The 71850-nt window shown below is 47.5% G+C and overlaps 1 pseudogene; it reads left to right on the forward strand.

Moving 5' to 3' along the window:
- Positions 1-7406: 7406 nt before the first annotated feature.
- On the forward strand, positions 7407-37137 carry LOC128596625 (regulator of nonsense transcripts 3A-like; annotated as a pseudogene).
- The last annotated feature ends 34713 nt before the right edge of the window (positions 37138-71850 follow it).

Raw genomic sequence — 71850 nt, forward strand, 5'->3', positions numbered from 1 at the left:
TTCGAACCCCCTCCCCTCGGTATATGGAACCAGCACCTTACCCACTGAGCCACTGGCGCCGCCCCATTTTGTTTTTATTTTTATTTATTTATTTATTTTTATTTTCATTTATTTATTTTTTAAGACAGTCTCACTATGTTGCCCTCAGTAGAGTGCCATTGCGTCACAGCTCACAGCAACCTCAAACTCTTGGGCTTAAGTGATTCTCTTGCCTCAGCCTCCCAAGTAGCTGGGACTACAGGCGCCTGCCACAACACCCAGCTATTTTTTTGTTGTAGTCGTTTAGCTGGCCCGGGCCGGGTTCAAACCCTCCACCCTCAGTGTATGTGGCTGCCACCATAACCACTGTGCTATGGGTGCGGAGCCTTAAGGACTCATTTTTTTGTTTGGGGTTTTTTTTGGCAGTTTTTTCCAGGGCTGGGTTTGAACCCGCCACCTCTGGCATATGGGGCCGGTGCCCTACTCCTTTGAGCCACAGGCACCACCTTAAGGACTCATTTTGAAACAATGTTAACCCACATTTCTATTTCCAAATTTGGTGATTTTGTGGCCATGTCCTGAAAATCAAATGGTTGCTGTTTTCTGAAGCATAAGAACCATATTCATAATTCTACAAATACGGGCTCAGCACTCCCTCTGTGCTGGGCTCCCTCACAGACACGGGGCATCCATTCTTGTCCTGCAGGACTCCCAGTCCTGTGGGAGACATAGACCCATGGGTGGACTCATCCCTGCAGGGAGATGTGAGATGGGAGCCAGGACAGGAGTCAGGCTTCAGGATGGTGGCATCGGAGCAGTGAAGACAGGACATCGGTAGGTAAAGGAGCATGGGGGAGCAGGGGGTGTCTTAGGACGTGCTTCCAGCAAAGGGGTGAGAACAGGCAAAGGCCTGAGGACAGAAACAGCCACATGCTCCAGCTTCCAGGCAGCGGTCACAAAGGGGCAGCTCGAAGACTGCTGGGTGTGGCCTGCTCTGTGCTACATTCTCTTTTTTAATTAGCTGTCAGCATTTAAGTACTGAGAGGTTTCACACTAAATGTAAAATCAAACCAAGCCTAGATTCTAGGTCTCTAAAAAAAAATCTGGCATCTGCATTCCTCCTGACAGCAGTCAGCTGGAGCCGTGCCCCACTGCATGTGTGTGGGGCTGACAGCCTTCCTGGCCCCCCAAGACATCAGAGCCTGGAGCCCTGTGAGGGGCCAGTGTGGAGAGAGAGCAGAGCCTGGCTAGGCAGTGGGTTTCTTGTCCTGCAGGCAGCAGAAAGCCCCAGGGCCTGAGCAGGTTTGCTTCTAGAAAGGTGCCTCTGATTATGGCTAGGAGGATGGATTTGATGGGGCCAGACAGGAATCTGTTTGCAGTAGTTCAGGGGAGGGGTCAGGATGGGAGGGTCAATGATGGCCCCCCAAGATATCAGGTCCTTATCCCTAGAACTTGTGAATATTACCTTATGTAACGAAAAAATGGCTTTGCAGGTGTGATTAAATTAAGAATCCTGAGATGGGGAATCTCCTGGATCATCCATCTGGGCCCTAAACGCAACCACAACAAATGGGAGATTTGACATGGACAGCGCAGGAGACGGTGATGTGATCACAGACGCAAAGACAGGAGTGACATTATCACAAGCCAAGGAGCATTGGCAGTCACCGGAACTGGAAAAGTGTTGGGATAGACTCTCCCCAGGGCCAGTGGAAGGAAAGTGGCCCTGCTGATGTGTTGACTTTGGCCTGCTAGTACTAAATTTGTTCTCCAGCACTGTGAGAGAGTAAACGTCTGCCGTCTGAAGCCATGGAGTTTGTGGCCGCTGTGGGAGCAGCGTCAGAGAGAACCGGAAGTGTGACCCCCCAGACTAGGGGCTGAATAGACGGTGAAGGACCAGCAGCCTCCAAAGGGAACCCCAGACTGATGCTGCGGAAAGAAGCCTGAGCCTCAGCCCTGAGCAGGAGAGGAGCCGGGAAGCAGAGAAAGGACACAGACGGAACGAGCAGGGAAAGGCAGGTCGTGGAGCTGGAAATCGCAGTCCTGCTCGGGATCCCCCAGGATTGTGCCAACCTCCAAGTCTTCCCTTGAAAGGGCAGGGAGCTGGGGTCACGGGAAGCATCTGCTTCGGGCTTCCAGGTTGCTGGCTTGGGCGAGCGCTGGGTGAGGAGCCCAATAAGAGGAACAGGGTGGAGGGACGGTGCTGGATGTAGTTAGCCGTGAGTGGGTTTTGCGTCCCATGTGGAGTCTAGGCAGGCTGACCCCAGGCACAGTGGGATCTTTGGAAGCCACCAGACAGGATAAGACAATAAACGAGGCCAACTCCTTCCAGGAGAAGTATAAGGCAGAGCCTGAAGGGAGGCATGGATAAAAGAAAGACTTTTTAAAACCCTTATTCCATCAGTCATCAAACATTATCTGAGCACTTACTCTTCGAGAGTCTCTGAGGATACAGCAGCTAATAAAACATAGAAGACTCTGTCCTTCACAATCAACAAAGCAAACAGACCACCTTCACGATGGGAGAAGATATTTGCATGTAACAAAACTGGCAAAGGGCTGATAACCAGAATCCACAAAGACCTCAAGCAAATCAACAAGAAAAGAGCAAACAATCCCATTCATCATTGGTCAAGAGACACGAACAGAATCGTTTCCCAAGAGGACAGATGAATGGTCAACAAACACATGAAAAATGCTCATCATCCCTTATCATCAGAGAAATGCAAATCAAAGCCACTTTGAGATATGACCTAACCCCACTGAGAATAACCCACATCATAAGGTCCCAACGCTGCAGATGCTGGCGTGGGTATGAAGAGAGGGGAGCACTTGTACACTGTCGGTGGATTGTAAACTAATACAGCCTTAATGGAAAGAAGTAGGGAGAGTCTTAAAAAAACTAAAACTTTCCGTTTGATCCTAAAATCCCATTACTAGGTATCTACCCAGAAAAGAAAGATTATTTTATCAAGAAAGCATTTGCACTCAAACATCTATTGCAGTTCAATTCACAATCACAAAGATGTGGAAACAACCCCAGTGCCCACCAACCCATGAGTGGATTAATAAACTGTGGTATATGCAAACCATGGAGTACTATTCAACTATAAAAAAGTGGAGACTTTGTATCTTTTATTAAAAAGTGGAGACTTTGTATCTTTTATAAAAGATACTTTAAAAAGTGGAGACTTTGTATCTTTTATAAAAGATACTTTGTATTTTTTGTATCTTTTATAAAAAAGTGGAGGCCGGGCGTGGTGGCTCACGCCTGTAGTCCCAGCGCTGTGGGAGGCCGAGGCGGGTGGATTGCCTGAGCTCAGAGGTTCAAAACCCATATGAGCAGCAGTGAGCCAGAGTAAGACCCCGTCTCTACCAACAACATCAAAAACAGCCAGCACCGCAGGAGAAAGAAGAAAATCAACAAAAAAGGAGTACTTCAAACAAAGATGAACAAGCACACTGAAATTAAAAAAAAAAAAAAAAAATTAAAAAAAAAAGTGGAGACTTTGTATCTTTTATATTTACCTGGAAGGATTCTCCGAAGTAAAGTATCTCAAGAATGGAAAAGCAAGCATTCTGTGTACTCAATACTAAAGTAGTAGATTAAGAGCTAAAGGCTGTGGCTCAGTCGGTAAGGTGCCGGCCCCATATACCGAGGGTGGCGGGTTCAAACCCGGCCCCGGCTGAACTGCAACCAAAAAATAGCTGGGCATGGTGGCAGGCGCCTGTAGTCCCAGCTACTCGGGAGGCTGAGGCAAGAGAATCACTTAAGCCCAGGAGTTGGAGGTTGCTGTGAGCTGTGTGAGGCCATGGCACTCTACACAGGGCCATAAAGTGAGACTCTGTCTCTACAAAAAAAAAGAAAGAAAAATACAATTAAAAGGGGGGGGTTCCTTAAGTTCTCACCTAACACAATATAGGGGTATATGGCACACCTCCTGGATGAAAGACTCAAGTACAACTTGGACTTTGCTTTATAAATGCAAACAAAGTAACCTAATTGTTTGTACTCTCATATTAATGGGGGTGGGGTGGGTAGAACTCTGTCCTTGAAGAGCAAACATTTAACAACAACAAAATACATAATTTTGGCCAGCCATAAGAAACATGAAGAAATAAATTAGGGTGATATGACAGAATGCCACAGGGTTACTTCAGCCAGTCTGGTTAGGGAAGGCCTCTCTGAGGAGGTGACAATGGTGCTGGCTCACGGGTGATGAGAAGGAGCTGGCTGGGCAGAGAACTGGGGGAAGGTGTGCTCGTGCAAAGGCCCTGGGGCAGGTGTTCAAGGGGAGGGGAGGAAGCTGTGTGGCTGCAGCAGTGAGATAGCAGCAAGTGGGGTGACATGGCCAGGAGGCCACTGGGTCATGTCTCATGGCACCACTGTGTGAAGCCGTTGGAGCTTCTGAAGCAGGGATGACATGGTCCGATTTATATATTTAAAACATCACCTTCGCTTTTGTGAGGAGAATGGACTCAAAAGGGAAAAGAGGAAAGGCAGGGAGGCGGGCAAAGAGGCTGTCATTTTTGTGTAAGCTGGGGACGCTGAGAAGCTTCTGAGCAAAGGTGAGCAACACCTGGGCAGGCCTGTCTGGATTCTCGGTTGTAATCACTATGGGATTAAAATGACACAAAGGGCGAAATTTCCACCTCTGAGGTTCTTGTGCTCTGACTGCAGTGTAACATGTTGTAGTAAATAGAGTGGAAACTTGGTAATTGCCTGGCAACGCTTCCCAGGTGATGTTTTCTATCAGGTGTGTGCTGTTAACAGGTATATACTTGTTTAGGATGACTCAGTCAATACTTAGCTGTTTTGATTGGGCCTTGGAAAAGGTATCTTGACTAGGGGTGGACGTTCCACAGCTCAGCCCATTGCTACGGATCTTTCAGAGTCAAGTGCTTCTGGGGAAGATGGAGAAGGCTGGGCTGGGAGAGGACCTGCTCCTGGGGACAGTTGGTTCCTGCAGTCCAACCCTCGCCAAGTCCCCATGGAGGACTGATTTGAAGGGAGACTGGAAGGTGGCTCTTCTGCTGTCATGGTGACTTGGTGGGCATGCACAGCATCCCGGGGACCTTGGGTGAGGGTGATTGCCTTGTGGCTTCAGAGCTGCAGCCCAGCCATCCCTGCCCTGACATCTCTGAGTGGCCCTCAAGATGCTGCTGGCAGAGGGCAGGCCGTGGGGAGGGCGGTGGGCCCATGTGTAGGCCAGGATATCTGTTCGCCTTCTGCCCATGGGTGGAGAAAAAGCTTGGAAGGCCACGCTCCCAGAGCTGTGCTCTGGGAAGGTGTGGGCTGAGTCTTACCTGAGACCCTAGTGACCTCAAGGAAGGTTTTGGAGAATGGACTGTTTATTCTCTGGGCTGGGGCTGCAAGGAGAGATGTGCATTCTCCAAGTTCAGCATAGACAATGTGGGGTAAAGCGGCCGGATTGCCGCTTCTTCCTCCTCTGACTCTGGACCACTCTCAGAAGGTCTCCTGGGACTGGGGCAGCTGATAGACTCATGCTGAGAAAAAGTCCAGGCTCTACCTTTGTGAGCCTCAGTTTCTTCCACTATTAAATGGGAACAGCCCTGCCTGTCCTGAGTTGGTGAAGTGGAGGTAAGGACAGGGAGGGTCTGCCAGCAGGGATAAGCTTGGGGACATGATGCTAAGTGGAGGAAGCCAGACGCAGAAGGACAAAAACTGGAGCATCCCATTCATGGGAGGTGCTAGATGAGGCAGGTCCAGAGACAAGACAGACATTGCCAGAGGGCGGGGGAAGGGGAATAGGAATTGGTGTTGGATGGGGACAGAGTTTGTTGGGGAGGATGAAGTTTGGAGATGGACAGTGGTGACAGTTGCATGACATTGTAAATATACTCGATGCCACAAAACGGTTGAAATGGTAAATGTTATGTATATTTTATCACAATTAAGAAAAAAACCCAGGCAGCGCCCGTAGCTGAGTGGGTAGGGCTCCAGCCATATACACTGAGGCTGGTGGGTTCGAACTCAGCCCAGGCCAGCTAAATCAACAATGACAACAACAACAACAACAACCGCCCCCCCCCCAAAAAAAAATAGTCAGGCATTGTGGAGGGTGGCTATAGTCCCAGCTGCTTGGGAGGCTGAGGCAAGAGAATCTCTTAAGCCCAAGAGTTAGAGGTTGCTGTGAGCTGTGACGCCACGGCACACTCTACTGAGGGCAACATAGTGAGACTCTGTCTCAAAAAAAAAAGAAAAGAGAAGAAAGCACCTTCTGATAAACCTAAATTGGAGTTTCGGAGTCTGCCATCGGCATGGCTGAGCCATGGCCCAGGCCAGGACCCAGCCACCACTCCAAGGCCACAAGAAGTCATAAGCAGAGGGTGGTGGCTAATTGTAGAGAGTCTGGAAAAGAGCTCAAGGATAACAAAAGTAGAACTCCATCACCACCAGTAATTCTCATGGTTATTTATGTGTTTATTCTTTATAAGATTTTATATCATTTTATACCTATTTAACCTACGGGCGCTGAGCCCTATTTATTTACTTATTTTTTGAGACAAAGTCTCACTCTGTTGCCCTGGATTGAGTGCTGTGGTGTCATGCCTTACAGCAACCTCAAACTCCTCGGTTCAAGCCATCCTCCTGCCTCAGCTTCCTGAGAAGCTTAGACTACAGGCACCTGCCACTATGCCTGACTAGTTTTTCTATTTTTAGTAGAGATGGGATCTCACTCTTCCTCAGGCTGGTCTCGAACTCCTGAGCTCAGGTGATCCACCCACCTCAGCCTCCAACCGTGCACCTTTAGATGTTTAATCTTTGGTGGCAGAGTGGTTCCCGGACAGGCTGTGCCCTTTGACACCCTTGTCTGGCTAGTGGGGTGCCCTTCTTTCAGCACTCAGCCCACCCGCTGTGGCCTGGCACTGCTGGGGGTGGTGGCTGATCCCGTTCCTCTGAGTGCACTACTGATTCCACTGGGGTGCTTCTGGGACGCCCTGCAGCCATAAATAACAGCTCAGAAGGTGTGACCCACTGGAACAAATGTTAGGGACCAGGGCGAGCCGTGCACTGTGGCAGTCTCATGAGGTAGCTCAGAAGGCTCTGCAGCACCCCCGTGGGGCCCAGGTGCCATCCAGCAGGTGTCATTTTTGCCTAAAGACTTCAGGATTCTTGAGGATGCAAAAAGAGAGAGAGCTGCCTTAGGGGGATAGGAAGGGAGGAGAAACAGAGCCGGAGGGCAGGCACCCCTGATCTCAGCACTCCTAGAGGCGGTGCCCAGAGCAGGGTGGGCCCCAGCATCCCCTGGTTTCTACCTCCTGCTGGCTCTGGCCCCAGGTCTGCTACATACCTCCAGGTGACCTTGGGCATGAGTTTCTGGCTCTCACAGTGCTTCAGTTTCCCCATCAGGAATAGGGTACTGATAATACTTATTTCTGGAGTCATGGTGAGGGTTAAGGTAATGGATGTCAAATACCAGGACCAGCCCTATGTGACAAAGCAGCACAGGTGTGCCAACCACTGCCGTTCTGCCACTCACAAGACAAGCAGACCCTCCTCCCAGCAGGTGAGCATCAGGACGGTGTACTCAGTGTCCCAGGAGGGGCTGGTGCTCCTGAGGGTCCAGGGAACCCATGCCTCACCAAGAGGCCCTCAGAGCTGCCCCAAACCTTTCCCATTGTGCCAGTGGCCCTTGGAACCAGCTCTCCAGATGTCAGTTCTCCAGAGTCCCCACTGAGTTTGAGGCCTTTGCTTCCTTGGTGATCACTTTCAGCAGTAACCCCTCATTTTAATATATTCAGCAGACATCTGATAATTGTGATAACCCCGATGGGTGGCAAGCAAGGCGAATTAGCTAAAAGATGATTGATTTTTTTTATGCGCAATTTTATCTTCAACCTTTCCTAGCAACGTGCTATGCCAGAGTAATAATTTCTTCTCCCAGGTATTTGCCAGTATTGAGATTGCACATCTATTTATGGTTGCCTGGAAGCCTCATAATTACAATACAGACCAAGTGCCCATTTTCTTTCCCTGACTACAAATAGGGATCAATCGAATTTTAAATGACTGCTCCGGGCCTTGCTCCTGATCGTGACCTTTGTAAATGATTGGAGCTCACCACTGTTGCTGTCTGCCCAGAAAAGGCGAGTGGGGCAGAGCTTTCCAACTGGCATTTAATCTGGATGTAGGCCAAAGATATTCCAGGTGAAAACCGACAGTGAGCGGGGCTGGGAGAGAAAGGGCTTGTGGAACCTTTTCTCGGCTCCATAGAGTCTCCCGTGCCACCTTCCCTTTGTCTATGTCCTGGGTTCCGCGGATGTCTGCTGGCCCTGGTGCCCAGGAAAGGAGCTGCTGGATTCAGAACATCAATTTGGAAGTATCAAACCCGCATGTACACATGAGTTGCTAGCAAGAAGTTTCTTTGTTTTTGTTCTGTTTTGGTTTCTTTTGATCCTTGGATCGGATCTCAAAAGCTAACCTTTAGATTCTGAAGCTGGAGAAAGCTGCAGGGTAATCAGTTCTTACTGAAGAAGTTGGGACCAGGACTTGGCAGTGTGAGCTCTCTGTGACCGCCCGAGTCATCTTCAAAGCTGGGTTTTCTGGTTCCGGTTAGAGCCAGCTGCAGGGGGTTGAAACTTTGAGGCCTCTGGTGCCACTTGAGGGCTATTGCTGGACCCTGCCACAGAGCCCCCTATTTCGGGGGTGGTGGTGGTGGTGGTAGGGAAGTCCGTTTCCTACCAGCCCCTCTCAGAAGCATCCCAGCCCCCTGCCACATTTCTGATGCATCCAAAGGCCGTGTGGCCAGCTAGAGCTGGTGCGTGTGGTAGAGCATCCTGTGTGTTGTCTGCTGGCCCTGCCTCAGTTTCTCTAGCAGCTGCCATTAGGAAAGAGCTCACCATCTTCGTCTGTGGTCAGGGCATTTGTTGTTCCACAAATGTAAATCCACTCTCATCGGCCTTGTTTTTCCAGAGCCTGATTCTATGCAATGGCAAAAGGTTCCCTTCTGGCCAGTCATCTTTGGGCTGTCTACTACGGACACTGTCTGGGGTTCCCTCTCCATCCTCCCTCCCTTTCCAGCCAGTCCAGCCTCTCTACGACCATCCTCCTTGGCACCTGGGTATAAGCCGCTGTCCTCTCAGCATCCCAAAATACCCTTTCATCACTCCTGAACCTCTCCTGGGCTCCCCTGGATCCAGCCCCACCTCTGTGCTGGCTTTAGCAATGAAGTTACCCACTTAGCAAATAGACCCTCATCTTTATATTTCCAAATATAATTAAGTGCCCAGAGGGAGACATTTGGCTGTTGCATGGAGTGTTGGCTCACGCTGAGGGATAGGATCCCAAGACCCCCCACAGCATTAGCCCTGTCCCGCCCCAGAGCCCCCGCGTGCATCTTTATTGTGCTGCTCCCCAGGGAAATACCTTGTCTCCCTAACAACCCTGGACGCCTGAGGTCCTACTATGTATTGGCAGCCACCTGCTTTTTTTTTTTTGAGACAGAGTCTCACTGTGTCTCCCTCGGTAGAGTGCTATGGCGTCACAGCTCACAGCAACCTCAAACTCTTGGGCTTAAGTGATTCTCTTGCCTCAGCTTCCCAAGTAGCTGGGACTACAGGCGCCCGCCACAATGGCCCGGCTAAGCCACCTGCTCTTGAAAAGCCACAAGCTGAACTCCCTTGAGCTCAGTGCTCCTGGCAGAGCTGGGAATCCCTCCCTGCCTGTGTCCTCTGCCTGGACCTTTCTCCTGTGTGGCCTTAGGAATGCAGCCAAACCCACATGCCACGTATTTCCTTTGTCCCCTCCCTTTATTGATAGAACAAGCGGTCACACTTCTCACAGGTCAGACCGAAGTAGAAGGGCTTTTCCAGTTGTGCTAATTGGATCCTAATGTACAGATTCTAATAGCCCCAGTATTTCAAGCACAGAATAGTTCATAATCTTTCTGTTAGGACATATCCGGAGATTACAGTTGGAAGCAATTGATTTAATTCTCAAATACCACATCAATCTGGATATATGAGACGGTTTTTGTGGGCTGTCAGGATGGGCTCTGAAATGTGTCCCTGGGCTCAGCAGCAGAGTGGAGCCTGGAGCCAGAATCCATGGAGCCATCACGGTGCAGCCCGGTGACGTCATTTGGCATTTGTCCCCGGTCCAGTCTGGGACAGTGAAGCATCTGGACTGTTGACAATGCTTGGGCGTCCCTGTTTGTAGAGTTACCTTTTGTTCACTGCCTGAAGAGCAGCGACTTTGCCAATTTCAGTTTTATTTTCCCACTATTTACACGTGCGCATGTAAGTGTTTTCTAAGATGCTTACACTAGTGTCATGTTTTACAGATGATGTATAACAGTAGGGTTTAGGTGGGAAACTTTAGTGCAGAATCTGTTGCTCCTGGTAATGAAGGGGGTGCACCACAGCGTTGTGAGGCCTGATAATTGATCAGGCGACTCGCAGCTCTTGAATTTCCCTTTTGTCTTGGCACATGGAATATTAGTAACTATTGTGATTAGCGTAATGGCCTGGAATTTTTGTTTTTGTTTGTTTTTGAAAGATAGAGTCTCATTCTGTCACCCTGGGTACAGTGCTGTGGCATCCTAGCTCACAGCAGCCTCAAACTCTTGGGCTCAAGCCATCCTCTTGCCTCAGCCTCCTGAGTAGTTGGGAATATAGGCACTGGCCACAACACCCAGCTAGCTTTTCTATTTTTAGTAGAGATAGGGTCTCATTCTTGCTCAGGTTGGTTTTGAACTCTTGAGCTCAAGCAATTCACCTGCCTTGGCTTCCCAGATTGTTGGGATTACAGACGTGAGCCACCATGCCCAGTGATGGCCTGGATTTTTAAAGTGTATAATGTGCACTCCATGTCCCCATTTAGCCTCTGTGGTTATGTCACTTTTGCAGAGTTCTGCTGATCTCAATTGTGTGAGTTCTGACAATTAAGTTCATGAAGTCATCCTAGAAAAAGTGCTACACACCTCGCTGCTGAATATTACTATGGTCAACTTCAAGGCACTCGCCTTGGGAAGCTCTGCAGTGACACCAGCGCCTAGTCCACCAATCAAAGCAATTTTGGAACTCTTTTTGTGGAATGGAGCTGTCGTGGTATGGCACACAAAGACAGGCAACGATAAAAATGAATGCTGCTCAACAAGACGCTGCCACATGTCAACTCAAATACAGCTGTGAGACACTGATATACCAAGGTTATGAAACCTTACTGAATTGTTTGTATGGTGCTGCCAATATAAGTGCACAGTGGCAAGTTCTCTAACTTAATTGTCAGGCCTCATAACTGTCCCCTGCCCAAGAGCCCCCAGTGAAGAAGCAGGGGGTCTTCTCATCGGCAGAAAGCATTCTCCCTAATTCTGACATCCTCTGGGATGTGCATTCAGGAATCTGTGTCTGTAAGCGGTGAATGGTTGCTTGGCAGGTTGGTTTCCTTCTGAATTCTTCTCTGAGTCCTCATGCTAAGAAAGGAACAGGCAGTGCCTATGCACCCCAAGATTCTGGCATAATCAAGTAAGCAAACATAGCATATGATGTCATGCCCAGACCAACCAGCAGGGGCAAAACCAGCAAAGAAGATGGCTTTTCATGAAGAAGAATTTAGTAGTCGTGGGTAGAGCAAAACTCTGTTTCCTGAATCCGTTCCATGGAACATGCATGCCGCAGGAACAGCTGACAGGGAGCTACAGGGTGAAGGGGTTCTATTGTCAAAAGGGTTTTGGGACATGCTCCAAGACAGGGATGTGATCTGTCCCCGCCATTCTAGCTCAGCCTCCATCCCCTCTCACCTGTTCAAATGTAACAGTGCCTGCACCTGGTGTGCCGTCCTCCTCTGATTCTCTCTAACCCTCTGTCCCCACATAGCCAGGGGAAACTTCTTATAAGGTTATTTGATCATGTCCCTCCCTAATTTAAAACCAGCTAATAGTTTCCCATTGTGCTCAGAGGAGACTTGGGCTGTGACTGCACCCAAGGCCTGCCTGCGGGAGCCATGACTCACCTCGGACCCTTCCATGCAGCCACCCTGGCCCCTATTCATCCTTGGAACTCCTCAAGCCTTTTCTTGCCCCAGGGCCTTTGCACTTGGCTGTTTCTCTGCCCGGAAACTTCTTCCCTCTGATCTTCATGGCCGGCTTCTCTTTGTCTTTCCGTGTCACTTTGAATGTCACGTGCCATGAACATGTGTTATTTTTCTCTCTAGCACTCAGAATGACCTCTGAAAGGATCTTGTTTATTTGCTGTTTTATTGTCTCTCCCTGTCCAAATGTAAACTTCCTGAGGACAGGTCGGTGGCCTGGGCTGTCTCACTCACTCTGACCCTCTACATTTAGAGCCATGCCTGTCATTTTGAAGACACTCTGCAAACACTGGTTGAGTAACAGAATGAGCAGCAGGCTTGCGTTGTACGTTTATCCCTCACAGCCGTCGGAACAGGTGAAAACGTCACACGTCCAGGGCATTCAGCATTTGGACAAACTGATTAGAACTGGAAGACTCAGAGCAGCCAGGCATTATGAAAGTCTCACCTGTCATCCTCAAATCTGGGTATCTTGGGGTGGGTCTGTGTGACAGGGGCCCTTCTAGTCACCTGGTCCTTACTTACTTACAGATGCCTGCGGGGAGCCATCTGCTTACTGCCCTGCTGGTTTGCAGTAGGCAGGGGCCTTCTGGGGTGCTGTTGCCCCACCGCTGCTCTTGCCTCTGGGATTTTGTTCATCCTCCATTTTCTAGCCCAACTCCCTAGGCATGAGCTTTCATTTCATCTAAATGACCCAAGAGATTAGGGACACAAGCACCCTTGAGAGAGAGCACCCACTGAGCAGAGCAGATGCAGGGCCCACAGTGGGTCTGAGCCTGGCTGCTGCTTCTCCACTGTGAATGAACCTTCCATTTTTCCTGGCCTGCTGTATGCCCAAGCCTGGAAATGTCTCCTAGATCCAGGCCTTCCTTCCAGCCAATGTGGTGTATCCGCATGGCTGATGAGGACGCCACCGTGGTGCCAGAATCCTAAGTTTCCTCGCCATGAAGGGCGCTACCATGAGGGTATCCTTCTGGCCATGCTAGGACCCTGGCCTTGTCAGATAACAAGGCCACAGGGGGGGTCAGCCTCTCGTCTCATGCACAGGACCCCAGCCTGCCTCCCAGGCTCCTCTCTTTGCACACCTGCCCACAACCTGTGCCTGCCCTCCCCCATACTCTGGCCTTCCTGGTGCCTTCCTCTTTTGCACCTCTGAAGTCATCATTCTCTAACCAGGGCTGACTGGTCTTGTTCGTCTCCTTGAATCCTGCCTCCAGTGCCAAACCCCGAGGCTTCTGGTGGCCCTTCCTTCTCTCATCTCCATGTCACCTTTCTCTTTAGCTTTACTTAGCCACGTCCTACACACACTGGCCAAGAGAGCATGGCGGGTTATGGCTAAAGTCAGGCTAGCCCTCATTTCTGCAGAAGGGAGGATAAGTCAGGGCAGCCAGGAGTTTTGTTTCTGTTTATACTACATTTTCCTAAATTTTGTGCCAGGCTATAAAACAGGAACACTGACAATACCCACAAATCCATGCAAAGTGTCACTTGGCCAAAAGCCCTGGCAAAAGGAAGCATAAGATATGAAATGTAAAAGTCCTCGTTCGTGGAAAGGAGTTTCAGGACAGGCATCAGCACCCAGGAAAGGGAAAAATTGTGGGTGTTTGGCTGAGAGTTCCAAGGACTCTGCTGGCAAAAACCCAGGTCCTGTGACCTTTCATACTTAAAACAGTACCCACTAGACAAAGCATACTGTCCCAGCTCTAAGTCATATATTCATAGTCATAAGATTAAGGCAAGACAGGCGTGCAGTAAACGAAATGTGTTGGGAGTTCAATCATGCAGTTAAAGAAAAACTATTTGGGCTCAACGCCCGTAGCACAGTGGTTAAGGTGCTGGCCACATGCACTGAGGCTGGTGGGTTTGAACCCAGCCAGGCCAACTAAACAATCACAACTGCAACAGAAAAATAGCTGAGCATTATGGTAGATGCCTGTAGTCCCAGCTTCTTGGGAGGCTGAGGCAAGAGAATCATTCAAGCCCAAGAGTTTGAGGTTGCTGTGAGCTGTGACACCAGAGCACTCTACTGAAGGTGACATAGTGAGACTCTGTCTCAATAAAAAAAAAAAAGAAAGAAAGAAAAACTATTTTAACCTTGATTTTCTCATTAAGGCTTTCTGCTGTGCTGTGTTTTCTCAGGCCTGAGATTTCAAAAAAAGCCAGGGAGGAATGTTGGAGGGGACTTCACCCTTGTCTCCTCTTGTGGAGGGCTTGCTGGTATTGGCCTCCTGGGTCTCTCAGTTCAATGCAAATGGACCGAGCAGATGTTACTCATTTGTGTCAAGTTGCACCAACCGAAAATTACTTCAAAAAACACATGGGGTCACCTGTGGCATTTGTTGTTTCTCTCTGGTGCTTGGCCTCTCTGAGAGACTAACCCCGACACGGTGTCTTTGCTGGGTCCTGAGGGTGGTCTTGGTCAGAGACAAGAGCTGGGCTCCAGTGTTCTGGGTGGGAATGTCACACCAGCTGCAGGGGCTCCAGTTATGTGGCTTTTGCAACTCGAGCACAGGACATGCTCAGAGAAAGACGCCCTCACGGAAGTTGAGTACACAATAATAAATTATAAAGCACCAGGTGGGACAGTCTGCTGGAACAAGTGAAGACCTGGCATTCTAAGAACTAGAAATAATAGAACAACCCGAAAGAGATTCTAAAAGAAGCACGTCAAACATAGAGAAATGGAGTGTGGATCACTTTATTTTCTTGGTATGTTTGGAATCAAATTATAAATTTTAAAGAGAATTGATGGCAGAGAGCAGTTGACAGTTTCAATGAAAACGCAACAGTGATTTTTACTAGAAATTAGAACCTCTACCTGCTGACACCCTCCTTCCCCTTTCATTCTGTCCTTCTTTGTCCTTGGCAATTCATGCCACAAAAAGCCAGTTTGCACTCCAACGATCATAGCTGAATGTTATAATCTTCATTTAAAACTCATAACCAAGATGACATTATAGCTTGTCAAGGGGAAAGGCAAGAAGTTATTTCTCATGAAGATATAGGACAGGTATGGAGTTTCTTGTTTGCTCAATCAGAGGAAAGTGAATAGACACAGCTGACTTTACCATTGCTTTTGCTCTGTACGCAGCAGACAATCTCCCTGGGACGCGATGTGTAAACAGAAACTGCTTGTCGCCATGGATTTCTGCTTGCAAGTTTTTTTTTTCCTCGTTGCCTTTCCTAAGACTTGAGCAAAGCCAGTGTAGCTGAGAAATAAGTGAGTTATTTTTAGTTCTTTGAATGGTTTTTCATGAACTCTTTCCTTCCTTTGGCCTAAGGCCCACTGGCCCCTCAAAAGGCATTTTACTACTCAGGTTAGTGGAGGAGAAGGGCCTCTGCCAGGCCTCTGTTCTCCATGACTGTCCCTTCCCGCTAGAACCCTGGGCACCCCCAGGAGGCAGGAAGCCCTTACCCTCATTTATTGGGTTCTCTACAAGGTTGCTTTTCAAATGTCCTAAAGGTCCTTCAGATTTAGCACATTTAAACAGTGACCTCTGGACTCCCCTCCTCGTTGGTGATGGCCACCCATGCCAGAAGCCCTGGGGTCCTCCCAGACGCTCCTCCATTCTTTCCTCCCCCAATCACTGGCCCAGCCCTTGGGATTCTACCTCTCAGTGTATTCCAAATGGAGGGGGTATTTTTCCCTGAATGGGGTTGGGGCTGACTCGGAGAAGACCCGGCCCTGAACCCCAGCAGGTCCTTACTCAAGGCTCATACACAAGAAAAACTTTCCTTGAGAAGCTGCAGCCTCCATTGCCAGTCTCAGCAGCATCCCTTTACCAGCTCCCAGCTCTGCGCAGAGCAGTTGTGCAGAAACGTAACCTGAACGGAGACCCCCCCCACCCCCGACCCTGTACCTTGGGCTCTGTCCTTTTCTTCTGATCAGATACAAAGATACAATAGTGCATCAGAAAAGAATAAACTGGCTCAGCGCCCATAGCTCAGTGACTAGGGCACTGGCCACATACACCTGGGGCTGGCGGGTTCAAACCCAGCCAGCGCCTGCTAAACATCAAGGACAACTGCAACAACAAAAAAAATAGCTGGCCGTTGTGGCGGGTGCCTGTTGTCCCAGCTACTTGGGAGGCTGAGGCAAGAGAATCACTTAAACCCAAGAGTTTTAGGTTGCGGTGAGCTGTGACGCCACGGCACTCTACTGGGGGCGACATAGTCAGACTCTGTCTCAAAAAAGAAAAGAATAACCCACCAAAGGAGATAATTCCAAATTCTTCCTCACCCTTGTTTCCCTCCTCAGCTCCTCATTCATCACCTGAGCAGCAGAAGAGATTTCCCTTCCATTCTCTGGGCCCAGATCTGTTCTCCTGTCCTTCTTTGTAGAGGTGGGGATGACACCGAGCATGGACACAGAAGTGACCTTCGGTTCCCTTACAGGAGTATTTCTGTCCCTGCCTCTCTGCCTAAGAAGATCAACCTCCTACTTGGCCAGAAAGGAAAATGATGGGAAGCAAAAGTGTCCTTAGGGGAGAAATCCCACGTATCTCCTCGTGAGGGGGGGACTTGCCACATTCCCCGCAGGATTAACTCCATCCCACCACTCTTGGGCATATGTGTTCAATTATTATAATTATTATTATTTCCACTTGAGGGGCTCCAAATGTTGATGGCCTAGTTCAGTGGTTCTCAACCTTCCTAATGCCGCAGCCTTTTAATACAGTTCCTGTGGGCCGTGACCCACAGGTTGAGCACCACTGGTCTAGTTCCACCCTTTGAGGGTTGCAATTAAAAAGAGACCTAAATATCAAGGCAAAGTGACAGAACTCCTAAAAGAACACGTAGAAGAAAACCTAGAGGACCTTGGATTTGGCAATTTTAGATACAATACTGCAAAATCCCATGATCCATGAAAGAAAACATTGGTAAGTGGGACTTCATTAAAATCAAGCACTGATGCCCTGTGAAGGACATTGTTAAAAGAATGGAAAGACAAGCCATAGGAAAGTGAGAAAAATACAGGCAAACATACCTTGATGATACCATGGGTTCAGTTCCAGAATACTTCAATAAAGTGAATAAGGTGAAAAAATGAGTCTCACAAACGTTTTGGTTTTCCTGTGCATATAAAAGTTATATTTACTGTATGTTGTAGTCTATTAAGTGTGCAATAGCATTATGTCTTTAAAATATATATAACCTGATTAAAAAATGCTATATTGCTAAAAAAAAAAAAAAAAATGGCTAACAACCATCTGAGTCTTCAGCCAGACATAATCTTTGGCTGGTGGAGGTTCTGACCTCCACGTTGATGGCACCTGACTGGTCAGGGTGATGGTTGCTGAAGATGGGGTAGCTGTGATTTCTTAAAATAAGGCATCGGTGAAGTTTGCAGCATTAATGAACTCTTATTTTCATAAGAGATTTCTCTGTAGCATGTGATGTTGTTGGATAGCATTTTGCCTACAGTAGAACTTCTTTTAACTTGGGAGTCAATCCTCTCAAACCCTGCTGCTGCTTTCCCAACGGAGTTTAGATAACATTCTAAATCCCTTGTCGTTGCTACGGCGTTCACTGCAGCTTCGTCGCGGGTAGATTCCATCTTGAGAAACCACCTTCTTGGCGCGTCCATAAGAAGTAACTTCTTAGAGTTACTCTCCATATCAGCAATAATGCTGTTTATTATTTATTATGTTATTTATTTATTATGGTGGAGAAACAATTTATTCAGAAGATGTACATTATTGCTGATACTCTCCATATCAGCAATAATGCTGTTTATTACTTTCACTTTCTTTTCTTTTTTTTTTGAGACAGAATCTCACTATGTCACCCTCGGTAGAGTGCCGTGGCCTCACACAGCTCACAGCAACCTCCAACTCCTGGGCTTAAGTGATTCTCTTGCCTCAGCCTCCCGAGTAGCTGGGACTACAGGCACCTGCCACAACGCCTGGCTAACCTCCAGGGAAGTCTTGAACCCTCCCAAAGTCATCCATGAGGGTCAGAATCAACTTCTTCCAAACTCCTGTGAATGCTGACGTTTTAAACTCCTCCTTTGAATCACAAATGTCCACAGTGGCATTAAGAGTGGTGAATCTTTTCCAGGGGTTTTCCATGGACATTTCCCAGATCTATCAGAGAAACGACCATCAACAGCAGCAGCCATCATCTTACAAAATGTGTTGTAAGATGGAAGTTGGAACTACTCCTTGATGCCTAGGCTGCAGAATGGATGTTGTTTAGCAGACATAAAAACAACGTTCATCTCCTTGTGTATCTCCATCAATCAAAACTCAGGTGATCAGGTGTACCGTCAGCGAGCAGTATTTTAAAAGGATTTTTTTTCCCTGAGCAGCAGGTCTCAACAGTGGACTTAAAATATTCAGTAAACTGTGTTGTAATTGTATGTGCTGTTATGCAGGTTTTGTTGTGTCATTTATAGAGCATGGGCAGAAAAGATTTAGCATAATTCTTATGAGGATGATTTTTCAGAATGGTAAGTGAGCACTGGCTTCAACTTAAAGTCATCAGCGGCATTAGCTCCTAACAAGGGAGTCGGCCTGTCCTTTGAGGCTTTGAAGCCAGGCACTGACTTCTCTCTAGCTGTAAAACCCCTCTAGATGACATCTTTTCCCAATACAAGGCTGCTTCATCTACATTGAAAATGTGTTGCTCAGTGGAGCCACCTTGATCGATGGTCTTGTCTACATCTTCTGGATAACTTGTTTCTCCATCAGCCCTTGCTGCTTCATTTGTCACTTTTATGTTATAGTGACAGCCTCTGAAACCTCATAAGCCAACCTCTGCTAGCTTCAAACTTTTTTCTGCAGCTCCCTCATCTCTTTCAGACTTCACAGAACTAAAGAGACGTAGGGGCTTCTTTGGATTAGGGTTTGATTTAAAGGAATATGTTAGCTGATTTGGTCTTCTGTCCAGCCCGCTCAAATTTTCTCCATATCAGCAAGTATGCTGTTTCACTTTCTAATCGTTCCTGTGTTCCCTGGAGTAGCACTTTTATTTTCTCTTTCTTTTCATTTTTTTTGAGACAGAGTCTTACTGTGTTACCCTCAGTAGAATGCCATGGCATCACAGCTCACAGCAACCTCAAACTCTTGGACTCAAGCAATTCTCTTGCCTCAGCCTCCCAAGTAGCTAGGACTACATCGCCCAGCTATTTTTTTTTTTTTTTGTAGAGACAGAGTCTCACTGTACCGCCCTCGGGTAAAGTGCCGTGGCGTCACACGGCTCACAGCAACCTCTAACTCTTGGGCTTACGCGATTCTCTTGCCTCAGCCTCCCGAGCAGCTGGGACTACAGGCGCCCGCCACAACGCCTGGCTATTTTTTTGTTGCAGTTTGGCCGGGGCTGGGTTTGAACCCGCCACCCTCGGCATATGGGGCCGGCGCCCTACTCACCGAGCCACAGGCGCCGCCCAGCTATTTTTTGTTGCAGTTGTCATTGTCGTTTAGCTGGCCCAGCTGGGCTCGAACCCGCCGGCCTTGGTATATGTGGCTGGCGCTGTAGCCACTGGGCTATGGGCGCCGAGCCGTAACTTTCAGTTTCTTTCAAGAGCTTTCTTCTGTATCCACAACTTGGCCAACTGTTTGGCACAAGAGGCCTTGATTTTGGCCAGTCTTGGCTTTTGACATGCCTTCCTCACTAAGCTTAATCATTTATAGCTTTTGATTTAAAGTGAGCGATGTAAAAAAAATAAAAAAATAAAGTGAGAGATGTGAAATTCTTAGGCCATTGTAGGGTTATTAATTGGCCTAATTTAATACTGTTGTCTCAAGGGAATGAGGAGGCCTGAGGGGAGAGACAGCGATGGGTGGGGGGGGACAGCTGGTCAGTGGAGTAGTCGGAACACACACAGCATATAAGCATTAAGTACGTTCTTATCTGAACCTGGTTTGTGGTTCTCCAAAACAATCGCAGTAGTAGGGTGGCGCTTATGGCTCAATGAGTAGGGTGCCGGCCCCATATACCGGAGATGGCGAGTTCAAACCCAGCCCTGGCTGAAAACTGCCAAAAGAAAAAAAAAATCGCGGTAGTAACATCAAAGATCACTGGATCCAGTATGGCTCACTGTAATGCGCATTCATCATAATAATGAAAAATTTGAAATATTGCTGGAATTACCTAAATGTGACACAGATACCTCAAATGAGCACAGGCTGCTGGAAAAATGGCACTGACGGACTTGCTCAGGGCAGGGCGGCCACAAACCTTCAATTTTTAAGGAAAAAAAAGCAATATAAACAATGTGCAATAAAGCAAAACAAAATAAAATGAGGTAGGTATACCTGCATGTGCAAAACATTTATTTGATAAAAGAGATTTGTATCTAAAGAATACTAATAACTCTTTAAAATAACAATAAGAAAACAACCCAATTTAAAAATGGACAGCAGATCTTAATAGACACCTCACTAAAATATGGCAAATGAAAATAGGGAAAGATATTCAACATCGTGTGTCCTCAGGGAATTGGACATTTAAACAGCAATGGGCTATACCACACCCCTATTCAAATGGCTAAAATGCAGAGCACAGCCTGAGCAAAAGCGAGACCCCATTTTTACTAAAAATAGAAAAACTAGCTGGTGTTGGGGAGGGTGCCTGTAGTCCCAGCTACTCAGGAGGCTGAGGCAGGAGGATGGCTTCAGCCCAAGAATTTGAGCTTGCTGTGAGCTATGATGACGCCACAGCACTCTACCCAGGGCGTCAGAGTGAGACTCTGTCTCAAAAAAAAAAAGTCTGTTAATTAAAAAAAGAAAAATTATAAGGGCCCAGGGCCTGCCCGAGTTCCTCTTGTTGTAGCTGAGGTCTAAGGCCAGTAGGTCAGTTTATTCCATTTCAAATTGACTCCCATTTCAAATTGACTCCTGGAGTCAACCAAAAGCAAAAGTTGACCAGGCGTTCTGGCATGCTTGCCAAAACTACTTTGAACTCTAACCATAAAGAATATAAAATTTCTACCAGTCCATCCACACACTGTCTGCAGTGTGGAGTCGGATGTGGGGGTAGTGAGTGGTACACAGACTGTCATAGACCGGTCAGGACGGCAGGTGGGGGTGCTCTCCTGCCCTCCTGCACTGGGCCTGCCCCTCTGTAAAGAGAAAGTGCCCCAGCCCCGGCTGCCTCCCGGGAGCGCAGAGAGACTTTGCTGTGTGCATGTGAACCCTCTGCACACTTCCTGCTCCCCTAATTGGGCACACGTGGAGGTTTGGGGTTTGCCTGGTTTCTCTCCCTCAGCTTATCAGGCTTCTAAAGAACGCCAGAGGCCAGGAGTCTTTTCTTTATTCTTCTGTTGTTTTTATCTGGAGCTGTCTCCAGGGACAATCCACAGTCCTCATGCCATTTCAGGAATAGGCGGGCGCTCCGGTCTGAGACAGGGATGAATACTGCAGCCTGCCTTACTCTGGATGTCCTCAAGGAAAACGTGGGTTGGCCACTTACTCCGTTTTATTTATTCATTAATGTAGAGATTATTTTATTATATGGAAAGCCAATGACATGGATTTGTTGCCGTGTTTCTAGATCTAGAGTTTAAACGACAAAATTTGCAGAGATGATTGCATAAAGCAGCAAAGACATGCAAAAATATTAAGGAAAAAATGTGTAAGTGAGGGAAGCCATCACTCTTCAAGTTCACTCCCAAAGCGCTCGGAAACCGTGTTTACAGACCTTGCACAAGGCTTGGTGGATTTCTTTTTTTTTCTTTGTAACTAAAGCAATATTTATTTAATTTTTTTGGATATGAGGGTACAAATGATTAGGTTACAATGTCTGCATTTGCCAGGTAAAGCCCCTCACCCAGGGGGTGTGCCATATGCCCTTACATCGTGCCCATTAGGTGAGACCACACCAGTCCCCCTCCTCCCGCCCCTCCTCCCGTTTCCCCCACTTGAATATACTTCTGTTCCTCTCTCGTGTGGGCCTGTCGTTGTTCATCTACCGGTTTCATATTAGTATTGAGTGTCTTGGATGCTTGCTTTTCCATTCTTGTGATACTTTACTCAGAAGAACGTGTTTCAACTCCATCCACTGACGGCTTTCTTGAGAGAAGCCGCATCTTAGCCATGACTGAAGTGCTACATCAGGGACCAAGAAACAGATTACACCTGTGCCTTAGACAAGTTCCACTGGGGAGGAAGGATGGTTTAAAGACCAGGGAGCAGCAGTGCTGCCCCAGCCAGTAGAGCTTGCCAGGTGGACCTCACTGTCCACACAGCCTCTGTCCAGCAAGAGCCTGTACCAGAGTCTCCAGTGTCGCCAGTGGACAGCACCGTGGCCGGCAGAACGGACAGATCTCAACAGTGATTGTTTCTTTATGATAATGTCAAACTCATTCCATTCTAAAGACAATTTTTAACGAACACCTTGTCTCAGAATAGTTTTAGAAGTGCAGAAAAGCTGTGAAGATATTTTCAAATATGCTACACTCTCTTTCCCCCTAACTACCATCTCGCATCCGTGGGGCGCTTTTCCTACAGCTACGAACCAGTGTTGGTCCCTGGCTGTTAAGTGAAGTCCGCCCTCTATTCATAGTTGCTTGGCTTTCACCTAATGTCCTTTTCTTTCTGTCCCAGGAACCCATCCAGAGGATACCATAGGTCACTTAGTTGTCATGTCTCCTCCGTTCCTCCTGGCTCTTTCTGACAGTTTCTCAGACTTTCTGTGTTTTGTTAACAGATTTAAGACCAGGTATTTTGTAGACTGTCGCTCAGTTGGAATTTGTCTGACTACAAGTGCCTGCCACTACAGGTGCCTGCCACAATGCCCGGCTGTTTTTAGAGAGTGTCTCACTCTAGCTCAGGCTGGTCTCGAGACGGTGAGCTCAGGGCAATCCACCCGCCTCGTCCTCCCAGAGTGCCAGGATTACAGAAATGAGCCACCACGCACAGCCCTTTTCAATCTGCATATCTTCTAAAGATAGACTTTTTAGATAATTCTAAAGATCATTTTTATTTCTATTTCTTTTCTTTTCTTTTTTTTATTAAATCATAACTGTGTACAGTAATGCAATCATGAGGTACGATGTAGGCACTTTATGAACACATCCGCGTGTTTCATGGTGCAATGTATTGCGCAGAATACTTGTATTAGTTGTACATAGACTTGTGTGAGAATTCCTGCAGACTGAACATTAATGCATGTGAGTCCCTCATCAAGGTAACTTCATGTGCCGAAAGCCATGGCACTACGTGCACGGTGTCAGTGAGAACAGGAGTTTAGCCCCGCTCCAGACGATAACCGGCAGCATGCTTCGGGCGGGGAAAAACTGTTTCCTCTCCTCAAGAACGGTTACAGAGCTACCCGGTAAAGATGTTTCCAAACTTCCACAGCGCCTTGCATCCCAGAAATTTCATCTGCAAGGTCCTGCTTAGACAGAATTCAGCGTGTTTTCGCAGTGCAATCTATAACAGAGAATACCTGTTTTCATCGTACATGTAACTCTGAACACTCCTGCTGAGGGAACATCAGTGGATATGTGCTCTTAAGCGATGTGCCAACTGTATTGCTATCAAGTGCACGACCTCAGTGGGAGTTGAAGTTCACCCCCCACTGAAGAATGTAACTGGCAGTACGCTTTGCACCAAGTCCTGACATCCCATTTCTCTCTGTGTGCTTGCGTACGGCACTCCATTCCCAGAGCACCCGCGTCTTCAACATTCCTTTCGGCTAGGTTCATCCATCCAGCACTCCTCTACCAAACGGACGAGTCTCCTCACCTCGCCTTTCTGCTAGTGTAAATCCAGCGAGTAATCTTCTGCAGGGTGATCTGAGTCCTCACCTCACCTTTCTGCTAGTGTCCATCCAGCGAGTAATCCTCTCCAGGGTGATCCGAGTCCTCACCTCACCTTTCTGCTAGTGTCCATCCAGTGAGTAATCCTCTCCAGGGTGATCCGAGTCCTCACCTCGACTTTCTGCGAGTTTACATCTAGTGAGTAATCCTCTCCAGGGTGATGCGAGTCCTCACCTCGACTTTCCACAAGTTTACATCCAGTGAGTAATCCTCTCCAGGGTGATGCGAGTCCTCACCTCGACTTTCCGCGAGTTTATATCCAGTGAGTAATCCTCTCCAGGGTGATCCGAGTCCTCACCTTGACTTTCCGCGAGTTTACATCCAGTGAGTAATCCTCTCCAGGGTGATCCGAGTCCTCACCTCGACTTTCCGCGAGTTTACATCCAGTGAGTAATCCTCTCCAGGGTGATCCGAGTCCTCACCTCGACTTTCCGCGAGTTTACATCCAGTGAGTAATCCTCTCCAGGGTGATCCGAGTCCTCACCTCGACTTTCCGCGAGTTTACATCCAGTGAGTAATCCTCTCCAGGGTGATCCGAGTCCTCACCTCGAATTTCCGCGAGTTTACATCCAGTGAGTAATCCTCTCCAGGGTGATCCGAGTCCTCACCTCGACTTTCCACAAGTTTACATCCAGTGAGTAATCCTCGCCAGGGTGATCCGAGTCCTCACCTCGACTTTCCGCGAGTTTACATCCAGCGAGTAATCCTCTGAGGGTGATCCGAGTCTTCACCCTGCCTTTCTGCTCGTGTACATCCAGCAGATCTCCACTGCCCCAGCTTATATCAGGCAGTATCCTTGTTTCCAAGACGGTTCATAGCCAGTTTCGTTTTTTCTTTTCTTTTTTTTTATTAAATCATAACTGTGTACAATAATGCAATCATGAGGTACAATGTAGGCACTTTCTTCATAAACACATCTGCGTATTTCATGGTGCAATGTATTGCGTAGAATACTTGTACTAATCGCACATAGACTTGTATTTCTATTTTTTTGAGACAGAGTCTCACTTTGTCAGTAGAGAGCTGTTGCATCACAGCTCACAGCAACCTCAGACTCCTAAGCTCAAACGATTCTCCTGTCTCAGCCTCCCAAGTAGCTGGGATGACAGGTGCCCTCCACAAGTCCAGCTAGCTTTTCTATTTTTAGTAGAGATGTGTTTTGCTCTTGCTCAAACTGCTTTTGAACTCCTGAGCTTAAGCAATCCACCTGCCTGGGCTTCCCAGAGTGCTGGGATTATATTTTTAAATAATTATAAACCTAGGAGAAAGTTGCAAGCACAGTTCAAAGAACTTCTTTATTCTTGGACAGTATGAGAGTAGGTTGCTGGCTGGATGCCTTGTCACTCACCAACACTTGAATGTACATTTCCTACAAATGAGGATGTTCTCCTAAGTAACCACAATACACAGCTAGAACTAGAAAACGAACACGGATGCGTTACTGGCATCCACCCCTTGGATGTCCTTCAAGTTTAGTCGGTTGTTTCAATAACATCTTTCACAGCAGAAGGCTAGAGTCCAGAATCATGTGAGGCATTTAATTGTCACATCTCTTAGTCTCCTTCAATCTGAGCGGTTTTTCAGTCTTTCCTTGAATTTCATGACCTTGATACTTTTGAAGACCGTCCCTCAGACTGGTTTGACTGATGTCGCCTCATATTTAGGTTCAGGTTATATGTCTTTGGGCAGGAATGTCCCACAACTCTTGTTATATCTTGTCAGGTGGCACCTGTTCCAATGTGCCCCATGACTAATGACGTTAATTTGATTAAGATTTATCTGTACCCGCCAAGCTTCTACGCTACAATATTTACTCTTTTTACCTTTGGGATTAATAAGTATTTTGTGGGGAGGTGCCCTCTGAGGTGAGTCAACATCTTGTTCCCCATCAAACCTCCACCCACTAGTTTTCATGTCCTGATGATTCTTGGATGAATTCATTTTTCCCAGGAAGGTTGCGAGCTGACGATCTTCTCACCCCATCATTCTGTCTGCACTTGGCAATCTACGGCAGGGGAGCACTCTCCTGTCCCCCAATTATTTACGCGCGTGTGGACTCCTGGACTCCTATTTTTCCTAGTGGCTGGTGATCACCCCAGCCTTGGCAGCGGGAGCACCTTCTGTGTCCTTCAAAATGTCCCTGAGCTCCCACAGGAAGAGTTCCAGACTATTTTTGTATTTTCATGGATCAGCCCTGTTAGTGGAGAATATTTAGAAAGCAAGTTCTGGGGTGGCGCCTGTGGCTCAGTGAGTAGGGTGCTGGCCTCATATACCGAGGGTGGCGGGTTCAAACCCAGCCCCGGCTGAACTGCAACGGAAAAATAGCTGGGCGTTGTGGCGGGCGCCTGTAATCCCAGCTGCTCAGGAGGCTGAGGCAGGAGAATCACGGAAGCCCAAGAGCTAGAGGTTGTTGTGAGTCCTGTGACATCATGGCACTCTACTGAAGGCGGTAAAGTGAGACTCTGTCTCTATTAAAAAAAAAAAAAAGAAAGCAAGTTCTGGACACTGAGGGGGCTTGTTTTTTGGGTGCGGCTCTCAGGGACAGAGGTGGGAAATACACGAATGTGTATTCATGCCAACACACACACACATTTACATGTACACGCCCACGTGCATCTGCATTTATTTTTACATCCACTTACATGTATGTTGAAAACCATAAATCTACACTGATACCTCCTGTTTCTACCTAACCCTAAAGGGTTCTGTGCCAGTGTGTGAGGGCTGCTGTAACAAAATAGTGATGACTGGGTGGCTTACCAACAGGAATTTATCTTCTCACAGTTCTGCAGGCTGGAAGTCCAAAGTCAAGGTCCCAGCAGGGCTGGTTTCTCCCGTGGCCTCTCTGCCTGGCTGGCAGAAGGCCATCCTCTTGCTGCCTTTTCATGTGATTGTCCCTTTGGGCACATGTGGCCCTGTGTCTCTGTCCTAATCTCCTTTTCTTGTAAGGACACCGGTCGGACACAGTTAGGGCCCATCCTAATGGCCTCGTTTCTACTCAGTTACTTCTTTAAAGGCCCTGTCTCCAAATACAGTCACATTCTGAAGAGCTTGGGCTTCAGCGCATGAATTTGTGGGGGATACAATTCCGCCCATAATGGCTTCACTCTAGTTTCTTCCTTGCTTTCCACATCTTCTTCTTTTTTTTTTTTTGAGACAGTGTCTTACTATGTTGCCCTCAGTAGAGTGCTGTAGTGTCACAGCTCACGGCAACCTCAAACTTTTGGGCTTAAGTGACTCTCTTGCCTCAGCCTCCCAGGTAGCTGGGACTACAGGCGCCTGCTACAATGCCAGCTGTTTTTTTGTTGCAGTTTTCATTGTTTAGCTGGCCCAGGTGTATGTGGCCGGCACCCTAACCACTGAGGTACAGGCACTGAGCCATCTTTCCATATTTGAAACTCCCATTTCTAGCACAGACAAACCTGGCCCCTGTTCTGTCCAGATGTTGACATATTAGGGTGGTGCTCTCCCTGTGTAACCAACGGCTGCCTCTGCCTCCACACAGGTGACTTCCTGGGCTCAGACGACCCAACCACCACATCCTGCCCCCACCAACTAAGATGAATTCCTCACACTGGGCCCCTCCTTGTCCTGCCTTTGTTCCAACACCCTCTGCTGGGTGCTGCTACTGCCCCTCCCACCCCACCTCCGCCCAGTGCACCCTCCTTGTCTCACTGGGCTCCAGCATCCCACACACAGCTTCACAAACGCCCCTTCCCCCTGCCGGGCTCTGATCTTCCTCGCCAGGCTGTGGCACGGCCCACCTCCATCCTACACCGGGTGCCCCTCACCTCATGGCTCTTAGATAGGAGGGAAGACCCGATTCCCAATGAGCTGTGGGTCTCCTCAGATCCTAGGCCAGGGGCATCAGCGGACCAACTAGGGCTCATTGTTGCAAGCAACAGAAACCAACGCTGGCTAACGTAAGCAAATAATAATCACATTCAAGAGTCACAGGACCATGCAAAACTCCAAATAACAGCCACAGGCAGGTCAGGAACTATGGCAGTCTGAGAATGCGGGGGGAGTGAGCAGAATTCGGAGGTGCCACTATCAAAATGGCTGAGCACAAGCTGTGGTCTTCTCTGGGCCCCTTCACTGCAAACTCAGATTCCCGCGGGGCTAGGGTGCATGTTGGGCTGAACCCTCAGCCGGGGGATGTGTACGGGGATTGACTTCCCACCTGAGCCTTGTGAAAAGGAAAGAGGCGGGTTCCCACAGGAAAACTGGGGCTTGCTGCTCACGGAAGGGCACGAGCAGCTGAGAGCTGAATATTTGGTTCTTGTATTTGTTTCCTGGAGCAGCCATGATGCAAACTGAGTGACTTAAATGACAGAAATTATTGTTGAGAGGCTTGAAATCAGAAATCCAGGCGTCAGCAAAGCTGGCTGCCTCCTTCTGAGAGCTGTGAGAAAGCACCTCTTTATGCCTCTCCCCCAGCTTCTTGTGGTTGGAGGCGGCCCTTGACTCGAAGATGTGTTCTCTCTCTGCGTGTCTTGGTACAATATCCCCGCTACATGTGTCTGTCCCTGTGTCCAAATTTCCCCTTCTTGTAAGGACACGATCCTATCAGATAAGGCCCACCCTACCTGAGTCTGACCTCATCTGAAAATATTTACTGCCACCTGAGTTATGAACTATTTTTCAAGTTTTCAGATTACTTTTTACATTTCTGATTTTCAAGTCTTTATATTACTTTTTTATTGATGTGTGTTTTAGGATCATTATGTTTTCAAAGTTTTTTTTTTTTTTGAGACAGAGTCTCAAGCTGTCACCCCGGGTAGGGTGCCGTGGCATCACAGCTCACAGCAACCTCAAACTCTTGGGCTCAAGTGATTCTCTTGCCTCAGCCTCCCAAGTAGCTGGGACTACAGGTGCACGCCACAGTGCCCAGCTATTTTTTTGTTGCAGTTGTCATTGTTGTTTAGCAGGCCCGGGCCGGGTTTGAACCTGCCAGCCTCGGTGTTTGTGGCTGGTGCCCTACCCAGGGAGCTATGGGTGCCGCCACTGTCTTCCAAGCTTTTATTCTATTTTTGTAATAAAACGCCACAGCCCCAAGAAAACATTTCTTTGTGCGTGTGTAGCCGTGTGTTAACTAATTATGCCTGTGATAGCCTTAGTTCCAAGGAGGTCACCTTCTGAGGTCCTAGGGATTAGAACTGAAACGTGTGAATTTTGGGAGACATTACCCAAAACAACCCTTTCGAGACACCCAATCCAGTGTCCTTCAGGAAAGACTAAGTCCCAGATATGTCTTTTCCTCCCCGCTGTGTGCTCAGTTCTGGAAGAAACCTCAATCTGAACAAAGTGGAAAACTCAACAGATTCTCTTCCTGGTGAAAAGAAATCTACTCCTATGGAAATCTCACTCAAATTCACGGCTATAGGTGATCCCAAGAGCAGAAAACCACATCAGGATCTGACACCTCCTCCTCCGGCTGATGGGTGCGTGCATCTCAGGGCCATCACACATCCCCACGTCATCACGCAGGTGACTGATTGTCACATGTAGTTGTCATTGTGATTAGTAAAATCCAAGGTAACTTTAAGGTATTCACAAATTCCTTCACTATTTTTATTTGCTAAGTCAACACACACTAGAATTACAGCAGCTATAGGTAGAAGTCAGCAATATGTCGTATATCAAAAAAGGATTGTCTTACTCAAAAAGGAACAGGAACCTCAAGATTTACTGTAAAATTACAGCAATCAAGACAGCGTAGGACTGGAAAAAGGACTGACAGATAAAACAGAACAAAGAACCTAGAAATAGACATTTGTGATACAGCCATTTGATTTTTGACAAAGGTGCCAAGGCAGCCCCCTGGGGACAGGACATCCATGGACTGGTGGTACCAGGAAAAATGGATTTCTGTATAGGAAAAAAAAACCTGAACCTCAACCTTTGTGCAAGTTAGGGTTTGATCCGAGAAGCAGAGCCACTGTGAGTAATATGGAACAAGCGTTTGCTGGGCGCGGTGGGGAGCTGTAAGCCCAGCTACTCAGGAAGCTGAGGCCAAGCATTGGAGGGGGCAGTGAGCAATGATCACACCACTACAATTCAGCCTGGGTGGAGTCAGACCTCAAAGGTGAAAATTCATTAAAAAGCCCATGCAAGGCTGGGCCCAGGGGCTCATGCCTCTAATCCCAGCACTGGCCTAGGCAGGTGGATCACCAGGAGTTTGAGACCAGCCAGAGCAAGAGTGAGATCCTGTCTCTACTAAAACATAGAAAAACTAGTCAGGCCTGCTGGTGGGCACCTGTACTCAGAAGGCTGAGGCAGGAGGATGGCTCAAGCCCAGGAATTTGAGGTTGCTGTGAGCTATGACGCCACAGCACTCTACCCAGGGCAACAGTGAGACTCTGTCTATACATAAATAAATAAATAAAGCCTATGCAACGCTGTTGCTTTTTGGTTCCATGTTGGGCTTGAGATCAACAGGTCGGGAAGATAGGATGGATGTCCAGAGAGAGAGAGAAGAAGGACAAACTGGAACTCAAAAGAACTCAAAAGACAAATTTGATGCTGCGTCTGTCTCTCATCACTGCCCTACAGAACAAGCTGGTGCCCTTCGGTGTGGAGCTGCACACACCGCCCAGGACTCTGGCAGTGAACAGAGGGGAGCCAGAGAAGTGGCAGGGGCCCTGAGCTGGCTGCTACCAATGTCCGCAAGGTGACCCAGCTTGTGAGTGACAATGAGCCTCACCCCTCACCCTGGGTGGACTGCTGGAGCTCAAAGCTGGCAGTTCTTTCACGTCCCCCTTCCAAGGACCACACAGATTGCTCTTGTGCTTGTCGCTGACCCAGAGCTGTGCAGGGGAGGGAGATGTAGCTCTAGCTTAGCTAAGCGGCCGCAGAAAGAGCCTCCAAAACTCTTGCCTTGCGTCACATAAGAAGCTGAGTCAACTTAGCTCATAGACCTAAACAGGAACGCTAAAACTGCAGAGCCTCCAAAGGGCCACACAGAAGAACGTCTTCCCGACTTCAAGTAGGCAGATGTCCAATACAGGGGACAGAAGGCGATAGCCGGGGAAAGAAAAAACTGATAAAGTAGATGTCATCAAAAAACACCATTCAAAATGAAAAGACAGAAAGTTCTCTTTAGTCAAGTATCACAAGGATAAAAAAGTAAGTATCCAATGTATTCAATACTAATATGAAGCCAGTAGATGAAATATTACACGCCCACACAAGAGAAAAACTCCATTTAATTCAAGTTGGAGGTAGAAGGTAGTAAGGAGGGGGGAGGAGGGAGGAGGGAGGGGGATCGGAGGCTTCCACCCAAAGGGCACAATGTAAGGGTACACGGCACATCTCCTGGGTGAGGGGTACACCTACAACAGGGACCTTACCTAACAAATGTGAACACTGTCACCTAATTGTTTGTACCCCCAAATTAACCTGAAATTTAAAAAAATTAAAAGATGAGCCACATTTTGGGAGAAAACATTCACAAAATGTATCTCTGACAAAGGACTGGGGCCTGGGATGTATCAGTATCCGTGCTAATGCAACAAAAACAAATCAAAAAAGCAGGCAAAAGATTTGAAAAAGATCCTTCCCAAAAGAAGATATGAGTGGTTAACAGGGACAAGGAAATGTACTCAGCATCGTTAGTTATCTGGGAAATGCAAATTACAGCCACAGTGAGACACCACTACACACCAACCAGAATGATTAAAATGTGAAAGACTGTCAACTCCATATGCTGGAGAGAATGTGGGCTGTGGAACTCACACATTTTTGGTAGGGAAGTAAATAATGTTGTCTGCAACTTATTTTGCAATGCATCAAAATACGCATGGTGAGGCAGATTGTATTTTCCGAAAATGACCACATTTCCCTTCCCACATGCTCTGGCAATGTAACCATGCCACTCCCTTTGCTAGACTTGGAGTCTAATTCCCCTCTCCTTGAATCTGGATGGGTTTGTGACTGCATTGGCCAATGGGGTTCAGTGGAAACGATGCTTGTATATTTATAAGGCTGGGTCAGAAGAGCTCATGACTCTTCCCTTTCATTCACGGGGACATTCGTGAAGCCCTCAGCCATCAGCTAGGAGGTTTGACTCTCCGGAGGCCACCATGCTGTCACGAAGCCAACTGGACTAGAGGCCACAAGGAGTCTTTCCAACCCATTGTCTAAATTTTCATGTCATCCTAGCCTGGGGGCAGGACACAAGAGTGAAAGAGCCTCCAGCTATTTCCAGCTCTCTTCCCTGTCAAATCACCCCCGGCCTAAGGTTTCCGAGCAGAAGGTTGAAAGCATCACTGGGCTTCTTTGAGCTGTGTATCCTGTCCTCAGCGGCAAGCAGAATTTAGAAGTCAGATCCAGCTGGGTCCAAAAACAATTTCTCCTTTCGGGTTTCTCCCAGGGGAAGATTCTCAAAAGTAAAAGTGAGCACCAGAGCAAAGATCAAATCCAGGGCACTGTCAGGAAAATATCTCAGAGTAGAGGTGAAGCCAAGTGCCCAACTGTAAAATTCTTTATTAAGCCACTGGCAACTTTCAAGTTGGTGCTTTGTAGACCCTTTCCACCAGACAAAAAGCCTTTTAAGGATATTAACAGCATGGCTTGGGGATGCTCTGTGTTAAACAACAGAACTTGTAAGAATCTTAAGGGCATTGTCCCATAGCGACTGCATGGGAACCCAAATTAGAGAAAAGCTTATTTTGAAGAGATTTATGACTATGGCTTTTGTTTAACTGAGTGGATTACAAATTCATACAGGAAAAAAATATCCACAGAGTTTTAAAGGAATTGAATTAGCCTGGCCTGAAAGGGACAGAGATAGCTCAAAATGAAAGGAGGCCTTTGAACTTCTATACTTTTATAGGCAGGAAACAGGCTCAGAGACTACTCAGTTGCAAACACAGGTCATTTCTTACAGAAAAGGACTAAGGACTCAGAGGGCAGAGTCCAGATACCAGAGGCCAGAGCCAAGAGCTACGGCAAGCAACTTACTCAAGGAGTAAGACAGAGCCCTAAGGAATTGTCAGGGTGTGCCCAGCCAGATCGCAGAGTTGCAGAATTGCTACAGTCCAGTATCTCCTTTGCGCCGCCTGTTTTCTGCCTGTTCAGTAGCAGCACGGCTGGTTATTCTGATCCTCCCCTGCTGTTGTCTGTCAGGGGTGGTGGGGAGGCAGGTAACCCGTCTTCAAACAGAGTACCAGGAGACCATACCTGGGGCGCATTAGGCACACCTGGACTGGACTTAGCTGAAGAAATCTTGAACTCCAGAGCTTGAGATAAAATGAAATGAGAATTGGGGCACTCTACACCAGATGTGTTGTGACCAAAGGACAAATGTAGCATCTCCAAAGATGGTCACAAGAGCTCCCTTCCCATAGATCTTCAACCAAGCGACCTTGCCACATCACCATCAAGATATGGAGGCAAATTCTTTCTCCTTTGTGTGAATGACTCCACCTTGCTGTGACCAATAGGAAGTGATGCTGCAACTCCCGCGGCTCGGTTATAAAGGCCATGCAACTTCTACCTTGTTAGCCAGAACCCACACTTGCAGCCCTCAGCTGCCACGTACAAAGCCTAAGTACTTTGAGGCCACCACGCTGGGAGGAAGCCTGGGCTACGCGGAGAGGGCAATGCAGGCCCTGAGGGTGACTTCCAGGCATGGGAATGAAGGTGCCTCCAGATGGGTCCAGCCCCCGAGCATCAAGTCTCCCAGCTGAGGCCTCAAACAATCTAGAGCAGTGATTTTCAATCGAACATTTCTTTTTTTTTTTTTTTTGAGAGTCTCTGTCACCCTCGGTAGAGTGCTATGATGTCACAGCTCACAGCAACCTCAAATTCTTGGGATTTTTAATTAATTAATTTTTTTTTGCAGTTTTTGGCGAGAGCTGGGTTTGAACCCACCACCTCTGGCACAAGGGGCCGGCGCCCTACTCCTTTGAGCTTAAACTCTTGGGTTTTTAAGCGATTCTCTTGCCTCAGCCTCCCAAGTAGCTGGGACTACAGGCGCCCACCACAACACCTGGCTATTTTTTTGTTGCAGTTGTTTAGCTGGCCTCGGGCTGGATCGAACCACTCTTGGTATATGTGGCTGGCGCCATAACCACTGTGCTAACAGGCGCCAAGCCTCAACCGAACTTTTTTTTTTTTTTTTTTTCAGTTTTTGGCCAGGGCTGGGTTTGAACTCGCCACCTCTGGCATATGGGGCTGGCGCCCTACTTCTTTGAGCCACAGGCGCCACCCTCAACCGAACATTTTTAAAGATCATTCATTAAATTATTTTGGAAAAAAGTTCAAAGCACAGTAAGTATTCTTTTTTTTACCCTTTTTATGATCAACATAATTGAAGTGCCCCTCAGAAGTTTAAGTGTGCTGTGAGATAAAAAAAAGATTGAAAAACACTGTTCTAGAGCAATGGTAAGCCAACCTCACTATGTCCTGTCTAAATTCCTAACTCACAGAATCCAGTAGTCTAATAACATGGCGGTTAAGTCACTAAGTTCCGGAGTGTTTGTTATGTAACAACTGTAACCAGAACAGATGGATTAATAGATGGAAAGAGGGATAGATGAGCAGATATGTCATAAAGTAAATAGAGTAAAACATTAATGGTAGAATGTAGGGGACGTGTATGTGGGTGTTCAACGTACAATTCTTTCAACTTTTCTGCCTATTTAAAAACATCAACAATAAGACATGTGGGGGTGGCCTCCCGTATGGCCAGAGCGAGCGCTGATGTGGGCCTGCCTTTACCCAGGTGGTCATCCGGCAGCTTCCCCTGGGTCTCACCCAGGAGCAGCTGCAGGAGCAACTGTGCCCGCTGCCCACGCATGACGACTTCGCATTCTTCTCGGTGGACCTCCATCTTTATCCTCATCTCTACTCAAGAGCATGCATTAATTTTAGAAATCCTGATGACATTCTTCTTTTTAGAGATCGTTTGGATGGATATATCTTCATTGACCGTAAAGGTCTGGAATATCCTGCTGTGGTAGAGTTTGCTCCGTTCCAGAAGATGGCCTAAGAAAAAAGATACCAAGACTGGGAGCATTGAAGATGATCCAGAATGTAAGAAGTTTTTAGAAACTTACTGTGTGGAGGAAGAGAAGGCCATTGCCAAGCCCGAAACTCTCTTGGGAGAGACAGAGGCAAAAACCAGAGCACTCGTGGCTAGAGGAACCACACCTCTTTTGGAATATATTAGAAATAGAAAATTAGAAAAGCAGAGAATTTGAGAGAAGCGAGAAGAGCAGAGGAGGAGGAGGAAGTTAGAGAGGAAACGCTGGCGGGAAGAGGAGAAAAGAAAAAAAGAAGAAAGGTGTAAAAGAAAAGGGTAAGATAAACAGAAGAAAACTACTGAGAAAGAAATAAGAATTCAGCTTCTTAAACTGGAGAAAGCTAAATTATAGCTTTCACATGAAGGCTATAACCCAACTATAGCACAAGACTATGGGGAAAGGTCCAAGGAAGGGGAAGGGAGGGGGGAGGTTTTAGAGGAGGGAGGGTAATGGGTGGGGCCACATCTACAGTGCATCTTAGAATGGGTACAGGCGAAACTTACTAAATGCAGAATACAAATGCCTGCATACAGTAACTAAGAAAATGCCATGAAGTTGAACAGTTTGATGAGAATATTTCAGATTGTGTATGAAACCCGCACATTGTACCCCTTGATTGCACTAATGTACACGGCTATGATTTAACAATAAAAATAAATTGAAAAAAAAAAAGAAACTGGAGAAGGGAGAGGAACCAACCACAGAGAAACCAAGAGAAAGGGAGGAGAGGATGTTGGAGTTGGAAAACATGAAGCCTGGGCTGCTTGTGCAGTCGCCAAAGCCGGACCCTTGGAGAGCGCCTGGAGGAGCCCAGGGAGAAGTCACAAAATGTCAGTGACAAAGAGACCACAGGGACAAGGTCAGAGGGTCTCTCACGGACTACAGCAGGAAGCACAGAGCTCCCTGCCAGCTGGGCAGGCTCTTGGGGAGGAGTGAAGATGAGCCAAGATGGGGGAAGCGTCTGCCCCAGACGAGGGAGGGAGGGAGGGTGGCCAGCAGGGCAGCGCCTCCAGAGAGGCCGCAGAGAGACCCACAAGAGGGCAGAGGTGTGATGACAGTCTTGCACCCAGACAGGGACAGCTGGGAAATAAGGTCTTTATTAAACCCTAAAAGAAAATCTCAAAAAAAAAAAACCCAACTAAACAAACAAAAAAAAAAACCATCGACAAAAATTGGTAGGAAGGATGAAAAGGGAAACTAGCTAGCATTAATTTTGTCAGACACTGGGCCGGGTCCTGACACCAGCTTCTACATTGATTATCTCATTGAATTTTCTCAGCGTCCCCACTGATAGACACTATTATGGTTTCCAGTTTACAGATGAGGAAACTGAGGCACAGAGAGGTCCTAATGTAACAATGGCAGAGGCAAGACTCCAGTTCAGGTATGGGGGATCCTTAATCAGTTATCAACTCTGCCAACCCTGAGCCCTCAATTTTCCCATCCACCCTCCATCCATTTCTCTGGGAGGAAGTTAAAAAAAAATGGCTTATACTGACTCTCTTTTTTTTTTTTTTTGGAGAGAGTTTCATTTTGTTGCCCTCGGTAGTGCAGTGTAGTTGTAGCTCACAGCAACCTCCAACTCTTGGGCTCCAGCGATTCTCTTGCCTCAGCCTCCCAAGTAGCTGAGACTACAGGCGCCCGCCACAGTGCCGGGCTATTTTTAGAGACGGGAGTCTGGCTCTGGCTCAGACTGGTTTCGAACCTGTGAGTTGAGGCGATCCACCTGCCTCAGCCTCCCAAGTGTTGGGATTACAGGAGCGAGCCACCGCGCCTGGCCCCGGAGAGGCTTTAAATAAGTTGACCCAGGTCGCTGGGGACAATGGTGGGCAGGACGCTCAGCTCCTGACGCAGAGTCCAGCGCGTTCAGTTTGCGTTTCTCTTAATTGGTCTCCACACTGTTTTCCGATTAAAACAAGTCTGGCGATTAAGCTGCGCCCTGATGCCCACGGTTTCTGGGGGTGTTTTCCCAACCTCTGTGCTTCGGGCTCAGCACCTCTCTTGTGGCCCAGTCTTTGAAGAGCTCTGCAGCCAGTCGTAGGAGAGGGGCACCCAGGCCGCCTGCGCCCCTTCGCCAGCGTGCCTCACCCACGCACGGTTCACGGTGGCTCTGGGGAGGCCGGGTGCAGAGACCTGGGGATACCCACCCTCTCCAGCAGGCGTGGGCTCCTATTCTGCGTAGAGGAGGCCAGGAGAGGATCCTATACCTGGTCGGTGTGGTCAGCAGGGCGGCAACCGGGGCATTTGCCCGGGCAGGGCGGCGCTGGCGACTGCACGCGCGGCTGCACGCACGGCCTACGGGCCTCTAACCGCCAGACCCCGCGGGCTCCAGCAGCTCCCACGCCCGCACGTGGCTGCAGAACCTGAGCTTGCCGGCCCCAACGCTCCTCCTGGACTTGGGGCCGGGGCCCTCAGGCTCCTAGCGCCGCATGTTGCCACGAACGCCTCATCTGGGGGCTGAAACTGCGTCCCCAACCCCCACTCCCGCGGAGGAGGCCTGGCCCAGGCGGTCAGCGCGGCGACGGCTGGACAGCCGCCCAGTCCCTCGCCCCCACCCCGGGGCCCGCGCCGCCGGCGGCAGGAGCTGGGGACGCCGTCTGGCTCCCCCCGCCCAAGGTTCTAGTCTCCGCCCGTTGTAGCCTGAGCTCTCCGGCTCCAGAAGGCTTTGCCGGAAGACCTGGGGGAAGGGGACAGACGGCTGTGCGGCGGGTGCTGACCGCAACAGCCCGAGGCCAGGGTCAGGTTTCTCGGCAACCGGTCCCTCCCCTCCCCCACCGAGGCTCCATTGAGTCAGCGCCCAGGGACGGAGGATCCGGCCCAGGTGTGGCCCAGGGGCGCGCGCGTCCTGTGGGCAGGGCAGGCAGATGAGAGGGTGACGTGGGGCTGCCCCAGTTGCCCGCCCGCTGTTACCACCACCCCAGCTGGGCTGCGCTCCTGGACACGGAGATGGCCCGAGGGGCAGCGACAAGTCTGTTTCCTTCCCGCCTCCACCTGCTCTGGCCGAAACGAGATTTTCCGGCGGGGCTGCCCCGCCCGAAGACTTGCAGGACCCCGCCCAGGCCGAAGGATGGAGCGGCCAGAGAGTGTGCGAGCCGGAGTCCCGGGTGGCCGCCCCAGCCGGGAGCCTCCTCCGGGCTCCCTTCACTCCCGCGCCCCACCTGGGGCCCCAGGTCTGGGAGGTTGGAAAAGCTTCTTGGCAGATTCTGAGAATCACGGCTCCAGTCCAACTGCATCACTTACAGTTGGGGAAACTGAGGCACAGCAGACTGCCCCGAGGTCGCACCGTGAGTTGGCAAACCGCAGGTCTGTGGGGAGCGGCCAGGATTTTCCGTGGCCCGAGTCCTTGGGGACTGGGGCAGAGCCAGGGACGCAGGAAGGCCAGGGCGCCTGCTGCCCAACAGCTCTGCGGAGGGACCAGCGGATGGCCGCGCGTGAGGAGTGGAGATTCCGTTTAATCTCCGCAGCGAGCAGGACAGGAAGCGCTCTGGGGCCCAGCCTGGCGCCGGCCTGGACCCCAGGGCACGTTCCCAGGAGCCAGGGATTGGAAGGGAAGCGTCCTTCATTTCCTCAGCAGTGAGGTCTGTGATCGCAGGAGGCTGGTTTTCCAAAATCACAGCATGGGAAGACCCAAAAGGGGAGGTACCCCGGAGGATTCTTTATCTGCTCAACCTTGAATCAGACTTGGCAATCGGCATTTGATCAAAAACTCGGTCAGTTTCTCAAAACGCGAAATCAATCGCTGCTTTTACTTTTTTATTTGGCATTTCCTTGGGTTATTCTCGATCCTGGGAATAAAAGATGATAAGCTATTGTCTTAAATTCTGTCCTGGTGAGCATCTATCTTCAATTCAGGATTTCCCTAGAGCCAGATCTTAACCAGCTTCAGGTTTATGACTTTTTGAAAAATATAATTTTGATGAATTTTTATCTATTCCTCAAATTAGAAAATCCCTTAATTACAGGAGAAAACATTTTCAAAGAGAAAGGCCAGACCTTTAGAGTGAGCCCTGGAGCAAGACTTTAAGAAAATCTCTGGGCAGGCCGCCCTCCTCTGCAGATTTGCAGGCTGGAGGAGGGAGAACCAAGCAACAAGGCCTCTCCTGCTCTGTCAGGAGCACTGTCTGCCCCTTAATTCTTGGCTAGAAAATAAAGAATGAATGAAGGTTTGCTTAGAGGTGCTCATCCTCCTGCAGAGGATTCTAATGAGAGAGAAAGCACTACCTTGGTTACAATGGTGTTGAAATTGGGCTTTGGTGGCCAAAGGGTTTCTGAAGGAAAATTTTTCCTTATAAAAGTATTTGGAAATGAGGAAGGAACAATAGAACATCACCCTTTTACATCCCTAGTGAATTAATGGATCTAGGCCAGGTCAGCAATGGCTGTAACATCACTAAGTGCCCCCCCTCCCCCCCCACACAAACACTTTATGTGCTTTCTTTTCTTTTCTTTCTTTTTTTTTTTTTGAGACAGAGTCTCACTCTGTGCCCTGGGTAGAGTGCTGTGCTGTCATAGTTCACAGCAACCTCAAACTCCTGGGCTCAAATGAGTCTCTTGCCTCAGCCTCCTGAGTAGCTGGGACTACAGGCACCTGCCACAATGCCTGGCTAGATTTTCTATTTTTAGTAGAGAGGGGCTTTCCTCTTGCTCAGGCTGGTCTCGAACTCCTGTCCTCAGGCAATCCACCTGCCTTGGGGTCTGAGAGTGCTGAGGTATGAGCCACTGCACCTGGCCACATCATATGCTTCCTAATGAAAAATCTTGGCACCAACTATGGAGTAATCTAGACAGCCCTCATACCCCACAATCCCTACATGTGAAACCTGAATTTGACTGAGATACATATAGATCAACTACAATAGTTCCCTGTTAGATCAACTACGATAGTTCCCCGTTATCTGAGGTTTCATTTTCTACAATTTCAGTTATTTACAGTCAACCATGATCTGAAAATATTAAATGGAAAATTGTAGAAATAAAAAAAAAGAAAATTGTAGAAATAAGTCCTAAGTTTTGCACTAAGTTTTAGTCCTAAGTTTTTTTTTTTTTTAAAGACAGAGTCTCACTTTGTCACCCTCAGTAGAGTGCTATGGTGTCACAGCTCACAGCAACTTCCAACTCCTCGGCTTAGGTGATTCTCTTGCCTCAGCCCAGAGTAGCTGGGACACAGGCGCCCGCCACAATGCCTGGCTATTTTTTTGTTGCAGTTTGGCCAGAGCCAGGTTTGAACCCGCCACCCTCAATATATGGGGCCGGCACCCTACCTACTGAGCCACAAGCGCCGCCCTAGTCCTAAGTTTTAAACTGTGAACCATTCTGAGTAGCATAATGGAATCTCGGGCTGGCCAGCTCTGTCCTGCCCTGATGTAAATAATCTGTTTTCGTCCTGCATAACCACACTGTCTGTGCTACTGGGCCATTAGTCATTTCCTAGCCTGAGTTATCAGCCCTACATTTATGTAACTTTCATTACAGTGTATTGTTGCAATTGTTCCATTTTATTATTAGTTATTATTGTTTATCTCTTACTGTGCCTAATTCATAAAGTAAACTTTATCAGAGGTAGATATAGAAAGAATATAGGGCATATAGAGTTTGGTGCTGTCTATGGTTTCCGGCATCCACTAGGGCAGTGTTTTTCAACCCTTTTTTATCTCATGGCACACTTGAACTTCTAGTTAAACTTCTGCGGTACGGTTATTATGTTGATAAAAAAATAAGAGTTAAGAAAAATAATATACTGGGTGGTGCCCATAGCTCAGTGGGTAGGGTGCCTGCCACATACACTGAGGCTGGTGGGTTCGAAGCCAGCCAAGCCAGCTAAAACAACAATGACAACTGCAACAACAATAACAACAAATGGGCATTGTGGTGGGTGTCTGCAGCCCCAGCTACTTGGGAGGCTGAGGCAAGAGAATCGCCTAAGCCCAAGAGTTTGAGGTTGCTGTGAGCTGTGACTCCACAGCACTCTACCCCAGGGTGACAGCTTGAGACTCTGTCTCAAAGAAAAAGAAAAAGAATATACGTACTGTGCTTTGGACTTCTTTTGAAACAATTTAATGAATGATCTTTAAAAAATATTCTTTTTTTTTTTGTTGTTGTTGTCGTTATTTTTGGCTGGAGCTGGGCTTGAACCCACCACCTCCGGCATATGGGACCAGTGCCCTACCCCTTTGAGCTACAGGTGGCACCCCTAAAAAATGTTCTTGGCACACTTAAGTTCCTCTCACAGCACACCAGTTGAAAGTCACTGCACTAGGGTCTTGGAATATATCCCCCACTGGTAACAAGACACTAGTGTGCTACTAACAATTTACAGGAAATACAAAGTGCAGGGAACGTGTTAAACCCCGCCCTCTGAGGAGGTAAACAAAACAATCCAGATCTTGCAAAACTACTGGATAAATAATCTAGTTCTTCAATGATGAATTATAAGGAAAATAATCACATTTAGATTTTGAATCAAACAAGAGATAGAAAAAAAGTGGCATTTATAGGACTTCTATACATGGATGGGATATTCAATATTAAAAAGTATTAATAGTTTAGGAAACAGAATATCATGGTTATATTTTTATTTTATTTTATTTTATTTTTGCAGTTTTTGGCCAGGGTTGGGTTTGAACCCGCCACCTCCGGCATATGTGGCCAGCCCCCTACTCCTTTGATCCACAAGCGCCACCGTGGTTATATTTTTAAAGTCATCTTTTGGGGCCAGGCCACGTGGTTCATGCCTGTAAACTTAGCACTCTGGGAGGCTGAGGTGGGTGGATTGCCTGAGCTCAGGAGTTCAAGACCAGCTTGAGCAAGAGCGACACCTTGTCTCTAAAAAAAAAAAAATAGCCAGGCTTTATGGCAGGCACCTGTAGTCCCAGCTGCTTGGGAGACTGAGGCAAGAGGATCACTGAGCCCAAGAGTTTGAGAGATTGCTGTGAGCTGTGATGCTACAGCAATCTACTGAGGTGAGAAAGTGAGACTGTCTCGAAAAGAAAAAAGTCAGCTTTTGGAAATACACGTTGAAGTATTGACAGAGGAAATGATACGATGTCTGGAATTTATTTCTAAATAGTTTTATATCGGGGCAAGGAAAGTGAGTGGAGGTGCAGATGGAAACATGATTGGACGTTATTAATGGGTACATGGTGCTTCGTTACATTAGTCTATGTCTTACCATGTTTGATTTTTTTTTTTTTTGCAGGATATTCTGAAGGCTGTGAACCGACATTAAAGGCTGGCTGAATTGCTTGGGCTGGGGCTCAGGGCAGCTGAGATTTGGCCCACTTTGCTCACATTCCTTTTCATTTGTCCCTTTAGCAGACATTACGGAGGACCTTCTATTTTCTTAAGCTCCTGAAAACTTGAGTTTAGAAGACAACCAAGGAGGAGGGCACCAAATGCAAGCATGGAACGCTTTCCACAAGAACTGATGCTTGGTATATGTGTCCTCGCAGGTGAAAATAAGTTCCTGGCATGGTGTCCATTCATCTTCTGTAGGATAACGTGGGTAGGAGGACCCATTGAGACCTAACAGATTGCAGTTTTTCATCTGTGTGTATCTCTTCAGGAGGCGAGAGACCTCCATCTCCATAAATGTCCTGTCATCATTCCTTATTTTATCGGTTGAGGCAATCTGACTCGAGCAGTTGGTCTTGAATCTCCCAGTTGTGTTTGGAGGCCAAAGCATCATCATTCCAGCTAGCCTATCGCCTTCTTAGGGAATGATCTCTGGAGTCACAGATTTATCTCCACCCATCCAGTTCTCCATGTCTTTTCCCAAGTAGTGCTAGCTATGCATTTGCTGATGGTTATGCGCCGCACCCCTCCACACCCTTGTAATAAAGCCCCCTTCCACTTCAAAACGTGTGAGTGTCTGCAATAGATGCCCTCAACCTTCTGGATTGTTCTCATCTTCCCTCCCTTTCTATAGGGCATACGTTCAAGGTCAAACATGCAGCCTGGCCTTGAGGTTAACCAGTTCATCTTGATACTCTGCCAGCAGGGTCTATCTTTGTGCTGTGAAGGCTCTTTCCCCGATGTGGGGTGATTCACCTGCTGGGACAAAGCTTACATTAGTATAGTCATTTGATGAGGACCTGGCTGTATCACCTCTACACTCTGTTATATAAAATTATTTTTATGTGTTTTGTTTATTCTTTTCTTCTTCCCCATTTTTCTAGATATTTGCACCTTAAAAGAGTGATTTTTTTAAACTTTAGGACAAATGAATAAGAAAAGGATCTTTAAATATGTTTTCTATTATGTTTGGTGAACAGATTTTCCTGAGCTATGACACAGAGTCAAATGCATTGTCTCCTTAGGGACCTAGCAAGCATCTTACAAGGTGATTCAGAGCCTGGCAGAAGGGTTAGAATGCTAGAAGCACCCCTAATTTTTGCTGATATAAACCGGGAAAAAGTTCTAGAAGGTTAGCTGTAATATATTGTATGTTTCCACTGACTCCTCATACACTTCTTATATGAATTTAATTAGAATAATTTACTTCAACAGAAAACTATAATTTTCTATTCTTTCCAACCAATCTAACCAACTTATACTTTTTAAACCCACCCAGATGGAATTTATTACTCCAAAGCCAATCCCCCAAACCTTAATTTTTGTGATGAAGAATTATGCTGAAGGAATAGTTAAGACCTCTACTCCTAGCTCTAGAACACCAGCTTGGATCAAACAAAACCTCCTACCTCAAACACTAGACAACTATATAATTTTTAAAATCTGTTTGAAATGGCGGCGCCTGTGGCTCAGTCGGTAAGGCGCCGGCCCCATATACGGAGGGTGGTGGGTTCAAACCCGGCCCCGGCCGAACTGCAACCAAAAAAATAGCCGGGTGTTGTGGTGGGCGCCTGTAGTCCCAGCTACTCAGGAGGCTGAGGCAAGAGAATCGCCTAAGCCCAGGAGTTGGAGGTTGCTGTGAGCTGTGTGAGGCCACGGCACTCTACCGAGGGCCATAAAGTGAGACTCTGTCTCTACGAAAAAATAAAATCTGTTTGAAAACATCAGAGAGCTATCCAGACAGAGGGGGCAGGATTCTAGTGAGAAGGGAAACGGAGGGATGAGCTTGGCATTTGTCACTGTTCTTCCCTAAAGGCATTTTCCTCTAGGGGCAGTGAATTAAAGTTTAGGGAGCTAAGCAAAGCTTTCACAATCTTGGAAAGGCCTTGGCACTACCTTAGGCATTTGGTCAAAGTCTCTGAAAGTCAATACTAATAGTAAGGGCCAATAAAAAAGAGACCAACTCTTACAAATACACAGCTTTGTCTCAAACAAGATTAAGGTGGTCTGCTTCTATAATAACTGATTGACAAAAACAAAAGACACTCTCTGGAGAAAGATGGCATTATCTACAGTATTTCATTGGTTCTGCAGTTTTTCTTTTTTTTTTTTAGAGACAGAGTGTCACTTTATGGCCCTCGGGTAGAGTGCCATGGCATCACGGCTCACAGCAACCTCCAACTCCTGGGCTTAAGCGATTCTCTTGCCTCAGCCTCCCGAGTAGCTGGGACTACAGGCGCCTGCCACAACGCCCAGCTATTTTTTGGTTGCAGTTCAGCTGGGGCCGGGTTTGAACCCGCCACCCTTGGTATATGGGGCTGGCGCCTTACTGACTGAGCCACAGGCGCCACCCCTGGTTCTGCAGTTTTTCATACAAAACATGTAGCATTTGATTAAAATTTACTAGTCATACCAGGAGATAAGGCCAAATGACTCAAAATCAAGAGGAGAAATAGAAAATAGAAACTGACATATAGGAAATCCAGTTATTGAAGTTATCCTATACAGACTTTAGAATAACCTCTGATTGTTTAAAGACCAAGTAGAGAATTTCAATACAGAATGGAGATATAGATAAATAGGAATGGATATATAAAATAAATGGAAGGTCTATAACTGAAAACTACAACTGAAATTACGAACATATTAGATGAGTTTAAAGCAGATTAGACACAGATGGAGAGATGATTAGTGATTTGGAAGATACATTAGAAGAAATTATCCAGACTAAAGCACCAAGTGATATAAGGATGGAAAATAGAAAAAGGGTATGTCACATTTTGAACAGAATGCTAGCATAACTGAAGATTTATAATAAGAGAAAAAGGAGAGAGATAATGAAATAAGAGCAATATTTGAATAGATGAATGGCCAGGAATTCCCCTAGATTGATGAAAGACATCAATTAATAAATCCAAGAAGTCTTTCAGAACCCTAAGTAGTACAAATAAAGAGAAAATCACATTTAGATACATTATTGTGAAACCACTGAAAACCAAGTTAAATGACTGACTACATTTACTGGAGCTACAATGGCTCTGACAACTAACTTTTCAGCCCAAACCAGGGAAACCAAAGACCAGTGAAATGACAGTATTGAAAAGCCAATCTAGAACTCCACGACCAGTTAAAAAAAAAAAACAAAACCTATAAAGAATGCAAGTTAAATGAGGATATTTCAAGATACACACAAAAAAGAGAGCAATTGTCACTAGCAAAGGTGCACCAAAAGGAATGCTAAATGAAATTCTTTCAGACAAAGGAAAATGATACCAGACGGAACTTTAGAAATGCAGGAAAGAATAAATACAGAAAGCAGCGGACAAGGCAAATAAATGGATAAATCTTAATGGAGATTGACAAAAAGAATGTCTCTTAGGGTTTTATTTTTTTTACATATGCATGGCAATAGAACAAAAAGTGAAAGAGAGTGAATAGAGGACCTTAAACTATGTTAAAGTCCTTATATTGTTGAAGAAATGGTAAAACTACAAATTTATTTTAGATTTTAATAAGTTAAGGACACATGTTGCCATTTATCTTGCTTGTGCTGCTGTAACAAAATTCCACAGACTTGATGGCTTTATGAACAGAAATTTATTTTTCACAGTTCTAGAGTCCGGAAAGTTCAAGATCCAGGTGCCAGCAAGGTGAGGTACTAATGAGGGGTTCTCTTCCTAGCTTGCAAATGTTCATTTTATTGCTGTGTTCTCACATGTCAGAGAAAGGAGAGAGAGAGAGTGAGAGAGAAGCAGAGGAAGAGAAAGAGAGGTGGGGTTAGATAGGGGAGAAAGGGGAGAGAGAGAGAGGGAAAGAGAGAGAATGTTTTCTGGTGTCTTATTATATAAGGACACTAACCTTATTGGACCAAGGCCCCACCCTTAGAACATATTAGAATTTTTAAACATATTTAATTTAAATCTAATTTAACATATTAGTAATTAAGGTTAAACCTCATTTAACCTTAATTACTTTCATAAAGGACATATTTCCAAATACAGTCACACTGGAGATTAGGGATTCAACACATGAGTTTCAGGGGACACAATTCCGTCCATGGCATGATCTCTAGGGCATAACTACTAAAGGAATGGTAAAAATATAATGAACCAGCTAAAAGGGGGTGGGGGGAAATAACATGGAAAAAAAAAAACCTTCCCCCCCCAAAGAGAGAAAACAAAAGGAACATAAAATAGGCAAGATAAATAAACAAAATAAATGGAAACAACATTGTAGATTGAAAAATATATATAAGTAGGGCAGCACCTGTGGCTCAAAGGAGTAGGGTGCCAGCCCCACATGCCGGAGGTGGCGGGTTCAAACCCAACCCCGGCCAAAAAAAAAAAGAAACTTAACCACGTGTTGAACATACATTAAGCATAAGGATAAGAAAGATAGAAAGTACAAAGATGGAAAAATATATACCATGTCAACAGTGACTCAAGAGATAGTCGGGAGGCGGAGGAATGGATGTTTCTAATGTGACCACATGAATTTGTCCATGTCGGTGACAGGGGAAATGTATTCTGACTTTGATGGAATCAGATTGGTTAGTCCTGTGTTCTCATGAGGCCATTTTCTTACAGAAGGTCAAAGACAGGGGCATGCTCTGTCTTGCCCACAAAGCCATCTGTATTCACAGAAGCTGGTGGCGCTCAGAGCTCGACAGAGAGACACCCAGGCACAGAGAAGACCCTCAAATCATTGCGTGTGCACTACAGCAAAGGCCCAGGCGCCTGGCAAGAGAGAGACCTGCTCTTTCTGGAGCATTTCTTTGTTCTTTCCTCTCCCCTATTGAACCCCTAGAACGGTTCTAGGGTTCTGTGATGAATAAAGCAAAGTCCGTGGAGCTGACCTTCTGGTGCTGAGAAAGTCTCCACAGAGGAAGTGACATTTCAGCCAGCTCTAAAGAAGTGCATGGTTAAGTCCCAAGGCGTAGAAAAGAGCCAGGTGTTCCTGGCAATGAGCAGCAGGTGGAAAAGCTGACGGCCCTGGAAGAAGGGGAGTGTGTGTGCGTGGTAGGCCAGGGAGCCAAGGCACAGGCAAGGATGGTCAGCCAGGAGTGCTGACGGCCCTGGGAGAAGGGGAGTGTGTGTGCGTGGTAGGCCAGGGAGCCAAGGCACAGGCAAGGATGGTCAGCCAGGAGTGCTGATCGCTGATGCTAAAATATGCTGTTTGGAAGACCAGGGTTCCCCCCAGCCACTGGCTTTCTCTTTCCTTTGAATGCCTCTCTGTCCCCTCTCAGCTGCCAAGGCCTCCTATGTGACAGCCTGAATGTAGTGCCCCTGTCTCAGACTCCTTGTCCTAGGAGCTGGCTGTATCTTGGGACAGTGTCACCTGCGGGGATTTAAATAGTCTTAATTTTTAGTTTCACAGTCCATTTGGCTTGAGTCATACAGCAAATGATATTCAGGAATAAGAATCTGGTTAACACAGAGGAGAGTCCTTGAACTCCTGGCCCTCTCCTTTCCGAGTAGGCATCTTTGAGAGGCTGTCGACTGCCTCATTTTCTTTTTAATTAGAAACAAATTTCTGGCTCAGTGCCTGTAGCACAGTGGTTATAGCGCCAGCCACATACACCGAGGTTGGCGGTTTCGAACCCAGCCCGAGCCAGCTAAACAACAGTAACAACTGCAACAAAAAATAGCTGGGCATTGTTGCAGGCACCTGTTGTCCCAGCTACTTAGGAGGCTGAGGCAAGAGAATCGCTTAAGCCCAGGAATTGGAGGTTGCTGTGAGCTGTGACGCTACAGCACTCTACCAAGAACGACATAGTGAGACTCTGTCTCAAAAAAAAAAAAAAAAGAAGGAAAAAATTTCTGCAAAAGATTAGCCAGCCAGAGAGCAAAGCCATCATGGTGCCTCATCTTAGTCAAAAGGGAATTTCTTGTCCAGAGTAATATTTTTTGTCTTGAAGTTATGATGTTTGACCCAGAGGGGAAAATCTCAGATGTGAATCTCACTAGTGGAGTAATCTTTAGCACATTAGAAGAAAAAAAGAAAAGACCAAGACAGACAATTCTGCAGAGATTGTAAAATAAATGTTTTCACCACTAAAGTTTTGGATAATAAATCCTTTGTTCAGAGATGAAAACCAGGACTGTTCCTAAATTATAAAGTAGCAGTACCTCTGTAATCAGACAACTGAAAGCCTGTTTGCCTGTGAATAACAGCTTTACAGTTGAAAATGAGAGGGGATGCTGGTAAGTGGTTTGCGTGTGTCTTTACCCCAGGAATCTTTATAAGGACGGGAGGAGTTAGGTGTCATTATTATCTCCAGTCTGCAGATTAATATAATAAACTACTATAACTGTAACAATGCTTTCCAGGGCCCTATGTAAAGCACCTGACATAGCAGCATTTTGTTCTTTACAGTGACTTACAAAGTAGGATTCATTCCTCACTTAGCTTTTGACCGGTGATTTGCCTGAGATCTTAGGTAGTAGCAGGACATAGTCAGCAGAGGTTGTTTATCCCCCCAACTTAAGATCCATATTCTTTCCAAAATATTATACTATTCAATCTGTATTTTTAAAAAAATGAGAGGGGAAGATTTTTCTCCCTAGTTGGTGAACTTTGTGAAATAACTATAAAATTAAGATCAAATGGGCATGTACAGAGGCCAAAGTACAGAAAAATGGCAAAGAGAATCAACCTACAGAGATTCCCCATTATTTGTTATCTCATTGACCCCTATAATAACCCAGCGAGGGAGGTGTTGATCCATTTCACAGATTGGAAATCAAGGCACAGAGAGGTTAAGTAATTTGCCTGGAGGCCCCAGCTTACAAACTGAAGAGCTGATCTACAGATGCTGTGTCTTTTCGTGTGTGTGTGTGTGTGTGTGTGTGTGTGTGTGTGAGAGACAGAGTCTTACTATGTCTCCCTCAGTAGAATACCGTAGTGTCACAGCTCACAGCAACCTCAAACTCCTGGGCTTATGTGATTCTCTTGCCTCAGCCTCCTGAGTATCTGGGACTACAGGCACCTGCCACAACGCCTGGCTATTTTTTTTGTTGTTGGAGTTGTCATTGTTGTTTAGCTGGCCTGAGCCACGTTCAAACCTGCCAGCCTCGGTGTATGTGGCTGGCACCCTACCCACTGAGCTATGAGTGCCACCCAAATGATTGATTCTTGGTCCAGTGCTCTTCCCAGCATACCAGGCTGCTGAGAAGGTTTCCTGGAGACCTTCTCCACTTCTTACTGAACCGCTGAGCTCAGGCGCAGCATCTGTGAAGCAATGTGGTGAGATTAGAAGAACGTCTTTCAGGCCCCACATTTGTTCTACTGATGGCAGAGATGCTCAGTGGACCAGGCAGGGTTGACAGCTGGTGCCTCCTCTGCCCCTTGCTCACTCTTTGCCCAGCACATCCCTTTGCATGAGCTTGTTATTTGCTGACAAGTGATAGGATGAAACATGGGAAAAGGCCTTGGTCTTATGGTCCTTGTGGGTTATCCCTGGCTGTCAGGGTCCTGGCATTTTGTAGGCAGTTTGAAAGGTTTACATACTCATTAGGAACTGTCATCTCTACAAATGGCTTCTTTGTCTGGTGTGGGGTACTCTCCTGGTCTCTTTGGCTAAAAGTATGGCTTCAGAACCAGACAGGGGGAAAGGAAAAGACGATTCATTTAGTCTGCTTAGGCCGCCATAAGAAAAAATATCACAAATGGGTGGCTTAAACAACAGAAATGTGTTTTTCACTGTTCTAAAGGCTGGAAGTCCAAGATCAGGGTGCCAGCATGGTCAGATTTTGGGGAGGGCTCTCTTCCTGACTTGTAGGCAACTGCATTCTTGGTTTATCCTTTCTTGCAGGGAGCTTGAACACGCTTTCTGATGTTCTTCTTGTAAGGGCACTAATCTCATCATGAAGGCTCCATCCTCATGCCCACATCAAACCTAATTACCTCCCAAAGGATCCACCTCAAAATACCACCATGTTGCAGGTCTTCAGTGTATGAATTTTGGAGGAACACAATTTAGTACATAACTGGGTTTTTTCGTTTTTTGGGTTTTGGGGTTTTTTTGCCTTCGGGCAAATTCCTTTTACCATGTAAGGGGTATATATCATGGTTCCAAAGGGGTAAAAAGTCAGAGCCCCTGTTCTGATGTCTGTGCTTTTTCTTGACTTTTCAATGGCCTTCTGGGCAGAGTCCCACCCATGAGCCGGGAGGGGGCCAGTCTCCCTTCCTGAGAAAAATGACCCCAAGCAGGCTGCATGCTGTTTCTCCAGGGAGCTCAGTGGGTAGCAGGTGGGGACAGAAGACCTCTCCAGAATGTATGTCTGGATACCTGGAAACCCGAGGATGGTAACTACTGCCCCATGTGAAACTCAAGCTGTTGAGTAAGTGGCCTGTGTATCTTTTATATCTTCCCAAATTTGCTTCTCCTTAAACCTCCAAAGTTTGAAGCTTGTAGTTTCAGCTGCTGAAAAGATTTTTACAGAGCCCCGTTCCCCATTTTCCCTCCGAGGTACTTAGCTTAGTCTCCCTGGCCTAGCTCCCTCCCATCTATCCTCAGGAAACCCCAGGTACTAGATCTTTTCTTTCTGGAACCCAGCTGCCCATCGCTGGTAGGGCCTCAGCCTCTGTGCTCCAGGCAGAGTCAGGGCTCCAAGTGGAGGTTTAGATGCTTCAGCCCCGCCCTGCCAAGGGGGCTGGGCCTGCAGCATGAGCCACAGTGTGGGTGTCCAAGTCCCAGGACTTACCACAGGCTGAAATTTCTGGTGCCTGACTTGCGACTGCTTTCTGAACAGCCTGGACTCAGAATTTTCCCTTTATTGAAATCCAATCATGGCTTCTGACTGGCGATGCCAAGATCCCCACCCCCAGCTCCTAGTGCCTGGGAACCACTGCCGGACTCCCGGTGGCTTCCCCGGCTTCCCCTCTGCCCACACATTCCCTCCTTACCCACCGGGATGTGAGCTGCTGCCCTGGGCCTTCCTGGAACTTGCGTCTACACTCGGTGCCCTGCGGGGGTGCCTCTGCCATCATTCCTGCCAGGTGGCTTAGGAGGAGGCTGTCTCAAGCCTCCAGGAAGGGCAGCTTGGGTGGGGCACCTTGGCAAAGTTGGTGGCATAGATTGCTCTGGCGTGGTCTACTAACAAGGCTTTGCAAAATCTCTCAGTGAAAATACATGATCTTCCAGTCCCCGAAGCTTCACGGTGGGATGGGCGTCGGCGCTGGGTTCAACCCAAGATGCTGTGTTCACACGCAGCCGGTTAGGGAAAACCAGCATTTCTCGTTTTGATGGTTCAGCTTGGACAAGGTGTCAGCAGAGTAGCTGGAGGCAGCCAGCCAGTGCCAGCAGCCACCCCGGGCAGCACGGCGGACTTCATCTGCCTGCGTGTTCTTATTCCACTCTCATAACTACCCTCTGGGACATTTAATCATCCTGTCTCTGAAAACCAAGACTCAGAGAGGTTAGTTAACTTGCCCTTGGTCACACAGCATATTCATGACAGCTTAGGAGTCAAAGCCAGACCCGCTGAGGCCGAGGCTCACAGGGCACTCAGGCTGACGCATGCCCTCCTGCTGCTCCCCCACACTGTGCGGGCCCAGGGTAGGGGCAAAGGACTGACATTAAAAAAGCTATCTCATCTTTTTATTCTTTGAAAAGGTACAGCACTCTGCAAGTGGGATGGGTGTTTCACAACTCTGTAAACCTCAATAAATGGCCACGGCGGGAGCACCCTGTCAGGTTAATGAAGTGGCACCACCTGGGAGGTAGGTGCTCACCTGGCCTCAGTGCCTGGAGCGGCCCTCGCCCCTTCCCACCATGCTGGGTCTCCACGGTGAAGCTCATGAGGCCTGTGCCCACATGCGGGTCTGGGGAGCTGGCAAGTAAGCCTTCCCCTTTGCCAGAATGACCACGTGTCTCAAGGGATACATCTGGTCTAAGCAGCACGTTCTGAGACCCACTGTCCGGAAGGGACAACACCCAGTTTCAGCAAAGCCTGGAGTGTCGGACAGCTCAAGACCCTGGAGGAGGGGCTCCCTGCCAGGCCTCTCCTGGGAGGGGAGAAGCCTCAGCGCTGGCTGACCCCGTCCCCCTGCAACTGTGCCCAATGCCCTTTTCTGCAGAGAGAACCCCAAATCTCAGGCCCTCTGATTGCTGGCAGCCTCATCCAACCAGCCAGCACTCCCAGCCTCTTGGACGCCCCTGTGTGGGATGAGGGGCCTGCAGCAGCGGCTGGCCTGTGAAGGCGATGGCCACAGGATGATGGCCGGGGCTGATTGAAGTCCCTGTCTCCCTTGTGTAAAGACAGCATAATTAATCAGGCAGTAATGAATTCAGGTACCAGCAGCTTTTCACCTCCAGAGATGGGTTGTCTGAGAGGGCTGGAATTCAAAGGAGGGAATCGGGTCACCATTAGGGTGCTTCAGTATTAAATGTTAATATTAAGTAGATGATTTATTGGAATCTGACCACCGACCTTTAGGAAACCCTCCTCCAACTAACTCACTCTCTGCCTCTCTCTCTCTCTCCCCGTGTTTCTCTCTCCCCATCTCTCTCTGTCTCCCTCTTTCTTTCTCTCTCTCTCTCTTCCGCTCCAGCTCTTGGGGTAGAAGCAGCCAGAGGGTGAGTCTCTGGCTGACCCTCACCTTCCACTGGAGGGCTTCTCAGCTCAGGGGTGACCCTCTGTCTGTGCACCTGTTACCCAGCATCCTCTGAGGAGGGAGCCCTGAGGATTGGGGAACAGGAGGATCCCCTCACAGAGAAGCCTGGCTCCCCAGCGCTCTGCCTCCAGTGGCTCAGGTACTGAAGGAGGGGTGCAGACGCCCTGGCGGGAGCATGGGTGCCAAGTGGGGGTGGTGGGTACTGCAGCTGGACCCCGGCAGCACAGACCTGCAGATTCTTCAGCACCCTGGGGCAGCCCAGCGCAGGAGCTCAGTCAGGACCACAAACATTGCAGGTGGAGCTGTCCATCCCAGCCTCTCCAAGACCCCCATGGGGAGGTCTGGGCAAGTTGTGGAACTGGGTGTTAGTGCCTCTCAGTGTCGTGGGGCTAAAGCAGTGGTTCTCAACCTTCTTAATGCTGCGGCCCTTTAATACATTTCCTGTGGTTGAGGACCACTGGGCTAAAAGAAGTGGTGGGGTGCTCCTTCAGGCCTGTGCGGAGTAGCCAATCGGTGCTGGAGACTTCTGTGGGTGGAGGCCACAGAGCCTCACACTCTGAGCCAAGCCAGGGCTGAGTCTGGCCCATTCCGGGCCACAGAGCTCTATACGGATGCAATGTCTGGTTGAGGCATGAGGTGAGGCGTGTGCCTAAGTTCCCTGCCTCCAAGAGCCTTCTGGTCAGTGCTGGCCTGTGTCGTGGCTAGCTTCTGGATCAGCCATCTGCAAATGTCGTGGGAATACTGGGAAGGGTTTACAGAAAAGGTGATAATTTGATCCCTTTCCGAAGGAGTCCATGAGCATCACAGGGAGGCCTCAGGCTGCAGTGTCATCCTACGGAGTGAACTGTGTGGTTTGAGGCCCCATGTGTCCCAAACACCTGGACATGATAAAACAGAGAAGCAATGAGGGATGGAAAAGGTAAACTAGGCTTGGTGCCCGTAGCACAGTGGTTATGGTGCCAGCCACATACACGGAGGCTCGTGGGTTCAGACCCAGACCATGCCAGCTGAACAATGACAACCGCAACAACAAAAAAAATAGCCGGGCGTTGTGGCGGGCACCTGCGGTCCCAGCTACTCAGGAGGCTGAGGCAAGAGAATCGCTTAAGCCCGAGAGTTGGAGGTTGCTGTGAGCTGTGACACCACAGAGCTCTACTGAGGGCAACAAAGTGAGACTCTGTCTCAAAAGATAAATAAATAGATAAAGATAAACTAGAGCAGTGATTTTCAACAGTTGTGCCATGGCACATCGGTGTGTATCATGAAAATATTTATTTATTTATTTATTTTTGAGATGAAGTCTCACTATGTAGCACTTGGTAGAGTGCTGTGGCATCACAGCTCACAGCAACCTCAAACTCTCAGGCTTAAGCGATTCTCTTGCCTCAGCCTCCCAAGTAGCTGGGACTGCAGGTGCCCGCCACAACACCCGGCTATTTTTTTGGTTGCAGTTGTCATTGTTGTTTAGCAGGGCCGGGCCGGGCTCCAACCTGCCAGCCTCAGTGCGTGCGACTGGCGCCCTACTCACTGAGCTATGGGCACCAAGCCTACCGTGAACAATTTTAAAGAGTATGAATTAAATTATTTTTGAAAGAAGTTCAAAACACAGTAAGTACATTCTTTTTTTTTTTCTTGCCTTTTTTGAGCAAGATAGTAAGCATGCCGAGGAAGTTTAGCTATAGATTCAAGTATGCTGTGAAATAAAAAAAAAAAAGGTTGAAAACCACTGAACTAGATATACAGGGGGCCCACGGGTACATGAAAAGGTGCTCAAGATCACTAATCAGGGAAATGCAAATCAAAACCACAGTGACTCAAGTCTGTTAAGATGACTATTATTAAAAAAGAAAAGGTAACAAGTGCTGGCAAAGATGTGGAGAGAAGAGAATGTGGTACACTGTCACCAGGAAAGTAAAAAGTGGCAGCGCCATTATGGAAAACTGCATGAAGGTTCCCGGAGGAATTCAATATGGAAGTGCCGTGTGATCCAGCAATTTGGGGTAGCTTAAGAGATACCTGCACTGTGCCGTTCAGGCGCTATGCACAGTAGCTGAGAGATGGGGCCCCTAAACATCCGCTGCTGGGTGAATGAATGAAGAAATCACTGTATATACACAGCAGGGTTCAAGAAAGGAGATCCTGCTGGTTGTGACAACAGGGATGAGCCAGGGGGACATTATGTTAGAGAAAGAAGCCAGATGCAGAAAGACAAATACTGCAGGCTCTCGCTTACATATGGTATCAAGAATAGTCAGACTTCTCGTCCCTGATCATTAGAGAAATGCAAATCAAAACCATCCTGAGATATCGCCTAACCCCAGTGAGAATGGCCCACATCACATAGTCACAAACCTACAGAAGCTGGCGTGGATGTGGAGAGAAGGGAACCCTTTTACCCTGCTGGTGGGACTGCAAACTAATACAGCTTTTTTGGAAAGAAGTATGGAGAACCCTCAAAGCACTCAAACTAGACCTTCCATTTGATCCTGCAATCCCCTTACTGGGCATCTACCCAGAAGGAAAAAAATGCTTTTATCAAAAGGACATTTGCACGAGACTGTTTATTGCAGCTCAATTTACAGTCTTCAAAATGTGGAAACAGCCTAAATGCCCACCAACCCAGGAATGGATTACCAAGCTGTGGGTATATGTATACCATGGGATACTATTCAGCCGCTAAAAAAAATGGAGACTGCAGCTTTTGGATTAACCTGGATGGAGTTGAAACACATTCTTCTTAGTATAGTATCACAAGAATGGAGAAGCAAATGTCCAACGTACTCAATTCTAATATGAAGGCAGAAGACGATCTAATACACCCCACACAACAGAAAAACTCAATTTAATTCAAGTTGGGGGAGGGGAGATTAGAGAGGGGAATCCGTGTGCTCCCACTTAATGGGTACAATGTAGGGGTATATGGCATACCTCCCAGGTTTGGGGCACAATTACAGGAGGGACTCTACCTAACAAATGCCAGCATTGTAACTAATCACCTGTGCCATCACATTAATTTGAAATTAAATAATAAATATTTTTAAAAAGAAAAGGGCTCGGCGCCTGTAGCACAGTGGTTACGGCGCCAGCTACATACACCGAGGCTGGTGGGTTTGAGCCTGGGCTAGGCCTGCTAAACAACAATGACAACTGCAACCAAAAAATAGCTGGGTATGATGGTGGACGACTGCAGTCCCACCTTCTCGGGGAAACCATTCAATTTTTTTTTTTTTTTTTTGAAACAGAGCTTCACTCAGTTGCCCTGGGTAGAGTGCCGTGGCGTCATAGCTCACAGCAACCTCAAACTCTTGGGCTCAAGTGATCCTCTTTCCTCAGCCTCCCAAATAGCTGGGACTATAGGCACCTGCCACGGCACCCGGCTATTTTTTTAGAGACAGGGTCTCACTTTTGCTCAGTCTGATCTCCAACTCCTGAGCTCAAGCAATCCACCTGCCTTGGCCTCCAAAGTGCTAGAATTCCAGGCATTAGCCATGGTGCCGGCCACTACTCAATTTGTTTTAATGTGCAAAGAATCTGAATAGGCAATTCATGAAAAAGATGTGAAAAGTGACTTATAAAATTTATTACTCCCCCCCAAAATGCTTAACCCTACCAAATCTTAAGGGAAATACAAATTAAGCAAGGTAACAACCATTGCCCATCAAAAGGACAGAAATATAAAAGTCTGATAATATCAGATTCCAGCAGGGGTGTAAGGACACTGCTGTCCGAGGCTGCTGGTGGCCCATGTCTCAGTGCTGGTGGCCCTTGTGCAGCCACTTTGGAGGTCCTTAGAACTAGAAAGTTCATACCCTACAACCCAGCAATTTCCCTTCTGTCTCATCCACCCTCAAGAAACAGATATGTGCACAGAGACGGCCTCTCTGCAGCAGTGTCTGTGAGAGCAGAAGCCTAAATGCCTATCAATATCAGAATGCCTAAACATTTGACGCGTCTTCACAGCATGGAGTTTTATACAGCAATTTTTAAAAGCCGAGCTGGATCTATATGTATGCAAATAGATCTATAAGAGGTATTGTTGAGTGAAAAAAAAAAAACAGTCTGTGGAGCACTATATGCATCATTTATGTAGGAGGAAGCAAACTCATCAATAACAATGAACACGCCAACGTTTTAATGGAGTCCAATGTATGTTGCAAAATCACAGAGGGAAAGGTCAGGGAAAAAACCATATAGACTCAGTGCTTCCATCTTTGGAAGGTGAAGGGAGTGACCACAGATTATAAGGGCCCCAGGGGACTTTGGATTTCTCCATAATGTTACAGGTGTTTTGGAGGCAAATGGGTTAATTTGCCCTGTGTATAGAGGGGTTTTTTGTTGTTGTTATTGTTGCCTTGCAACCTCACTCTTGAGCTCAAGTGATTTTCTTGCCTAAGCCTCCTAAGTTGTTGAGACTATAGGCACCCACCACGATGCCTGTCTAGTTTTTCTATTTTTAGCAGAGACAGGGTCTCACTCTTGTTCAGGCTGGTCTTAAACTCCTGAGCTCAGGGGATCCACCTGCCTGGGCCCCCCAGAGTGCTGGGATTACACTACAGGTTGGCTTTTAAAGAGGCTTGGCTAAAGAAAAGAGAAAGCGCATCTGAGGGCTTTGGGGGTCAGGCAAAGTGAATAGCTGAGAGAATGGCTGAAAATGAAGGTGAGTGAGAGGTGCTCCTGAGGTTTGCCCTGGGGAAAAGGGGGAAGGAAAGCTGGAGAGCCTGGGAGCCTGGGGACAGGGAAGGGATTAGCGGGGAGGGAAGGTGAGAATCGTGATCTGGACTGGGTTGGGGGCTCGCTTTGTCCTTTCCGAGCCGCCTGTCCAGCAGGCTGGGAACATGCCACATGGAAACGCATTTCCTGATGCTTAAGTTTCCAGCTGCGACCACCGAGGTTCTTCCCACACTCCTCCTATCCTCCCTTTAAGCTGGAGATCTGTTTATCCTGCTGCTTGGACAGGAAGTCTTGATTATTTTTGCATAAAGACCTGGAATTGAAAATCAGCACTCCTGCTGCTGACTCTTCTAAAGATACCATCCAGAGGAAATGAATGGAGTCTGGTCCTGGGCTTGCCTTTGCCGCCTGGAGCACCCCTCAGGGCACAAGGTCTGTCCCTTCTCACGGAAGCTGCAAGCTGTGGGTCCTCGGGCTCCCTGGGTGGATATGCCATTGCAACCACCTGGTCACCCTCACCCTGTGCTCGGCACTCCTGCCCGGAGCTAGGCCAGAGAAGGGAGCAGGGTAAAAAGAGTAACGCCAAACCCATGCTTTCCACAGCACGTGGGCCTCATACCCCAGCTCAGCCCTGTGACCGGTATTTGCGCAACTTCACATTTGCCATCAGTGTTGCTGGGGATTGAGCCAAACAGTGCGTGTTACGGGCAGCGCCCGTGGCTCAAAGGAGTAGGGCGCCGGCTCCATATACTGGAGGTGGTGGGCTCAAACCCGGCCCTGGCCAAAAAAATAAAAAACAAACAAAAAAACCCGTGTGTGTTATAGAGTTCTCAGCTCCACATGTGGCACTCTGTATGTGATGGTGGTGGTGAATAGTAACCCTGCATGAGAAAACAGATCACTGCGTAATACAAATGTGGTTCCCAGTGGTCCCTAAATGAAATAATTTACCTTAAGTGTGATGTACAAGGAGCACTCTAATTTTATTCAGTAACGTGTTTCCATCATGGTATTTTTATTTTTATTTTATTTTTAGTTATTTATTTATTTTTGAGGCAGAGTCTCGCTCTGTCACCCTCATTAGAGTGCTGTGGCATCAGAGCTCACAGCAACCTCAAACTCTTGGGCTTGAGCTCTCCTCTTGCCGCACCCTCCCAAGTGGCTGGGACTACAGGCATGCATCATCACACCCAGCGAATTGTTTTTTATTTTTGGTAGAGACAGGGTTTTACTCTTCGTTCAGGCTGATCTCGAACTACTGAGCTCAAGCAATCCACTGGCCTTGGCCTCCTGGAGTGCTAGGGTTACACGCGTGGCCACTGTACATGGCCAATCCTTATTACTATTATTATTTTTTAGACAGAGCCTCAAGCTATCACCCTGGGTAGAGTGCTGTGGCACCACAGCTCACAGCAACCTCCGACTCCTGGGCTCAAGTGATTCTCCTGCCTCGGCCTCCCGAGTAGCTGGGACCACTGGTACCTGCCACATGCCTGGCTATTTTTTGGTTGCAGCCATCATAGTTGTTTGGCGGGCCCGGGCTGGATTTGAACCCACCAGCTCAGGTGTATGTGGATGGTGCCTTAGCCGCTTGAGCCACAGGCGCTCAGCCAATCCTTGTTTTTTTTTAAGGTGGAGTTTTATTATTATTGGTTTCAGAGATCTTTGTGGAGGAATGGGGCTTAAGGATACTCCAATGAACCTGGCTTGAAGAGGACCATAAAGAAATTGCTCCATGCCCTCTGTCAGAGGGGTATTGGGAGAAAAGACTCCCCCACAGCTGTGCTGGCTGATCTGGGTTGGGGCCTGGCCAGGTACTGGAGTATCTGTTCCCCAGAGCAAGGCCAGAGCAGAGCTAGGGGAGTGAAGCTCTTGCCTGGGGGAACCATTTAAGGAAGTGTCCCAAACCTAGCAGGAAGATAAATAATATTTTAATCCAATATTTTTAAAATAAAAACCAATGCCAAAGGCTGGCTCAAATCTGTAATCTTAGCACTCTGGGAGGTCGAGACAGAGGATCATTTGAGCTCAGGAGTTCAAAACCAGACTGAGCAAGAGTGAGATCCCGTCTGTACAAAAAATAGAAAAACTATCTATGCATTGTGGCGGGCACCTGTAATCCCAGTTAGGAGGCTGAGGCAGGACTCAAGGGTTTGGAGGTTGCTGTGAGCTGTGAAGAAGCCACTGCACTCCAGCCAAGACAATAGAGTGAGACTCTGTCAAATAATAATAATAATAATGCAAAAAAAAAAAAAGAACAAAATGTCACTACATTCCACCATACTTCCACTGCTAGCCCTATCCTACAGAACCGGTCAGAGTTCTCAGGCTCCTGACGTTGCCCTTCCTAGATTCCTCTGGGCAGGTCTTTGACGAGGCCTAAGGGAAGGGAGCTGAGGTCAGCTCAGTAGACCTGCCTTCCATCAACGTGGGCTGGAGCTGGGAAGCCTTTCTGGACTCTTATCTTGTATGTGCGCGCACGTGTTCTTTTGAACAATTTTTATTTTTTGGTGACTCTGTCTAGTAAATAAGAGATTTAAACAAAACAAAGCACAGAAACAGATAAAGCATATTTACAGTAGAATAAGCAGATTTGAAAACAATTGTAGGAAAAACCTTCTACTTTCTATTATCTGGTCTTTCAGAAATACCCAAGGGTTGTAAAACCAAGAACAATTTTTCAGTATGAAACACCTTAACTTTCCCCCCAACAGTGCGGCTGTGGTAAATACGTATTGTCCCTTAAGCTAGGATCTGAGTGTTTCGACCCCTGGCTCGAAAGGTTAGCTGGTTTGGTCTCAGGCCTCTTTCCAATCACAGGCACTGCCCTCCGTCCTGGGCCATCCCTGGGTTGGATACCCATTCAGCAGGGAAATGCCCGCCTGGGAAGAGACGAGAAATGACAACCATCTAGCTAGATATTGGCTTGATGAGACAATCCATTCATTGATCAGACCCCCTCCCAGAAGAAATGGGATTAAGGGAGAGAAAAAAGAGCAATGTGTTTCTGAAGCCTGGAAGTCCATTTTTGTTGCAATTAAATATGTTTAGATCGAACTAAGTGAATGATAATCACGTACCTATAGGCATTTGTTCTGCTCTTCTCCATATTAAAAAGAATTATTTGGAAATATTTAGAAACAAGTTGTTTGTGGCCAATTATTTGTGGCATATGTCAAAACACATTGCCCAGGGGCGCCGGTTCTACCAGTGAGGAAGGTGGGGGCTGGGTCAGGTGGAGGCAGAGGATGTCCAGGGAGGACAGGGGCCCCACTTCCAAAAGAAATGGTAGCAGAGGGCGGCGCCTGTGGCTCAGTCAGTAAGGTGCCGGCCCCATATGCTGAGGGTGGCGGGTTCAAACCCGGCCCCGGCCAAACTGCAACCAAAAAATAGCCGGGCGTTGTGGCGGGCGCCTGTAGTCCCAGCTGCTCGGGAGGCTGAGGCAAGAGAATCGCTTAAGCCCAGGAGTTGGAGGTTGCTGTGAGCTGTGTGATGCCACCGCACTCTACCGAGGGCCATAAAGTGAGACTCTGTCTCTACAAAAAAAAAAAAGAAATGGTAGCGGAGGTTGGAAGGCGTGTTTTGTGTCAAATTTTCAGGTGAATGATGCTTTTGAAAAATGGGTTTCTATAATTTGTTGTATTAATGATATACGTTACATTATTATTAAAAAATGCCATCCAAGCGAATGATAAGGTAGAAACCCCCTTTGTCCTTCCCTTTTCCTGTGGACTTCACATTTCCAAATCGCTGGATTTTCAGCACCTTGGTTTTTGTTATTTTTGTCAAAAAGAAACTTTTCTGCTCGACAGTCTATTAATGCAGAATAGAAATAAAGATGCTTTAAAAAAATTCTTTCAAGCACAAAAGGAGATGGTTCTCAACAGATAATTTTACATATTTACATATTTTACCTTAAGCATTCTGTAGTCTCTGCCTACTGGTGAATGGATCAGATTTTTTACACGCTTTCAAAATGAGCCAGTTTGGCTTCTAAACTATGGCAAGGACGGAAATGAATTCTAACTTTTTTTTTTCCTCCACTTCATTTTCGCATCTTCACATTTCCTTATTTCACATGGTTTAAAATAAAATGCCTCCAGCATTATTTTTCCTTTCTCAAGAGCAAAGTGAATGTGACTTTTTTGGAGGGGTCACAGGATGCCCGGGAGGCCCGTGGGTGTTGCTGGACCGATGCCTGCTTTCAGCTTGACTGAAGGGCTTGTCAGAGTTTTTATCTCCTAAGAAACGAGCCCCTGGGCTGGCCAGAAGCGGGAGAAGGCAGCAGTCTGAGGCCCACGCTGGTTCTTTCCCACTGACATCAAATCCTGAGGTTTTAAAATTAATCCCACACAAAGACAGCCCTTCATTGTGATGCCTGTTTGAAATTAGTCGGGCAATAATGACCTTTCTAAGATGTCTCCTTGTTAAGATAGGCTGGGGCCATGAAGGGGGGTGCGGGGAAAGGACGCGGAGGGGGAGGGCAGATGCCCCAGCAGCCGGATCAAGGTGACTGGCTGGCCTGCCCGGAGGTGCTGCCGGGTGGCAGGAAGTGGCCGAGGGCGCAGATGGCCAGGCTGCCTCAGGTCCCTGTGACCCAGAGCCGCTGACTGTCCCCGGCTGAGAACAGCTCTTTACCTCCAGGTTAGACAGATTCCGTGAGTTCTAACCAGTGTTTTTGTTCACGGGAACTGGAGAGATACAGGAACTAAAACTGAATTAGCAAAAACAAAGCAAAGAAGGCAGTCATTTCTCTAAGGACGTGAACGAGGAGAAGTCTTCCCCACCCGGGGCATAGAACTGGGGCGGGTCAGCAGCCCCACTCTGCAGCTTCCTTTGCTTTTCTTGTTCAGTTTTTTGCACAGGGAGGTCTTTTGGTCCACAGAGCACAACAAAGTGCCAAGTCTGGAGCGCCCAAGACTCCAGCACCGCCAAGTGGGCCAGCCCGGGTTCTGGAAGCTGACTCTACCTTCTGCAGTGGGGGCAGTTTGGAAGCCTCTCCACTGGGCGCTGGGCACCTGCCGCAGTCTCTGTGCTACCTGCAGGTTCTCACGCTGCCAGCGACAGAAAACATTTCTCAGGTAGGACAAACAGTAAAGGCAACGTTCCTGTGCGTGAGTCGGGACGGAGGAGTATTTAGCACTTAACGCAGTTTGAATGTGACCTTCTTACCGGACTAGACGGGAATAACAATTTAGTTATTTTCAATCGCTGTTACACTTCTCAGTAATTAGATATCTTAATCATCCTGGTCAGTGACTCCATGAGAAGCCTCGTGTCAGTTAAGATGGTCATTGTGCCCCTGTGGCCTACACCTGGGTCTCGGTCCTAGAAACAGAACACGTGTTAAACCTTCTCCTGTAATATCTGGGCTGCACGCCCTGAGCCGTCTGCTCTATTTTCCTGGTATTCTTATTTGGAGAAGGATTCTGAGGTGTTGGATTTTGACATTGCAAGTGTAATGTACTCTGCAAAGGTTTTTTATCTCATTTGAGTTGCTTCTTTTAACCCTTGGCAGTGGTTTTGAAGAGAACAGGCATATGAGAAGACGGTTTGAGCATTTTGTAAACAACCAAAGCTGATTTATCAAAAGGGCGCTCTTTACAGCATAATGGTCTCTGTCAAACTCCTTTCTCTATTCTGAGTGTTAGAGGATGTGCAGGATCTAGTCACTGCGTCCGGAAAGTTCCAACGATGCCCCCTTCTCTGTTTTAATATATTTCACCTCGCTGAGGCAGACGGGATCAGAAGCTCACAAGGAAAACCGATGCCCTTTCCTGCAGTGAAATTAACCAGAATCACGTGGAAAACAATCCAAGCCGTGTAGGAAAGGGGAGCCATTAAAATGTGCCCTGAGCGATGGACGGCACCCAATCTTGCAGCCGAGGCTCACTCAGCGGCAGCAGACAGGAGGCTGCTCCCCGGGATGGAGGGAGCCTTGTTGTACTGCCACAATTAAAATCAGCTCCTCTGCCAAAAAATAAAAGGGAGGAGGGAAGAAGGAGAACATCAAAGACAGATTGAAATGTGTAGTTAGTAATAAGAGTGGTCTCCTCTTGAACCAAAGCCCGCAGCGATTCACAGCCCCCTTGTTAATGAGAAATTTTGACCTCTGGTTTGTAAGTTAAACTTGTAATCCCAGCTAATGAAGTAAATCACTTCCAACTTGAGTCTGCTGTTCCCCCTGCACTTTGCACACTAGGTCTGAGAGCAAGAATCCACGGGTGACACACAGAAATCAAGGGGAAGTACAATTATTTTGTAACTGTGTAGTCTCCTGTATGGCAAGGGCGTGCTTATGGTAATTCTATAGGCATGCATCATGGGCCCATCAGTGATTTTACTGTAACTTGAGCACTGGTAGGGGAGACAGCCTGTTAAATTCTGGAATGAAGGACATGGCAAAGGAGGGTACGCCAGTGACTCTACATATAGCATTTCTTCACTTCTTTAGCAAACGGAAGCGTGCCGTAACTCCATGTCAACAGCGAAACCTCAGGCCAGGCATGGTGGCTCACACCTATAATCCCAGCACACTCTGGGAGGCTGAGGAGGGTGGATCACCTGAGCTCAGGAGTTCAAGACCAGCCTGAGCAAGAGTGAGACCCCCCCATTTTTACTAAAAATGGAAAAACTAGCCAGGCATCTTGGCTGGTGCCTGTAGTCCCAGCTACTCAGGAATCTGAGGCAAAAAGATCACTTGAGCCCAAGAGTTTGAGGTTGCAGTGAGCTATGATGACACCACGGCACTCACGGCACTCACGGCATGGTGACAGAGTGAGACTCTGTCTCAAACAAAACAAAGCAAACAAACAAACAAAAAAACAACAACAACACTGAAACCTTGAGTCCAGCACTCTACATGGAGTGAGAGTCTATGTGTTTTTGCTGATGAATTGCTGTTGAATGAAGAAAAGTCTATAGGAGTGACTTGGGGCTTGGAAAGAAAGTGCAGCTAAGGAATGTGAGTCCAAGAAAGGTAGGGCTGAGAGAAAGTGAGCTGAGGCCTTCCAGCTTCATTGAGCATTGATGGGGTGGGAGGAGGGTGGGGGTGGAGAAAGAAAGGAAAAGCCATTATATGGACCTGGGTATATCCCTCAGCTGGGATGCTAAGGGGCTTTCTTTTCCTACTGACAGATTACAGCTGCAAGAGATGGCCTAGGAATTGACCCTGTTTTAACTGCAGGAGGACAAGAGTAGGGTATTAAGCCATTGTTTCTGCAGAAGAGGGATTTCATTCAGATAGCTGTTGACGCTCTGTTTAATACTCAGAGAGACCGATTTGTATTTGTTTGATTCCGTGACAGGTCACGTCTGTTTCTCCCTGCTAATCTAAATTCTCTCCATATTTTCCAGATTTCTTTGTAAATTATCACAGCTTCTGATTAGGCAACAGTATTATTTAATTTCTGCCAGGAGACAAAAGGGCCATGAAGTATGGTACCATCTTTAGGGCAGTGACATTTGGGGATGAACCATTTATTTTTATTTCGTATTATGTATTTATTTTGAGACAGATCTCCCTTTGTCACCCTGGGTGGTGCCACGGCATCACCGTAGCTCATAGCAACCTCGAACTCTTGGGCTGAAGCGATCCTCTTGCCTTAGCCACTTGAGTAGCTGACACTACCGGGGCCCACCACTACGTCTGGTGAGTTTTTCTGTTTTTAGTAGAGACGGGGTCTTGCTTTTGCTCAGGCTGGTCTCAAACTCCTGAGCTCAGATGACCCACCTGCCTTGGCCTCCCAGAGTGCTGGGATTATAGGCATGAGTCATAGCACCTGGCCCCTGGGGATGAACCATTTAGAGGTGAATCTTCTGGTCGCTGGGAGAATATTACCACCCTCTTTCCTTGGCCAAGTTTGCTGGGGTGAGGGAGGTGGCAGCCCCTCTAACCTGCAGGGGTCACAGGGAATCCATGGGAGTCCCAGTGGGGAAGGAACAGGTGCTGTTCACTCTCTCTGCAGTCGGGTTCTTTGTGACAATTCTAAACCACACAATGGAAAATGGCTCTGATTCAGAAAATGGGGGAAAGTTGGCCCTTTCTCCCCCTTTCTCTGCTATTAGACATCCTTTCTGTCTCATAGCTCTTAGCTGGTAGTGACCTAAAGGGTTTCTAGGACCTTCTTTAAATTCTCTTGAGTATAAGCAGGTTGTTTGGGAGGAAGATTTTTTTAAACCACAGATTCCTTTTATTTCTGTTAAAGGGCACCCAGACACAGCCTCCTTGTGTCTGTCCGTTTTTTTCATCAGACAAAGCAAAGCATTTTGGGCATTCCTCCTGTTTGTACGACCCCTGCACAGAGCTCTGGGCTGGGGGGGGGGGTACACAGCCCCCAGGCAGAAAAAGTCATTGACCGGTGTCTGAAATCTGAGGATGTCGGGTGGGGAGGGGCTGAGGTCAGGCATTTCCGTCTACTCCGAACAACAGTACATTATATGTAAAGTGATTTGAATAATCTAATTTTTCCTCTAAATGTGAGCACGTATAAAATGTTAATTTCGTCAACAAGTGGAGAAACGGCCACGGCCACCGTGTTCTCTGATGGTTTACCTGGTGTGTGAGAAGCCTGTTGAGAGGGCCGTGAACATAATCATGGTTTATTAGCTGCACAGACTTTCCCTTTGTTTCTATTCATTTAATTCAAAGCGAAACAACTCAGCATGCAAAACTAAAATTAGCTGGGGAAAAAAAAGGTGTAAGTGAATAAACAGGCAGATCCATTAGAGTCGATGGGTTATCGGATCCCCTTGCCACTCCTCAGACAGCGGCCTATTAAAAGTGGTAATGTCCGCTGCCAGCGATGCCCCTGGCAAAGAACGAAGGCCGAGGCAGGCCTATTTCACATGCATCAGACACAAGAATTAAATAGACCAATGTTCCCTAAAAGACTGAAGTACATCTCTTTCTGACGTTCATCTCAGGCAAAAATTCATTGATCTCAGTATGTCCCTTGGCAATTATAAAATATTAAATCCAAGTCACACTTTTCTAGTTGGCTTAATTTTTTCTCTTTTCACAGCTTTCTATTTGATCAATTTTAACAAGTGAGGGAGAACATCTAATAATAAAAAGTACAGAGTTTAAAAGTTTGTTCTTTTGACATTCTTTCCTTGTTATTTTGTTGTGGCTTTGCGTTAACTTTGTGTTGGAGAAAAGGGCCCTGAACGCTATTTTAACAAACAGAAAGAACAGGAGTGAGCCAGAAGGTTCTTTATGGAGAACGATATTCATTAGTAGGCATTTGATGATAAGGACACAGCCCGATTTGAAAGATTCTTTTTTTTTTTTTAGCACGTATCTAAACAGCCTTCTTATTGTTTTGTAGGCATGAACGTTCACCCTTTTCTAAAATTACCATGTAGTTTAAGCTAGGAGTATCTGATAGGGCTGGAGGTTTGCGTGTGCTCCGCTGAGATTTGCAGAAGATGCATATCCCCTTCCCCATTTTTATGCATATGTAATTTTTAGCGTTTGAAGTTTGTTAATTCAGAATATAACATAAATGCTAGCACAGACACACATGATAAAAATGCAGAATTTTAGGAGCCTATTTTCACGAGAATATCAATTATTGGAATTATCCGGGGGAAATGTTGCATCATAGTAACTTTATCTCCAGATCCCCTTGCCAGAAATTGTAAGAACATTCTCCCAAATCTATACATTTTTATAACATATAGAGCCATTTCACATGAAATCATAAGTTCTTTTGAAACAACAAAATCTCTGTTGGCTTCTCTCCTCCATTTAGGTTTTCTTACAGGAATAATTATTTATTAATTGTCCACCATATACCTTTATTTTTATTTATTTACTTATTGATTGATTGATTGAGACAGAGTCTCCCTCCGTTTCCCCCGGTAGAGGGCTGTGGTGTCATCATAGCTCACAGCAACCTCCAACTCCTGGGTTCAAGCCATCCTCCTGCCTCAGCCTCCCGAGGAGCTGGGACGACAGGCACCCTCCAGCACACCTGGCTGGTTTTTCTATTTTTTGGTAAAAACTGAGTGACACTCTTGCTTAGACTGATCAAATTCCTGAGCTCAGGTGATCCGCCTGACTAGGCCTCCTAGAGTGCTGGGATTACAGGTGTGAGCCACCCGTGCCCAGCCACAATTCTCTTATTAAATGCTTATTTCACTTATCTTCCACAAATCCATGAGGTCATGGTGTTGTCTCCCCTTTTCAGATAACAAGTCCAAGGGTCGGGCGGCGCCTATGGCTCAGTCGGTAAGGCGCCGGCCCCATATACCGAGGGTGGCGGGTTCAAACCCGGCCCCGGCCAAACTGCAACCAAAAAATAGCCGGGCGTTGTGGCAGGCGCCTGTAGTCCCAGCTACTCAGGAGGCTGAGGCAAGAGAATCGCTTAAGCCCAGGAGTTGGAGGTTGCTGTGAGCTGTGTGATGCCACGGCACTCTACCGAGGGCCATAAAGTGAGATTCTGTCTCTACAAAAAAAAAAAAAAGAACAAGTCCAAGGGTCACACCATTATCCAGCAACTTCCCTCCCTGGACAACCAGGCCAGTCCTTTTTTGTTGGAGTGGGGGGCCGCGGGGAGAGTTTGTGTAGCAGGATCGGAAAGAAAGGGGAAGGGAGGGAGAGAGCTCGGGGTGAACAGGGAGAGGCCAGGGGGATCCTATGCTCCGGAGAACAGGGTGGGTGAAGGGACAGGTTTAGATTTAAAAAGCAGAGCCTGTGATCTATGCATCTCCTTCAGAGTATGTGAGAAAAGGCAGCTTTGAACTTGCCTGACTTTGAAATTACAAGCTGGTGGATTGAGTTTCTTTGTCTGAGATGCTGAACTGAGACTGGGCCACATGGGTGACAGCTTTATAAGCACTAAGGTTGCTCTGAATGGCCAATTATAAACAATGTTTCAAAGAGAATTTGAAATAGAATTGGAGCATGGAGACGGGGAGGCTGTAAGCCTGGTGGCTCCTGGGCTTCCCATAAGCCCTGCCGGGGTCTCTCTAAAGGAGCCTCAGGTACAGAATTTCCTGCAGGTCCTTGTGGGTGCCATTGTCATTGCCCTAGACCTGTTCTTCTTACACGTCCAACCTTCTCCTCTCTCACCATGCAATGATCAGAAATTGCATTTTCTTTTTTTATTGTTAAATCATAGCTGTGTACATTAGTGCAATCGCCTGTACCCATTCTAAGATGCACCATAGATGTGGCCCCACCCATTACCTTCCCTCCACCAAAACCTCCCCCTCCCTTCCCCTTCCTTGGCCCTTTCCCCATAGTCTCGTGCTATAGTTGGGTTATAGTCTTCATGTGGAAGCTATAATTTAGCTTCATAGTAGGATTGAGTACATTGGATACTTTTTCTTCCATTCCTGAGATACTTTGCTAAGAAGAATATGTTCCAGCTCCGTCCATGTAAACATGAAAGAGGTAAAGTCTCCATCTTTCTTTAAGGCTGCATAGTATTCCATGATATACATGTACCACAATTTGCTAGTCCATTCGTGGGTCGATGGGCACTTGGGCTTCTTCCATGACTTAGCAATTATGAATTTTCTTTTATAGGGGAAAAGAATTTGACCCCTTGAGGAGGTGACTAGTGCCCTTGGGGCCCAAACTGTGCCATGAGCCATCTGTCACTGTGGATTGCTTGTGGAACCCGAGGCCAGGGTCAGCACTGTCTACAGTTGCAGGGGACTTACTCTGCTCTGGGCCTCTGACCCTGTTGCCCCCTGTCTTTGAGTCATCAGCCCTTTTTAAAGTCTGTTTCTTTATGTGCCTGCTTGGACCTCTTGTATCACTCCAATATCTCGAAATGCATCCTGGAATAGCTGTCCAGGAAGGATCTGTTGTGCAGAAGGGTGGATGGATGGATGGATGGATGGATGGGCAGGTGAGTTGATGAATGGGTGAGTAGGGGAATGGATGGGTGGGTGAATAAATGGATGGATGGTTGGATGAACAGACTGGAGGATGGTTGACAGTATTTCATAAAATCACATCAAAAACTATATATTAGATGTTGCCCCTCCAAGGAGTGTGGCATTTCGAAAGACCTAAGAATGCCTTGCACAAAGAAACGAGACTCCAAATCAGGGATTCTCAAGGAGTGCTCTTCTGGCCACTGTTTTGAGAATCGCCTGAGTGGCCCATTCATTCGAGTCCCTGGGCTCTACCCCAGACACACTCAATGTGATATGTGCCTTTTCCACAGGTACCCAGGTGACTGCTGTGGATTGCAGTGTTTGAGATGGCTGCTTTTCTGAAAGTCAGGCAAGCTGCTCGGTTAGAGGTGGGATGGAAACGCTCACCTGGTCTCAGCAGCCGAGACCCCTTTCTGCTCTCTGCACCAGCCAACGCAGCCCCAGGGTCCAGCCCAGTCCTCCACCAGGCAGAGGCTACGCTCTCACAGCCTGCTTCCATTTCTGCCATCAACAGGCGTACTCCCCCTGTGCTGGGGCAGAGAGAGCCTTTGCAGCTTTGTCTGCGCCCCCCCGGCCCCCCATACCACCACCACTGCTGGCCACGTCCAGCTTTGGACTCCCAGGGACCTTGAAAGAGAAAGTCTTCTAACCCCTCTGGGTCTGTGGCTTCTGCATAAGAGTAAGCTGCAGGACTGTCCAATTCCCCCCAAGAAGGGGGCTTAGATATCCCTTCTCCTTGGGGAGGGATTCCGGGAATACAGCAGCTGTGGATATGGGCCAACAAAGCTGTTTCTACTTAGGTGGAGCCTCAGTTACCTCATCTATAAAATGGGGCTAAAAATAACAACCTCTCTGCTTAGCTCAGCGGAGGGTTGCCTGGTTGCTCCGGACACCCCATGAATGTGAAAGCCCTTTGCAAGCCTTAACATGCACAAACACAAAGGTTCTATGCACCTGTGCTCATTTTAACCTTGAATCCAGGGTGATTTCCTTCTTTCGCGGTGGAGCTGAGGCCAGGCGCCCCTCCTCCCTAAATCTGAACCCTGTGCGCCTTGGAGGGAAAAGCTCTTGGAGCTCAGTGTTCTGTGAAATCTTGCAAAGCCTTTGAGAGTTAGGGTATCTCCCCTCATCCCTGTTCTCCAGCGTAAATGTTTAATTCTCTCTTTTTTTTTTTTTTTTTGGTTTTTGGCCGGGGCTGGGTTTGAACCCGCCACCTCCAGCATATGGGACCGGCGCCCTACTCCTTGAGCCACAGGCGCCGCCCTAATTCTCTTGTTATATTAGACGTTGGATCTGGGTTGGGGTGATTGCACCCAAGCACCTGTAAAACACAGCAGTGAGTGGCCGAGTGTCTATGAGTCAGCTGCTTTTGGTGTGTGCGAATTCCGTGCAGACCTGAGGTAGCCAACCCAGTTTACATATGCCCAGCCCATGTTAACACGATGTTCTTTCCCGAACATGTTTCTGGAAATTCCCAAATCTTTCACTCTGAAACACAACAATATGTTATGAAAGTGGTTCTGTGGAAAGAACCCTTTGGTGAACTTGGCCTCCCTCTAACGACATGCTCATTTTAAAGGTCATGGTGTGGAGTTGCCAGAGCAGTGACCTGAAAATAACCTTTCTCTGCTACCTGTGCTTCTGATCCATGGTGTTAGCATTCGGAAAAGGCTCTTTTTCCCTTCGAGTTTCAGCAGCTAAATAAGTTGCAGCCCCTTTAGCTATACTCATAAAAATTTGCTTCCAGACAACATGGTCTGTTTATTGTGTAATAATCGAAATGGCACTAAATTGCAGTGATTGCCGAACACTTAGGAATTGTATTAACCTCTTAAGTGCTAAGTGGTTTTTCTCTTGTCTCCTAGCTCAGAGGTGCAGAGGAAACATGTTTCTGTCACTGTGCCTCCGTCAGTTACTGTCACGGGGAAAGTGAGAGTCCGCAGGCCCCAGTCTTACCATGGTAGCAGGCTGGACATAGCTTGCATCCTGCTAGCCAAAGAAAAAAGGCATCCTGCCTCAGCTGGTGGTGGGGATAGGAAGCTATCCCCTGCCGAGAACCTGGAGAGTCTGGGTTGCCAGTCTGGGCCCACAAGGCCCCACTTCTGTCCCCTGGCTTCAGCCCTATTTTGTGTTTTGATGCCAATTGCTTTACAGATCCATATGAGGATAGCTTCTCTAGAGCGGTGGGGGGTAGCTGGCCCTTCTGAGAAGCTGCTTCCAGAGGTGTGAGTACAGCTGCCCTGCAGGGGGTTGCAGTGGCTTGCAGGTGGCCTTGGCATCCCTGGACCCTGCCCTGGTGCTGCTGCTGCAAGCAGCAGGCCTGGAAAGGAAGAGTTAACCAGAAATGGAGCGGCACCGCTCCGGGGCAGGCAGCCTCGCTGCAGAGCAGAGCAGCGTTCGTGCAAAGGCAAGTCATTTCCCGAAACACTGCAGACACACGGCCTCGGGCAGCCTAAAACCTTTGGAGACCAAAATGGCTCGCAGGGGTTGGAAGTAATAAGGTGTTTTTCCCTTCTTTCTCCTTCACTGAAATTCTGCGAGGTTGCTCT

Source organism: Nycticebus coucang, chromosome 10 (genome assembly GCF_027406575.1).
Source record: "Nycticebus coucang isolate mNycCou1 chromosome 10, mNycCou1.pri, whole genome shotgun sequence".
NCBI classification, from domain to species: Eukaryota; Metazoa; Chordata; class Mammalia; order Primates; family Lorisidae; genus Nycticebus; species Nycticebus coucang.